The sequence below is a fragment of the Phocoena phocoena genome, chromosome 2 (genome assembly GCF_963924675.1).
Source record: "Phocoena phocoena chromosome 2, mPhoPho1.1, whole genome shotgun sequence".
NCBI lineage: Eukaryota > Metazoa > Chordata > Mammalia > Artiodactyla > Phocoenidae > Phocoena > Phocoena phocoena.
In genome coordinates this window covers 80,989,479-81,061,567 of record NC_089220.1, presented here as the reverse complement: position 1 = coordinate 81,061,567, position 72,089 = coordinate 80,989,479, and positions in this window count along the sequence as shown.

The window sequence follows — 72,089 nt, the reverse complement described above, 5'->3', positions numbered from 1 at the left end:
TCCTTAGACATCAATGCTTCTGGTTCTCAGGCCTTCAGACTCTGGGACTTATTCCATCACCATTGGCACCCCTTGATTCACAGACATATGGACCCACACTGAATTAATTTCCTGATTCTCCAGCTTGCAAACAGCAGACGGTGGGATTTCTCAGCCTCCATAACTATGTGAGTCAACTCCTATAATAAATCTGCACATGTCTGGAGAACACTAATACAGAGGAATTAGGTGCCTTAGGTCTAATTCTAAAGTCTGGGTTATTTTTCCTTTTATTTACTGTACTGAAAAACAACTTGGACTAGGTAAAGTTAACATAGGCCATCTGAAAAGTCCACTGAGCCCCAAAGGCCAATGTATTGTCAAATCTCACTATGCATTTAGAGAAGAGCTAACACCTGTCCTTCTCAAACTCTTCCAAAATATAGCAGAGGGAGGGACACTCCAAAACTCATTCCACGAGGCCACCATCCCCCGATACCAAAACCAGACAAAGATGTCACAAAAAACCAAAATTACAGGCCAATATCACTGATGAACATAGATGCAAAAATCCTCAACAGAATACTAGCAAACAGAATCCAACAGCATATTAAAAGGATCATACACCATGATCAAGTGGGGTTTATCCCAGGAATGCAAGGATTTTTCAAAATACACAAATCAATCAATGTGATACACCATATTAACAAACTGAAGGATAAAACCCATATGGTAATCTCAATAGATGCAGAAAAAGATTTTGAGAAAATTCAACACCCACTTTTGATAAAAACTCTCCAGAAAGTGGGCATAGAGGGAACCTACCTCAACATAATAAAAGCCATGACAAACCCACAGCCAACATCATTCTCAATGGTGAAAAACTGAAAGCATTTCCTTTAAGATCAGGAAGAAGACAAGGATGTCCACTCTCACCACTGTTATTCAACATGGTTTTCGAAGGTTTAGCCACAGCAACCAGAGAAGAAAAAGAAATAAAAGGAATACAAATTGGAAAAGAAGAAGAAAAACTGTCACTGTTTGCAGATGACATGGTACTATACATAGGGAATCCTAAAAATGCCACCAGAAAACTACTAGAGCTGATCAATGAATCTGGTTAAGTAGCAGGATACAAAATTAAAGCACAGAAATCTCTTGCATTCCTATACACCAACAATGAAAAAACAGAGAGAGAAATTAAGGAAACACTCCCATTTACCATTGCAGCAGAGAAAATAAAATACCTAGGAATAAACCTACCTAAGGAGACAAAAGACCTGTATGGAGAAGACTATAAGACACTGATGAAAGAAATCAAAGATGATAGAAACAGATGGAAAGATATACCATGTTCTTGGATTGGAAGAATCAACATTGTGAAAACCACTATATGACCCAAATCAATCTACAGATTCAATGCAATCCCTGTCAAATTACCAATGGCATTTTTCACTGAACTTGAACTAAAAATATTATCATTTGTATGGAAACAAAAGACCACAAATAGCCAAAGCAATCTTGAGAAAGAAAAACGGAGCTGGAGGAATCAGACTCCCTGACTTCAGACAGTACTAAAAAGATACAGTAATCAAGATAGTATGGTACTGGCACAAAAACCGAAATATAGATCAATATTACAGGATAGAAAGCCCAGAGATGAACCCATGCACATATGGTCACCTTATCTTTGACAAAGGAGGCAAGAATATACAATGGAGAAAAGACAGCCTCTTCAATAAGTGGTGCCGGGAAAACTGGACAGCTACATGTAAAAGAATGAAATTAGAACACTCCCTAACACCATACACAAAAATAAACTCAAAATGGATTAAAGACCTAAGTGTAAGGTGAGACACTAAAAATCTTAGATGAAAACATAGGCAGAACACTCTGTGACATAAATCACAGCAAGATCCTTTTTGATCCACCTCCTAGAGTAATGGAAATAAAAACAAAAGTAAACAAATGGGACCTGGGGCTTCCCTGGTGGCGCAGTGGTTGAGAGTCTGCCTGCCGATGCAGGGGACATGGGTTTGTGGCCCAGTCCAGGAAGATGCCACATGCCGCAGAGCGGTGGAGCCGTGAGCCATGGCCACTGAGCCTGCACGTCTGGAGCCTGTGCTCTGCAACAGGAGAGGCCACAACAGTGAGAGGCCCGCGTACCGCAAAAAAACAAAGCAAACAAACAAATGGGACCTAATGAAATTTAAAAGCTTTTGCACAGCAAAGGAAACCATAAACAAGACGAAAAGACAACCCTCAGAATGGGAGAAAATATTTGCAAACGATGCAACTGACAAAGGATTAATCTCCAAAACATAAGCAGCTTATGCAGCTCAATATAAAAAAAAAACCCAATCCAAAAATGGGTAGAAGACCTAAATAGACATTTCTCCAAAGAAGACCTACAGATTGCCAACAAACACATGAAAATATGTTCAACATCACTAATCATTAGAGAAATGCAAATCTAAACCACGATGAGGTATATCACCTCACACCAGTCAAAATGGCCATCATCATAAAATTTAGAAATAATAAATGCTGGAGAGGGTGTGGAGAAAAGGGAACCCTCTTGCACTGTTGGTGGGAATGTAAATTGATACAGCCACTATGGAGAACAGTATGGAGGTTCCTTAAAAAACTAACAATAGAGCTACCATATGACCCAGCCATCCCACTACTGGCCATATACCCTGAGAAAACCGTAATTCAAAAAGAGTCATGTTCCACAATGTTCATTGCAGCTCTATTTACAATAGCCAGGACATGGAAGCAACCTAAATGTCAATTGACAGATGAATGGATAAAGAAGATGTGGCCCACATATACAATGGAATATTACTCAGCCATAAAAAAGAATGAAATTGAGTTATTTGTAGTGAGGTGGATGGAACTAGAGTCTGTCATACAGAGTGAAGTAAGTCAGAAAAAGAAAAAGAAATACCATAAACTAACACATATATATGGAATCTAAAAAGAAAAATGGTACTGATGAACCTAGTTGCAGGGCAGGAATAAAGATGTAGACATACAGAACAGACTTGAGGACATGGGGTGGGAGGGGGAGGCTGGGATGAAGTGAGAGAGTAGCATTGACATATATACACTACCAAGTCTAAAATGGATGGCTACTGGGAAGGTGCTGCATAGAACACGGAGATCAGCTTGATGCTTTGTGACCACCTAGAGGGGTGGGATAGGGAGGGTTGGAGGGAGGCTCAAGAGGGAGGGAGTATGAGGATATATGTGTACATATAGCTGATTCACTTTGTTGTACAGCAGAAACTAACACAACATTGTAAACAATTATACTACAATAAAGAAAAAAAAAAATCTCACTATAGCAATTTCTCCTAGCCTTGGATTGTGTGTTAAAAGGATTTGAATCTATAACCAGGAAGAAACTTGGTGCTGAATATGTGTGTATTTCATTACACCATTGATGTCAAGCTCTGAAATGGTAATAGATTACACTACTTCCAGAGATGTGGTGGAAGATAGACGGAAAAAGGGTTAAAATACCTGTATGCTTTATTGCAGTTTAGTGTGATTTTCTCTGTTGTTCCATGTGAACAAAAAAAGCTCAAAATACTTCTAGAATATTCCCTAGAGTCAATCATTTTGTTAATGCACAGTGAAGTTTGAGAATGTATTCTTTTGAAAGAAAGCTAAGTTTTCTAGGACATGTGAGTTATAGCACCACACCCAACCACCTCTCCTTTTTCTATGTATTTATCTTAAAAGAGATATAGTTAGGTTTCTCAGATGTTGCTGCTCACTTTAGGTAAAAAAAAAAGAGAGAGAGAAAACAAACTTCCTTGTAAGAATCACTCCTTGTAGAGATTGGCCCTCCCAGAAGATTTTAACATACTCTGGGTTAAGAATTGTTGAATACATTCCACTCAATATTTCAGGGAAGATTTGTGGGTAGCACAGACAGGGGTGCATGGAAAGACTAACAGTGTAAACCTTCTAGGCCTTTTGAAATAGTTTGATGATTCCAGAAAGTCAACAAGGACTTTGGCCAGTAGTCCCTGAGGTACTATGACTAGTCAAAGGATCTCCGCTTCTCAATGTATTAATTTAAAGTGCTGGGAATTTATAAGGAATTGCTTAAACATATTGGTGTACATAAACTTTGTTAAGCACTACAATTTACTGTCAAACACTAGTGAAAATGAATGACAGATTTTCTCTTTCTGTGATTCTCTTCCTTTTGAATTCTTTCCTTAATTATCTGTTTCCTGGGTCATCCTGATCTTTTTAGAGAAGGCATTGCATAAGGCAGATAAGCAGAAATTTGCTAAAAAGCTAATTCATGAGGATTCAACAGGGCATGACCCCACAGGATATACTGTTTATACCAAATGAGTGCTTTGGCATAACTATATCCTGCAAAGAAAATGTTGCCTCTGGCTTGTTGAATCAGCTCATGAAAGTGCAGCAGCTATTGCTAAGATTCCTTAAAAACAAGCCAATAAATATAATACTCTATTGGGAACACTTGAAAGCAATCCCAGGAGCATAAGTAATGACTAATTTTTGGAAGAATATACTTTCAGTGAACTTTTCACCCTAAAAGATGATGTTACTATCCAGCTAACTCCATACTATGTTATGGAGAGATATGTGTCAGGTACAATGCATTCTTGCCTCACTTACCCCTCACAACACCACGATAAAGATATCTCATTTTTCTCATGTTGGCAAAGATGAAAATCAACCTGCTTCATAAATCTAGAAGCTTCTTCAGGGTAAGGACAATGGATTACTAACCACACACTTCAGTACCTTACACAAGGGCTAGTATATAACGTGCTCAATAAATGTTGGATAACTTGTGTTCTCACACCCAGAGGGGTAGAGCTAGAATTTAAACCCAGTTCTGTCTAATCCCAAAGAATATGCAATTCAATTATACCATGTGGATAAGTATAGATTTGAATATTGTGTAGAAAAATTACACTGATAGTTAAAGTGATCTGACCACAAAAACAGCCATAGATTTTAGGACACTTTTAAGTATGCCTTCCTTAATTATCCTCTACTTTGCTCAGGCTGTCAGGGGATCTGGATACATATTTATTTTAAGAGAACTATTATCAATGTCAATATTCTGTTTCTTTTTTTTTTATTTTTGCTGTACGCGGGACTCTCACTGTTGTGGCCTCTCCCGTTGCGGAGCACAGACTCCAAACGCGCAGGCTCAGTGGCCATGGCTCACGGGCCCAGCCACTCCGCGGCATGTGGGATCTTCCCGGACCGGGGCACGAACCCGCGTCCCCTGCATCGGCAGGCAGACTCTCAACCACTGCGCCACCAGGGAAGCCCAACTATTCTGTTTCTATTTTTCTCTCCCTGCATCTCTCTATTTTTAGCCCAGACCTTTCTTCTAAACCTTATATTAGTTTATCCAACTGGTTTATTTAACATACATACCTATTTAGAAATCTTGAAAGTATCTCAAACTCAAAAATCACCTTAATATAAACTCCAGTAGGGCAGGAAACACAGCTCTCGTGTTCATGACTGTTTCTTCAGAGTTTAGTATAGTTCCTGACATAAAGTAGATTTTAAAGAAATTTGTTGAATGAATAAAAGAGTTAACAAAATCATAATTTTCCCACATTCCCCGATAGTCCTATCCAAATCTGCTTTCCTCTTGTATTTCTTACAAACTGAATGGCATCACCTTCTTCCTGGTAACTTGAGTCTAAAGTCTAGGAGTTATCCTCTGCATTCTATTTAGTTCACCTTTTGACATCCGATTGTAATTAATGACCACATGGTGTCATGGTTCTCTCCTGAGCACTCTCATGGTCCTCTCTTCTTTTCTATCCCAACTATTATTGCTGTAGTTCAAATCCCTACCTTCCTTTCCAGAACTGTTGGACTAACCTCCAAAATGTCATGTCTCCAGTTTTGAAATCCTCTAACCCATCTTCCATTTCATGCTGTTTATCTTTCTCAAATACAAATCTAATTATGGTATTTATCAGTTTAGATTTAATTCAGTGGTTTAACCTCTAGATAGTTACAGCTAATACCTTGAATGAAGCAAAAAACTAAGACAAGAACAACAAAAAAACACCACAATGGATCCCATGACCATTAACATTTATTTTGGATTCTTTCCCTGCCAGCGTTTTCGAAAATCTTTCATTATCAGTTTTCCTCTTTCCTGTATATTTAATCTCTTCCACTTGACTAGAATCATTCCATCAACATTTAAATGTGAAAATAATTTCTGTGTTAAAAATAATTTAAATCCTCCTTGACCTTTCATGACCCTTCAACACATCTAATTGTACTTCCCTCTTCGTAAGCAATTGTCTTGCCTCCTGCTCATTTCTCATCCCACCCTAGTCTGACTTTCCCTGCCATTGTTCCACTGAAACTCCTCTCACCAAGGATGCCAGTGACTTCCCTGTTATTAATTCTAGTGTTCAGAACTCATCTTCCCTGACTTCTTAGCAATATCTGACAGGTATCCATCACTTTTTTAGTCCTTGAAAGATTCCCTTCCTCTCCATGACATCATACTCTCCTTGTTTTCCTTCCACGTCTCTGATTAATTTTTATTTTCCATTGCAGCCTCTTTCTCCTTTACCTGGCCATTAAATGATGGAGTTCCTCAGAGCTCAGTCCTAAACTCTCTTTTTACTTGACATCTGCACTTGACGTCTAAAAGCAACTTCAAATATTTATTGAATGCCTACTATATATTAGGCAGCATGCTGGGAAATTTTAAAAAGCAGTCCCTGACATCTAGAAACTGGTCTCATATGTAAGGCTGGGCCATGTTGTTCTTCTGGTGGACATAATCTCACTAACATTAGACAAGGTCACTCTGAAACTATGAGACAAAACAAGACAAATTCGTAACTTTAAGCACAGACAGAAACAAGATCTTTGTGCAAAATAGCAAACACTCCTCTCACCTTGGTACTATAAGTGGCTGATACTTCTTTACCAGTTATGGCCTTAAGCCTTGCTCTAGTCTGCCTTCTCTAAGGATACAACTTATTGAAATGTCCAGTCATAGAATTGCCCCCTCTTTCTGACAGCACCTAATCTAGAACAAAGCCCTGCTTTCTTGGATCCTCCCTAAATCACCCAACCTAAGCCCAAATCCTATAATAGATTCTCTCTAACACCTCTTCCTGAGACACCCACAGCTCCCTGTGTTTTGTTTTTGTTTCTTAACATCTTTACTGGAGTATAATTGCTTTACAATGGTGTGTTAGTTTCTGCTTTACAACAAAGTGAATCAGCTATACATATACATATATCCCAATATCTCCTCCCTCTTGTGTCTCCCTCCCATTCTCCCTATCCCATCCCTGTAGGTGGTCACAAAGCACCGAGCTGATCTCCCTGTGCTATGCGGCTGCTTCCCACTAGCTATCAGTTTTACATTTGGTAGTAATATATAAGTTCATGCCACTCTCTCACTTCGTCCCAGCTTACCCTTCCCCCTCCCCGTGTCCTCAAGTCCATTCTCTACATCTGCACATTTATTCCTGTCCTGCCCCTAGGTTCTTCGGAACCTTTTTTTTTTTTTTTTTTTTAGATTCCATATATATGTTTTAACATATGGTATTTGTTTTTCTCTTTCTGACTTACTTCACTCTGTATGACAGACACTAGGTCCATCCTCACTACAAATAACTCAATTTTGTTTCTTTTTATGGCTGAGTAATATTCTATTATATATATGTGCCACATCTTCTTTATCCATTCATCTGTCGATGGAAACTTAGGTTGCTTCCATCTCCTGGCTATTGTAAATAGTGCTGCAATGAACATTGTGGTACATGACTCTTTTTGAATTATGGTTTTCTCAGGGTATATGCCCAGTAGTGGGATTGCTGGGTCATATGGTAGTTCTATTTTTATTTTTTAAGGAGCCTCCATACTGTTCTCCATAGTGGCTGTATCAATTTACATTCCCACGTACAGTGCAAGAGGATTCCCTTTTCTCCACACCCTCTCCAGCATTTATTGTTTGTAGATTTTCTGATGATGGCCATTCTGACCCGTGTGAGGTGATACCTCATTGTAGTTTTGATTTGCATTTCTCTAGTGATTAGTGATGTTGAGCATCCTTTCATGTGTTTGTTGGCCATCTGTATATCTTTGGAGAAATGTCTGTTTAGGTCTTCTGTCCATTTTTGGATTGGGCTGTTTGTTTTTTTGATATTGAGCTTCATGAACTGCTTGTAAATTTTCGAGCTTAATCCTTTGTCAGTTGCTTCATTTGCAAATATTTTCTCCCATTTTGAGGGTTGTGTTTTCGTCTTATTTATGGTTTCCTTTGCTGTGCAAAAGCTTTTAAGTTTCATTAGGTCCCATTTGTTTGTTTTTATTTCCATTTCTCTAGGAGGTGGGTCAGAAAAGATCTTGCTATGATTTATGTCATAGAGTGTTCTGCCTATGTTTTCCTCTAAGAGTTTTATAGTGTCTCACCTTACACTTAGGTCTTTAATCCATTTTGAGTTTATTTTTGTGCATGGTGTTAGGGAGTATTCTAATTTCATTCTTTAACATGTACCTGTCCAGTTTTCCCAGCACCACTTATTGATGAGTCTGTCTTTTCTCCATTGTATATTCTTGCCTCCTTTGTCAAAGATAAGGTGACCATATGTGCGTGGGTTTATCTCCGGGCTTTCTGTCCTGTTCCATTGATCTATATTTCTGTTTTTGTGCCAGTACTATACTGTCTTTTGTACTGTAGCTTTGTAGTATAGTCTGAAGTCCAGGAGCCTTTTTCCTCCAGCTCTGTTTTTCTTTCTCAAGATTGCTTTGGCTATTTAGGGTCTTTTGTGTTTGCATACAAATTGTGAAATTTTTTGTTCTAGTTCTATGAAGAATGCCATTGGTAGTTTGATAGGGATGGCATTGAATCTGTAGATTGCTTTGGGTAGTAGAGTCATTTTCACAATGTTGATTCTTCCAATCCAAGGACATGATATTCTCTCTATCCGTTTGTATCATCTTTAATTTCTTTCATCTATGTCTTATAGTTTTCTGCATACAGGTCTTTTGTCTCCTTTAGTAGGTTTATTCCTAGGTATTTTATTCTTTTTGTTGCAATGGTAAATGGGTGTGTTTCCTTAATTTCTCTTTCAGATTTTCTACCATTAGTGTATAGGAATGCAACAGATTTCTGTGCATTGATTTTGTGTCCTGCTACTTTACCAAATTCATTGATTGGCTCTAGTAGTTTTCTGGTAGCATCTTTGGGATTCTCCGTGTATAGTATCATGTTATCTGCAAACAGTGACAGATTTACTTCTTCTTTTCCAACTCGTATTCCTTTTATTTCTTTTTCTTGTCCAATTTCCATGGCTAAAACTTCCAAAACTATGTTGAATAATAGTGATGAGAGTGAGCAACCTTGTCTTGTTCCTGATCTTAGTGGAAATGGTTTCAGCTTTTCACCATTGAGAGTGATGTTGGCTGTGGGTTTGTCGTATATGGCCTTTATTATGTTGAGGTAAGTTCCCTCTATGCCTACTTTCTGGAGGGTTTTTATCATAAATGGATGTTGAATTTTCTCGAAATCTTTTTCTGCCTCTTTGAGATGATCATATGGTTTTTCCCCTTCAGTTTGTTAATATGGTTTATCACATTGATTTGTGTATATTGAAGAATTCTTGCATTCCTGGGATAAACCCCACTTGACCATGGTGAACGATCCTTTTAGTGTGCTGTTGGTTCCTGTGTTTTTGTTCTATTTTTTCTGTATTGAGTAATAAACCCAGCTTGTTCAACTACAAGTAATTTGCTGTTGTTCTTTGACTGGAGAGCCTTGACAGTGCTGAGCATTTAGAGTGGATTATTTTATTTAATCCTTGTAACAAGTCTATAAATTGTAATTGCTATTATTATCTTTCCCACTGTGCATATAAGCAAACTAGAGCTTAAAGATGTTAAAAAAATGTTTTATCCAAGATCACATGATTAGGCAATGATAGAGAATTTGATCTCAGGTAATTTAAATCTCGAGTTAGATGTCCTAAAATGTACACTAAACTTCCTCAATAAATATTACTCGAGTAGATTAAATTAATGAACTACCTGATCTTGTTGCCACTTTTCAGTTCATCATTCCCTAACTCTAAAATATAGAATTACTTGCTCTTTAATGTCGCAGTGCTGAGATTTCTATTTTATTCTCTTTGTGGATTGCTCTGAACTGTCCCTCACCACCCCCTCCGACGAGTATGATTGTATATACAAACATCTACCTACCTTTCAAAGCCTCAGCTAAATCCTAAATTCCTCTGTGAAGCCAGGTAAAACTGATAGCTGTCTCCATTGCTGTAACCTGCATAGTCTTCAGTCATAGTAGAGAATACTTTGAATATTTGTCTGTCTCTTAATCTAGGCTGTGAGCTACATAAATATAGGAATAATGTTTCATTAATATTTGTATCCCCATGTCAGGCACATAACAGGAAGAAGTAAACATCTATTGAATAAATTAATTAAAAATCCTGAAATAATGTATTTCTGTGATTCTAACTACAGTGGTACTATTTTTATTTTACCTCTGGTTGATTTAAGAGAGATTCTGTAAAAGAATTTCCCAACAAAATGGGGAGGCCTCTCTTTAACTGTGATTGGTTCAACAGTGTTCTAACTAATCCAGTTAGTCAAATAAGCCAGGCAACATCATTTATTTAGTATCTATTAAGGTATAGCCTTCCTAGAAAAGGTAAGAATAAAGGGAGTTATTAATTTCTTCCTTGTTAAAAATTTATCCTATGAATTTTATTGATAGTATACTGTGTGCTGATAAGTCTTTTTCTCCTGAAGGAACTCACAGTCCAATAAAAAAGAAAAACGGACATGAAGATAAGTAGTTGCAACACCCACACACGTATACCAGACATAACAAGGCCTACACCAGAAGAAAATAAGAATAAAAAAATTTACCTAAACCAATGGGACTATGCATGATTGCTAAGTGGTTACTGGAAACACTATGCTAGAAAATTTCATGGAGAAATGTTTTTTAAGTGTAATAAATAGGATGTTCTACCCAACAGTCTTAATATTATTATGATGTATGGTTTAGAACAGCACTGTCCAATAGAAATATAATGTGACCCACGAATATAAGCCATATAAGTATTTTAAATTTTTCTAGTAGTCACACTTAAAAAAGTAAAAAGAAATGGAATGCATTTTAATAATACAGTTTATTTAACCCAGTATATCCAAAATATTCTTATTTCAACATGTAATCAGTTTTAAAATTGTTAATGAGATGTTTTACATTCTTTATTTGAAACTAAGTCTTTGAGATCTGGTGTGTAGTTTCACTTAACAGCAGTTTTCAATTTGGACTAGCCACTTTTCAAGAGCTTAAAACCCACATATAGTAAGATAGCATGGCTTCAGACTGAAATATTTCTGGCTTTAGGAAATTTAGTCATGGCTTTCTAATTCTAGCAGAAATTGTTACCCACCCAAGACACACTAAGTCAATAATGACAAAAATATTCTCTTTTCAATATACCATGTAGTGTGGTTAAATTTCTTTTTAATTTTTTAAATTATTTTTTAAGTATTTGCCTTCCTGATAACAGTTTAGCAATGCTGTGATAGATTCAGTTATCATAATATAGTCAGTGTATATTTGCAATCTATTGACTTGGCTTAAAGGACTATATCCTGCTCTCAAATTTCAATTTTATAGTTTCATTGTAACTATAAATTTATCAAGAAAGGCTTTTGCTTATCAGAACTTTCACATGTTCCTAGAATAGAATAATGTAATTCCAAAATACACTAACAGGGATACGCAACTGAAAATATTAGAGACATTTCATTATTTTCTTCTTCAGGGTGCAATAACTCAGCATCACCCTATCGTACCACTGGTAGCAGAGAAATTGGATCCAGGGCTCCCAGATGAACTTTTTGATAATCAAAAGAAATCAATATGCTCAACTCGCAAATATTTAAAGGACCACTGAGGTCTCTTAAAAACGTATGATACTTTGATTTCAATTAGGAAGGTGATAGAAATAATAAAGTCCTCATTAAAGAAAACTCACCCTGTAATGATAGAGCTATAAAATGAAAATGTAGCTGTACTACTCTCATGAACCTGCATTTGTTATAGACAAATTTCCAGTCTTTTGGAGGTGATGGGTATATCTTGGATGAATTTGAATAAAACGCCCTTTTTGACTCATAGGTAAAGATGATATCTTCTTAGGAAACAGAAGCAAAAAATTATCCTGGTGGGCTTCTGTTACTGCTTATAATCATCTTCTTAAAAATGTTGCTAGTTTCTCTCTCTAAATTGCTAAGAATGTCAGAAATAAATAGGAGGTCTACAGGCCCTTTTGTTCATGTTAATGTCACATAATTTCCACATATCCACCTAGAGTATGCATGTACAAGGAGTGTTGACATTTTGTTCTTGTTGAAGATCTCATTTTTAAATTTTTTCTCCTTTTCATTATCATTCATTCATTTTCATTGACTCGGGCTCTCCAGGAGTATAGTGGAGGATGAGTATTTGTGGAGACAAAATGGGATTCTATGACACTGGTGAGAGTCAGCAGAAATTTGGAGAGGTTTCATTTACTCCTGAACACAAGTTGGTCACCACTGAGTGGACAATGTAAAATTGATTCACACCTTGATGACTTTTGATACATTCCCTTTGTGAGAAATCCTGCTACATAATTTCCATTTTTTTCCTTTGATTCTCCCTTCCTTGCCCCCAAACCAGTTCTAAATGCACAGTGGCGCAGGCATCTAAGACTCTGAGAGATCTTGGATAGAGAAACTGGGAAAAGGGGCTCCTGTCATAGAAGAATGTGGAGGAATCCCCATCATTGTTGCTCTCTCTTTTTCCCTTGCCACTCTACCCCATTTGCTTGGATCTGTACAAATGCTCAGAAGGCTTAACTTTGAAAGAATCCAATCTTTCTGGCCAGAGGAACTGGGGAAAAGAGCTCCTGAAAACTGGAGCGTGTGGTAGAAAACCCTGGCAGGAGAGAGACTGAGAAGGGCATCCCTAATTTTCTATCTGAACTGGCACAAATACTAAGGTCACCCATAAGCAGTACATCTGTGGAACATAACTAAAGAAGCACAGCAAAGGCTTTGAAAACTGAATTACAATATAAATACCTACTATTTAAATTTCTTAGTAATCACTATGTAATTCTTCTGTAATTAAACATTTTTTAAAAGCCTTATCTGTACTATTAAAGTCAAAGTTGATTTTAAAGCAAAAGCATTACTAGAGATAGGAGTACTGTGCCACAGAGATTAAAAGTTCCAAATTCGTATGCATCTAATAATACCTTGTCAAAATATATAAAGTGAAAATCAACAGAAATATGAGATGAAATAGAAAAATCCACAATATAGTGAAAGACTTTAACAAAGCTCTTTTAGTAATTGATAGGACAATTACAGATTTTTTATTTGTACATTTTAGATGTGTTGCTTATTTATCTTTACAGTTGTTTAGTTTTAATTCAGCCTAACAGTATTTGTCTCTTAATTGAAACCTTTAGTACATTACATTTAGCATATGTACTGACATACTTGAGTTGAGTTCTACTATCTTAAGTGGTTTTTATTTGCTCTACATTCACTAGGGTTCCCTTTTGGATTATTTGAGGTTTTTTTTAACTTTCACTTTTCCTAATATTAGCTTGAAATTTACACACGTTTGATATTTTATTGATGCTTTCTCTGAACATTACAGCATATATTATTGACTTATTCAAGTCTAATATTAATTGGCACATTTATCATCTTAAACTACAATGTAAGGATTTGAGGATTTTGTAATATCGTAACCATATTTCTCCCTCCTGACTTGTCATTATTCTTATATTTTAATTATATCTGTAAATTTTAATTATGTCTGTAGATTTTATATATAATTATATATAGAACATATACATTATTACTGTTTTAAACCATCCATTTTAATTTAGATTTATCCAAATATTTAAACTTTTCAAATGTTTAATGTTTTTCCTTGGATCTCTCGGCTTCCATCAGGGACCATTATCCCTTTGCCTAAAGAATATCAGATTGTACTTCGTTTATTCCCTTTCATTATCGTAATTTTTCAAATAATCTTTACTACAATATACATAGTGTCTTTTACATATATGTGGCTTGAAGTTTTTCATCAGTACTAGGAAGTTCTCAGCTATTATCTTCTCAAATACTGCTTCTGCCTATTCTCACCCTCTCCTCTTCTTGAATTCAAATAATTTAGCCCTTTCCATGGTACCATCTAGGTCATATATACTACATTCTACATTTTCTAATCTTTTGTCTCTTCTTTTTTCATTCTGTAAATTTTCTTCTGACCCATGCTTCAGTTTCCAAATTGTTTCATAAGCTGTGCCTTATCTGATATTAACCCATCTGTCGAGTTCTTATTTTGGTTATTGCATGTTTGAATTTTTCAGATTCAGAATTCCCATTTTATTCTTTAATATATTTTGGAGTAGCTGATGAAATTCTCTATCTTCATCTTTGAACATAGTAAATATAACTGTTATGAATTTTATGTAAGATATCTCCAATTTTGTATTCTTTTTGGGTATGTTTCAATTGTTTTTGTTGGCTCTATTCATGTTGAATTGACTTTTTTGTATATTTGTTGTTTGATTATGTTTTAATATGCTAGACCTTTATTTGCAGAATTGTTTGCAGAAATAATTGAAAGCCTAGGATGATGTTACCTTCCTGCAGAGAGGATTTGTGTTTGCTCGTCAGGCATCTGGTAGCAGCACCAGTACAGGATTACAGCAATCCAAGTTTAACAATGGAGATGATTCAGCTGAGCTTCAGTTCCTATAATGATCTTTTTACTTATAGCTTACCCTACTTACTTCTAGATCACCAGATCTACAGTCCTTGTAGGACTTTAACATTAATCTTTTTCTTTCTAGTCCATGGAAGCCATTAAAAGTAGGGTTTAGCCTCTTAGCTACTTAGGAACACTCTCTAGAATTAGTAAAGTTAGGGAGGGTAATCACAGATTGATAATGTCTTCTTGAAAATGTCACTTCTCTGAACTTCTGTCTTCCCTAGAAACTAGCCTGGCAATTCTTGACTATTTTGTTATTCTTTGAGACCTTAAGCAGATTTCATTCTCTTATACTTTGTCTTGCTTTTCGAGTTGTCATAACAGGAAAGGTTATACTGATTACCTTGTCCTCCAGTTCTATACTTTGATGAATTCTCCTTTTCTTAAAGCTTAGAGGTTAGTGATGAACTGATGCTGGGAGAATCATTTGAGCCACCTCTTTCCAAGTTTTGCAATGATCGTCACACCTCCCTACATGACGTGGGATATTTAACTCTGTTTTGGGCTCTGGGTCTCTCCTGAAAGTCTGACATAAGAGAAAGAGTCTCATTTAAACATCCTTTGTTGTAAATTTCTCATGATTAAAATTAAGCAATAATTTGTAGGGCTTTTTATTTTATGTATTAGTGTGATTATCTCTTTCTTGAACTACGTTGTCACATTTTAATGATTTAGAAGCTAGATAAGATAACCAAAATCAAGTTTACACAACCAATAAAACATTGGGCCAAAATAGTTCTCTATTTTCCTAAGCTGGCTTTTCTTGCTGCTAGAAGTCTATTTACTGAGAAACTAAAAGTCATATTTTTAAAGCGTTGACACTTCTTTAATAGGAGAGTAAATGTGATTTTTGACTTTAAGATAGCTTATTGAATTCAGCCCTTTCTGGCCAAATTATACTATTTGGATTTTTGAATTCTAGTTATTTAGTTGTTATTATTATTTTTTCTTCTTATAAGTATTTGATATTGGTTATATAATCTTATATGACTCAATCTTTTAAACAACTTGCATTGCATCTTGAAGGAAGTTCATGAAAGAGGCTAGTGGAAGAACCAGATATAGGGATTCCAGAGGATTTTTTGGAGAAATTCACTTTGTTTATTCAACTATTCGTTGAGTACCTATTATGTGCTATATGCTGATGATACATTAGTGAGCATAGTTGATAATGTCATAATGGAGCTTATATTCTCCTTCAGGTTAGAGATAAAATAAATAAACAAGAAAAATATCAGCCAGTGATAAATTCTCTTCAGAGAAATAATGTACAATGATGATATAGTAACTAGTTGGCTGTTTTAGATTGGATGGTTAGTAAGAGGAGATCTCACTGATACAGTGTTTAAGGCAAGATCTGAATGACAAGAAAGAGCCAGATGTGAAAGATCATGGTGAAGAGCAATTTAGGTAGAGGAATCAACTTATGGAAGGGTCCCAAGATGGGAAACAGCTCAATGTGGTCAAGATAATTTCTTGAGCATGCCATAAGATTGGAATAAGACAGAATGTAAAGAAAGATGAAGTAAACAGGGACTCTAATATATAGGGCTTTGCAATCCAGTGTATGAAGATGGATTTTATTTTAAGTAAGGTGGGAAATCACTGGAAGATTTTAAGCTAACAGTAACATGATCTAAGTTCTAAAGTATAAATATCTGCTGTTTGGGAAGTGGATTGTATGGGTCAACCAAAGGGGCAATGAGATCAGTTAGAAGGTGACAGCAGTAGTCCAGATGAGACATCATGGTGGTGGCAATAAAGGTAGAGAGAATAGATTAGTTAAAGTACATTTGTGGATGGATATGAAGTGGTCAAGGAGATTGTGGTACATTAAAGGGGAAAATCAAAGGTAGCATCCCAGATTGTTGGTTGAAGCAATTGAGTGGTTATGATTTGCATTTCTCTAATAATCAACAATGCTGAGCATCTTTTCACGTGCCTGTTACCCATCTGTATGTCTTCTTTGGAATAATGTCTTTTCAGATCTTGTACCCTTCTTATAATCAAGGTTTTCTTTTTTTGATATTGAGTTATATGAGCTATTTATATATTTTGGATATTAACCCCTTGTCAGTCATATCATTTGCAAATGTTTTCTGCCGTTCAGTGTCTTTTTGTTTTGCAGATGGTTTTCTTTGCTGTGCAAAAGCTTTTCAGTTTAATTGTGTTACATTTATTTATTTTTGCTTTTATTTCTTTTGCCTTAGGAGACGAATCCAGAAAAATGTTGCTGCACTTTATGTCAAAGAGTGCTCTGCCTATGTTCTCTTCTAGAAGTTTTATGGTTTCAGATCTTACATTTAGGTCTTTCATCCATTTTGAGTTTACTTTTGTAAATGATATGAGAAAATGTTGTAATCTCATCGTTTTACATGTAGCTATCTAGTTTTCCCAGCACCACTTATTGAAGAGACTGTCTTTTCTCCATTGTATATTCTTGCCACCTTTGTTGTAGATTAATTGACCATAGGCATGTGGATTTATTTCTGGAATCTCTGTTCCACTGATCTATGTGTCTGTTTTTTTGCCAGTACCATGCTGTTTTGTTAGGGAACAGTAGCTTTATAGCATAGTCTGAAGTCAGGGAGTGTGATACCTCCAGCTTTGTTCTTTTTTCTCAAGATTGCATTGCCTAACTGGGGTCTTTTGTGGTTCCATATAAATTGTAGGATTATTTGTTCTAGTTCCTTGAAAAATGTCATTGGTGTTTTGTGATAGAGATTGCATTAAATCTGTAGATTGCTCTGTGTAGTATGGCCATTTTATAACAATATTAATTTTTCCAATTCATGAACACAAGGTTTCTTTGCATTTTTTGTATAATCTTCAATTTCCTTCATCAATGTTTTATAGTTTTCAAAGTATAGGTCTTTCACCTCCTTAGTTAAGTTATTCCTAAGTGTTTTTATGTGATTTTTAAAAAGTTTTTTTTTGCTTTCTCATAGTTCATTATTAGTGTATACAAAAGCAACAGATTTCTGTATATTAATCTTGTATCCAGCAATTTTACTGAATTCATTTATGAGCTCTAATAGCTTTTAGGTATAGACTTTTGGGATATATATATATATATACATATATATATATATATATATCCTGTCACCTGCAACTAGTGACAGTTTTACTTCTTCCCTTCCAATTTTGATGACTTTTATTTTCTTGTCTGATTGCTGTGGCTAGGGCTTCTAATGCTATATGTTAAATAGAAGACACAATAGTAGGCATCCTTGTCTTGTTCCTGATTTTAGAGGAAAGGCTTTTAGTTTTTCACCAATGAGCTGTGGGGTTAGCTGTGGGGTTATTGTAAATGCTATTTATTATGTTGAGATACGTTCCTTCTATACCAACTTTGATGAGAGTTTTTAGTCACAAATGGATATTGAATTTTGTTAAATGCTATTTCTGTATCCATTGAGATTATCATGTTTTATCCTTTCTTTTAACATGGTGTATTACACTGATTTGCAAATATTGAACCATCCTAGCATTCTTGGAATAAATCCCACTTAATAAAAATGAGAACAAACAAAGATCAAATCCAGCAGAAAGAAGGAAATAATACCAATCAGAGAGAAAATAGAGACAGCCCCCCCCAAAATAGAAAAAAATCAATAAAACCGAGAGCTTGTTTTTTAAAAGATAAAATTAATAAACCTTTAGCCAGGCTCATCAAGAAGAAAAGAGAGAGGGCCCAAATAGACAAAATAAGAAATAAAAGGGGAGAAATAATAGCCAATACCACAGAGATACAAAAAATCATAAGAGAATACTACAGTCGTATGCCAGCAAATTGGACAACCTAGAAGAAATGGACATATTTCTAGAAAAATACAATCTGCCAAGACTGAATCAGAATGAAACAGACAATCTGAACAGCCTGATCACTAGTAGTGAAATTGAATTTATAATAATAAAAAAAAAAACTCCCAACAAATAAAAATCCAGAACCAGTAGCTTCATAGGGAAATTATACCAAACATATAAAGAAGAGCTAATACCTATTCTTCTCAAACTATACGAAAAAAATTGAGGAGAATAGAACACTCCCCAATTCATTCTGCAAGACCACCATTACCCAGAAACCAATACCAAAGACAATTAAAAAAAAACAAAAAAATTAGAGACCAGTGTCTTTGATTAATATAGATGTAAAAATCCTCAACAAAATATTAGCAAACCTAATCTAACACTATATAAAAAGGGCCATACACAAGGATGATTTAATTTTTAAAAGGCTATTGGTAAAAACAATGAAAAAATAAACCACTGGTTGAAAAATAGGAAAAGGACTTCAATTGACATTTTTCCATGGAAGATATACAAATGTCCAATAAGCACATATAAAGATGTTCAACTTCACTAACCATGAAGAAAATGCAAATCAAAACTACAGTGAAATTTCACCTCATACCCATTGTGATAGCTACTATCAAAAAACAGAAAATAACAAGTGCTGACGAGGATGTGGAGATATTGGCACCCTTTTACACTCTTAGTGGGAATGTAAAATGGCAAAGCAACTATGAAAACAGTATGGTAGTTCTTCAAAAAGTTATAAATAGATTTACCATATCATCTAGCAATTCCACTTCTGGGCATGTACCCAAAAGAATTGAAAGCAGGATTTTGAAGAGATATTTTTACACCTGTGTTCATAGCAGCATTATTCACATTAACAAAAACATGGAAGCAACCCAAGTCCATCAACAGACAAATGGATAAGCAAAATGTGGCAGATGCATACAATGAAATATTATTCAGCTTTCAAAGGAAGAAATTCTGACATATGTTACAACATGGATGAGTCTTAAGGACATTATGCTAAGTGAAATAAACCAGTCACAAGACAAATACTACATGATTCCTTTTTTGAGGGACGTGGAATAGTCCAAATAAGAGACATAAAGTAGAATGGTGGTTGCCAGGGGCTGAGGAGAGAGGAGAATGGATAGTTATTTTTTACTGGGTATAAAGTTTCATTTTTGCAAGTTGAAAAGAGTTCTGGAGACGGATGGTGGTGATGGTTGCACAATATGAATATATTTAATATCACAAAGCTGTACAGTTAAAATTGGTTAAGATGGTAAATTTTATGTTGTGTTTTTTACAAAAATAAATAAATACAAAGGGAAAAATTTAAGCCATTTATACTATCTGGAGCCTATTCAGCAGAATTCCATTAGGAAAGAAGTATACCAGAGCCTGATATATTGTCATTCAATAAAATTTGTTGAGTAAATGAAATTGCAAGTTCAAGTAGACAGAGACTGATAAACTAATAGTATCTGAGTAGAGTGTACAGCAAATTTACAGTGACTAAAAGCTCTGTTTCTATTGACCTGGGAGTGTCTCTCTGTTGAATGGGTTCTAAGAAGCAGGTGATTTGGAGATGTATTCATGGAGTGAAGAGAATTGAAATAAAATGCATGAAACATTATTCTATGGCCCCTTTCTTTGAGTAAATATTCAGAAGTGCGTCTTCTTTGTAATCTTGGTGCAAAAGTAATAGAGCATTGAATAAAAGGTAAAATTTTATTTTTTTCCTTTCTTGGAAGAAACATTGTTTTCTAGTGCAAATATTTATAGAAAATATTGCAATAGGATTGCTTTTATTATATATTGCTTCAAAAGTGTGAAAATGATATGCTCAATCACATGCATTACATGAGGACTATTTACATCCAAGTGAATAACAAAAATAAAAAATTAGAATGATATTAAAAAATAAGTTTAAATTACACAAGATGGAATTTGGCAATCTCTGGATAGACCAATTCAAATTTGTAAATGTGGCACTTGTTGATTCCTATGTAGTCAAAATAATAAGCACAATCTAAACTTTCAGGTAATTGTTTTACAGATTTACGTTAGGATAAAAATTATTTAAATATGAAAGAGCCTTTGAAATTATGCAATTTTAAATATTTAAATTAAGGAAAATGATTAGTTTCAAGTAATAAAAGCAAAGAATGTAAGAGAGGCAAGAAAACAGACCTGAAAGCCACTAAATTAATGAATACCTATTTTTGTTTAACACAGTTCAGAGAGTAGATAGAAATAATTCTTTTATTCGTATATGCACTTTTTCTAATGTTCTGATTATGTATCTATTCTAACCATTTTCTAACATTTTACAGTGAAAAGAAACAGGTGAAATAATAATAAAGTGACTATAATTCAAAATATGATTTTGAATATAAGAGTAATTTTTGAACAAATACTTGATTATAGCATTAAAATCATAAATGGAGTACTTGAGAAGAAAAGAAAACAGGCTGCCCAGCCACACAATGAGGAATAATTTGCTAAGTGTGTGTCAAACATTAAAACATTTAGGGGGCTTCCCTGGTGGCGCAGTAGATGAGAGTCCGCCTGCCGATGCAGGGGACACGGGTTCGTGCCCCGGTTCGGGAAGATCCCACATGCTGCGGAGTGGCTGGGCCCGTGAGCCATGGCCGCTGAGCCTGCGTGTCCGGAGCCTGTGCTCCGCAACGGGAGAGGCCACAACAGTGAGGGGCCGGCGTACCACAAAAAAACATAATAAAATAAATAAAAACATTTAGAACTTAGTGGTCCACAAAACACCCATAAAAGGAGTCGCATATTCATGAAAAATGCTAGATCAATCTCATCAAGTGCTAAGTAAACCTCAACAGAATCTTGACAAAGGATTGTAGCATTCCTGGGAACTATAACTTATATATGATACATAAAGCACATAAAGAACTTTAGAATTCAGTCACTAATTGTCTATTTTTTTATTCCTTCTTATTGGTATTTCAGTGTATTTCCCTCTAGCCTTCTTTTCCCAACCTATTTTTTTAATTTAAAGAAAATTATATTATAGTAATTATGTTGTACTTAATAGCTTAATCTTGCTATTTAAAATGAGCATGGTTAAAAGTATTTTTCATGTGATTATATAACCTTTATAGCCACCCTTTTTAATACTATTTCATAAAGTATATCTGATGCATCAAGTATATCATGATTAATTGAATAGGTTTATTTTGCTATCACAAGTATTGCTAAACATCTTTATACAGAGAGTTTAGTATTTGGGGTTTTGTTAATAACATATTCTGGAATTGGGATTATTTGATCAAAATATTAAAATATACAGCCACACATATGATTGACTTGATAAGTGGGAATGTAATATCATTTTTGTTTAAATCTGCATATATGGGATTGCTGGTGAGGATTAACATTTGTATCATGTTTATTTACTAACTAATTCTACTTTGTGAATTATCTGATCATATTCTTTGTTCATTTAATCATGGGCTCTTATTGATTGCCTTATGAATTTGGGTGATTTATGTAATAAAAGCAACCCTTTTGCTATATTTTCTGTAAATATTTGCAGTAGTCTATAATTTTCACTCTTTTATTCCTTTTATTCTACTGAAGAAAGTATAAGCAATACATTTCATGGTGTAAAATCTGTTACTCTTCTCCTGTGCAATCCCTTCTATTGTTTCAAAGCTCAGCAAGTCCTCTCCCTTACATGAGTTTATAAACACAGGAGTTATTTTCTTATGCTGTATATATAGTTTATATATAGGTTATTTGCATATGTTTATAGCTATATAAAGTAATTTAATTTGTAAATGATTTAATTTGTTTTGGCATGTTTTTCTTAAATGTTCCTAGTCAATTGTCCTAATATTTACAGTAAGTCCCCTACATAATGAATGAGTTCCATTTTGAGAGCACGTTCGTAAGTCCAATTTGTTTGTAAGTCCGACAAAGTTAGCCTAGGTACCCAATAACACGATTGGCTATATAGTACTGTAATGTAATAGGTTTATAATACTTTTCACACAAATAATACATAAAAAACAAACACAAAAAATAAAGCGTTTTACTTTTATAGTACAGTACCTTGAAAAGTACAGTAGTACAGTACAACACCTGGCGTACAGAAGCTGACATCAAGTAAGCAGGCAAGAAGAGTTATTACTGGCTGGAGGAGGAAAAGGAGGTGGGAGATGGTAGAGCTGAAGGATCGTCAGCAATAGGGGATGGAGGGTAAGCTGCAGTTTCACTCATGACTGATGTTGATGGCACAGGTTCTGGTTCCTTGTTGGATTCAGTTCTATCTGCCTTCTTGAAACAATGATCCAGTGATGTCTGGGTCGTAGCTGTTTTTTTCTCATCATAGATGACACGGTAGCACTGGTAGCACAAAAGCATAACTGCTTGTAGAGGATGCACACATGTGACAATGTACACCAGACATGTGAACTAACTTCCATGATTAGACATGCAAACACACATTCGCATCTTTTGAAAGTTGAAGGGGCGTATGTAGGCTGCTTACTGTACTAAAAGAAAAAAATTCCTACTTCACTACTCTTTTTTCCTTTTATTAAGGAAATAAGGTAATAGGATTTATAGCTGAGTTTTATTTCATTGATCTGCTGTACATATATTTGCATATATATGGTACAGTGTATATATGGTATAGCATATATATTAGTGCATGCCACACTGTTTTAATTACTGTAGTTTAATGAAATAGTTTAATATCTGGTAGAGCTAGTCATATGACATTGTCATTTGTTGTAACTGTCTGTGATTCTCTTGCCTATTTACAAATTAAAAACTGAAAATTCACCTTAACTATTAGTTCATTAATTTGACTTTGGAGTCATAGTGATATGATGGGTGCATATCTTTTCCCACTTCACAAGTAATCTGGTGCCAAATGAGAGTTGTCACAATTTGTAGATAGTATGATGGAATTTTTGTCTGCTGTTTTTATACATGTAAACAATAGGAACAATAGTAAGTCAGTCACTACAGGCCATGGTAATAAAAACCCAAGATTATTGACCCCATATATTCTCTCATATATTCACAGTTGACATTTTAAAAATAGAATTTATTTGTAATCAAGATTCTTAGAACTATGTCAATTGACAGTAAACAGTGAAATTCTTTGTGATTTTCTTAAATGTGCCTTGAAAATATTTAGGCTTACACATATTTACTTTAAAAAAGAAACTGAAGTCTAATCAGTGCTTCTTGTTCTTTCCTCTATCATGTCAATGGCTTTTCTGTTCTCAGCCTTTGTCTTCAATATACATCTCCTATGCAATATACATCTTGTGTCATAATACCAAGTTAATATTTTGATCACTGAGTTTAATTAGTAAATGCTTAATAATTTTACAGGCTCATGTTTAGTAATAAGTAAAGGGGACAAAGTTTAATTCTTTGAATTTTGTAGAGGTGGGGACTTTAACGTCCTAAAGTCTGACACTTTGAATCGTTAACAGCATTGTTGATAGAACTTCTTAAAGGCACTATGGTCTTCACACACACACACACACACACAAAGGACAATATTTTCAAAAAAGGAAAAAATTCCCTTTGAGGTATGCAAGAATTTGTGTTTACATGGCATGGTGATTTTTACCAGGGGCAGATCCAGGTTTTGTGGGGGCTGAAACATTTATGACTAGGGTGGAGGACTCCTTAAGGAAAATAATACAAAATTATGAAGATAAAATTATTAGGAATACAGTGTTCACCTTGGATGGGGCCATTTAACTGACGGATTCTGAAACCTAATTTTTGTTAACTTTATATAAAATTTGCCTCTGCTCTAGGAATATATTGGATGATTTTTTCATTATTGTTAACTGGTTTTAACAAAATTTATAACATTTTGATGAAAACTTCAACTGATATAATTTTGTATTGTTAAAATAATCCACTTTTTTATTCTAAGAACTCTCCAAAATAACATATAGTGCTTTCATAGTTTATTTCAATTTTGAGTGCTGATAATCATTTAATGACAACAGAAGATACCAAAGGATCCCTTTTAAAATTTGTCAGCAGTATTGATTTGGCACCTACTATGTGTGGAACGCTGAAATAATGGTATAAAACATCTATTGGGGCCTTTCTTCTCAATAATTTTAAGCTAAGAATAACATAACTCCTAACTTGTAGGGGCACTTTGGAACCGGTAAATGAAGTGGTTGCACAAGGTTTACTTTAACAACTGAAAAAATGTGTCACACGTATTAATGTCAACAACTGGAATTTTACCTCATTAGGCAATTTCTGGATCTAAGGCTCTGATTATTATTCTAAGCAGAAAAAATATGCTAATTATTCACTCTGAAAGTAGAAGGAAAAAAGGTGTAAAATCTCCCGTTAGCCGTGTGACCATGTACTAATTGCATGTCATGTGTCAAAATAATGCAGCTCACTGTGCCTAAAGCAATTAGACACACAGAACTCCATTAATGAAGCACTGTCTGTCACTAAAAGTGTTTTCTGTGCTATAGTTGAAGATTAAAATATTAACTTCTCAAATATTTATGATAGTTACTGACAGCATTTCAAAATGTTGCTTTTAACAAAACCTTTCTATTAAGAATTAGTTTTTAATTTGGATTTTATATTCAAAGAAGATATTAACATATGGGAGTAGGATGGGATTTCTTAGGTATCTGAAGAGAGTTTATTATCAAAGTTAGCTTACTTTTAGAAAACTTTACCATGTCTTCGACCCTTAATTTTTTCCTCAGAAAGGGACTTTCTGGGGGTATTTCCAAAACATCTGTTTACCTCATTTACATATTCATTTGACAGTGATGTACAAATGTAGGTTTTACTTGTATTATTCTTTGTTATTCAGTTTAATCAGTTCTGAACTTATTATAACAAGTCAGACCCTATAGGTCAAATATATTATAATCTAAATGTTGTTTGGTGATTTGAGGAGCATCCAGAAGGGATGTCAATAACTTTAAAGGTCACTAATTCTAAATCCGCCAGTAACAATAGCACTGCTACTTTTTTTTTTATAAATTTATTTATTTGTTTACTTTTGGCTGCATTGGGTTTTCGTTGCGCATGGGCTTTCTCTAGTTGCAGCAAGCAGGGACTACTCTTTGTTGCCATCCGTGGGCTTCTCATTGTGGTGGCGTCTCGTTGTGGTGCCTGGGCTCTAGGTGTGCAGGCTTCAGTAGTTGTGGCATGCGGGCTCAGTAGTTGTGGCTCACGGGCTGTAGAGCGCAGGCTCAGTAGTTGTGGTGCACAGGCTTAGTTCCTCCGTGGCATGTGGGATCTTCCCGGGCCAGTGCTTGAACCCGTGTCCCGTGCATTGGCATTTGGATTCTTAACCACGGCGCCACCAGGGAAGTCCCAGCACTGCTACTTTTATGCTAAATCCATTAGTGAATGATTGCTATGTGCCAGGTACTATGCTTGACATACAGTATGTTATTTAATTCTAGCTTTGAAGTACATTTTTGTTCCTTTACTCTTTGTGACCAAATAATTTTGAACTAATTGCCATGATGGATAACTGACTTTGCCTTAGTCTATGCCTCAGTTTTCACAGATGAAAGTTTTTAGCGAAAGCAACAATCTTTAATTTTTCTATATTTTAGCACTATTAAGTGCATTCTGCTTCTTTGTCAATTTTTATGCCTAAAAAATGTGTGCTCTCAGGAATTCCCTGGCAGTCCAATCGTTAGAACTCTATGCTTCCACTGCAGGGGGCACGGGTTCGATCCCTGGTCGGGGAACTAAGATCCCGCATGCCACAAGGCATGGCCAAAATAATAAAGAAATAAAGCCCCCCTTTAAAATAATTTGTGCTTTCTCAGGTAGGATTTCTTGATATCAGTCTATCTAAGATCAGTTATTTTCAGAAATCTGTTTAGATTCATCCCAGTATGGTGTAATTCTGTTTATTAATTCAGGTAAACACTAATGGCTGTGTATTGAACTTTAGCAATATTACATTAAGATGACATACCCACTAATTTTTTAAAGTTCATTTTGCCATTTTTCAAGGTGTCTTCTGGGTTTAGTAGAAGTCTTTGGTTTTTTAATCATACCTTAGAAAATTCAGTGCCAAATGCTATCTTGAATTAGTGCCCCAAACTTTTTAGTCTAGCTCAATAAATGCTGTAATTCAACCCCAAATTAAACTATAAATCTTAACTCAGGTGGCAGTAAATACTGCTTTTTTGTTGTTTACACATTCAAAGCTCAAGGATCACTTGAAGTTTTTATGTTAAATTATATTTCTTTTCCCCTCTGGTCACTCCTATTTACGTAGAAGGACAACCTTGCTATCCATAAGTGTTCATTAGTATGGCAAACTGGGAGTAGAACAATTTGTAGCCGCATTAGTAATTTTTCTGATTGGTAGGAAAATTCTGCGGTTCTTAGTTGACAGAGCACTTATTCATTAACACCCTGAATGTGGTGACCTCCAGATTCTCCACTGTAGGATAGTCTGTGGTGAATATTAACAAGTGATTATTTGGTTAGGCTTACATAGTGTTTCTGGAGGGATCAACAAAGGTTTCGTATTTGTAAGCAAGATGGAGAAGTCCATTTTTGTACCTGAATTTGAAAGCCAACTATTTCAAATCTTTAGCACAGGGTATTGGATATTTAGGGGAGAAAAATACAATTGGTCGTCATATTCTGTGAATCATTAAATAGAAGTTAAATTCCTCAAGCATCTAAAACAATAATTTGTCCAGTTTGCCTTTCAAATGAAATCCTTTTGCCATCTCTGAAGCTGTTCTTCTTGGAAAGGATAAAATAAGATGAATATGTTAGAGGGATTTGATTCCTTAAGTGGACTTTAGTCATTCTCGTTTTGTTCAGATTGTTGGTGATTTCAAACTACTTCATTGTTTAAAATGAAAATACTGACTCCTTTTTGTTTTCCATTCAGGTAACTTTGGAAGTATTATAATTTTGATAAGTCCTATTTCATAAAGTTTGTTTAGTTGAATCTAGTAGAATGCATGCTCCATGAATACAGAGATTTTTTCCCCCTGTTTTGTTTAATATTGGCATCTGGTATTGTTTAATTCCTGGTACATAGAATGGTATCTGGCACTAATAAGTGTTATATAATTATTAGCTAAATGAATGGATGAATGTTTTATATTCCTTCCTATGTTTATTAATTTTATTTGTATTATATATTTTAGCACATGCAAAAGTCTTGTTATGTAAATGTTATTCATAGAGCATAATGGTACAATACATATTCATAAACTCAACATTCAGCCCATGAGACAGGAATTATCAATAATTTCCATCTACCTATGTGTTCTTCCGTTGTCTTACGCCTTTGATTCTTTCCTCAGAGACACAACTATCCTAAATTTTGTGTTTGTTACTTCATTGCTTTTTTAAAAATATGGGATCCTATCATAAATATTAAATGCTTAAGAATATATTGTTTACTTCTACTGATTTGGGAGTTCTAGAAAATGATAGTATACTATATGTTACCTTCTTAGACTTGCTTTTTAACTCAACATTATGTTTCAAAGCTTATCCCTCCTGTTGTTTATATGTTTCTTTTATTTACTCCTGTATAAAAATCCATCATGTGACGATACTATTTTGATGGAGATTTTTAATTTTTTCTAGTCTTTTTACTCTTATGACCAATGTTGTTATCAACATTCATGTATATTTCCTGGTACATGTGCATAGCATAAGACTATCACAGGCATGTACCTAAGAAATGGGATTTCTGGGTTGTAGGGTATTCAGTGAAACAGCTTTGAGAGAAAATGTCTAATTGTTTTTTTCAAGGTAATTTGAACATTTAAATTGGAACCTTGTCCTCCAAGCAGAAGTGTATGAGAATTCCAGCTGCTCCATATCCTTCCAACAATGCTATAATTCATTCTCAGTTTTTGTCAGCTTTGACATTTTTGTTGGTTTTCTTTTCTGTTTTTGTTATTGTTTTGGAATGAAGTGATTTTTGGAGACCACCCATGCCATTTGTGAGCCTGAGATATCTCAGATAATGTAACTTTCTAGACTTCAATTGTTCTGCAGTGAAAATGTCCTGTGGTACCCCAACTTGGCCGTATTCTAGAACCTAAATGCCCTTTATTCACTCATTATTTGCAAAATATTTGAAGGTTGCTAGATATAAGGTCAATATATAAGTCAATTACAGTTTTACATACAAGCAACATACGATTAGAAAAATGTACTCTTGAAGAAATGCTATTTAAATTACTAAAAGCATAAGATATCTAAGAGTAAATTGTGTGTGCACACTCCCTGAGGCAAACTCCTTGTGCATACCCCTGAGGGTGATGAGAGTGAGCCTTTATAAGGTAGTGAGCACTTATAGAAAGCAGGCCTGATTCTGCAGAATTAGGAAAGAGCTTACGAACTTGAGCATTCAACACCACCTAGGAAGAGCAAACCAGCATCTGGGCTCACTTTGTAGAGGTCATACAATCTCAAGAACTCCCCCTCAAGAGGGGACAAGAAGTAGGGAGCAGGGATATCTGTAGAAAAGTTCTAAGAAAACCTCAGAGTCCCTAAGAGGCTTGATGGAATGCATTTCTGTCCTGAAGCCAGTCAGTAAAGTCTGGAGGAGGTGACTTCTTCAGTTGTGAAGATGGCAATGCAAGACTCCAGGAAACATGAAAAGTCAGGGAAACATGACACCACCAAAGGAACACAATAATTTTCCAGTAACCAACCCCAAAGAAATGGAGATCTGCAACTTGCCTGGTAAAGAATCCAAAATAGTTATTTTAAGGAAGTTCAGTAGGCTACAAGAAAACACAGGAAGACAATTCAATTAAATCAGGAAAACAATACATGAAAGAAATGAGAAATTTAACGGAAGGATAGAAATCACAAAAAAGAACCAAACAAATTCTGGAGGTGAAGAATAGAGAATAAAATGGGAAAAAAAATTGCGTTAGAGAGCATCAACAACAGGCTTGATGAAGCACAAGAAAGAATCTGTGAAGTAGAAGATAGATCATTTGAAGTTATCCAGTTAGGGGAGAATAAAGAGAGAGAGAGAAAAAAAAGGAATGAAAAAGAGTGAAGGAAATCTATGGGGACCATGAGATACTGTTATAAGAAACAATCTACACAAAATTGGAGTCCCAGAAGGAACAGAGAAGGAGAAAGGGGGAAAAAGCTTACTTAAAGAAATAATGGCTGAGAACATCCCAAATCTAGGGAAAGATTAAGACATCCAAGTTCATGAAGCTCATAGGTCCCCAAACAATTTCAACCCAAAAAAGATTTTCTCTAAGACATGTTATAATAAAGCTGTCTAGAATTAAAGGCAAAAGGAATTTTAAAAGCAGCAATATAAAAAGAAATTCCTGACATACAAGGGAACCCCCATAAGGGTAATAGTGAATTTCCCAGCAGAAATTTGTAGGCTGAGAGAGTATGATGAAAGAAAAGTGCTGAAAGGAAAAAAAAAACTATCAAAAAGAATACTTTATGTGGAAAAGTTGTCCTTCATAAATGAAGGCAAGAAAAAAGGCTTTCCCATACAAACAAAAGTTAAGGAAGTTCGTCACTATTAGACCTGCCTCATAAGAAGTGCTGAAAGGTGTTCTTCATGGAGAAATGAAAGGATGGTAATTAATAACATGAAAACATACAAAAATATGAAGCACACTAGTAAAGGTAAGAATATGGTCAAATTCAGAATACTCTAATAATGCAGTATGGTGGTGTGTTACTTATCTCTAGTACAAAGGTTAAAGGACAAAATTATTAAAAGTGAATGCAGCTACAATAACTTATTAATGAACACAAAATATAAAAAGATATAAATTTTGACATTAAAACATAAAATATGGGGCAGTGGAGTAAAAGAGTAGAGTTTTTGTATGCTATCAAAGTTAAGTTGTTATCATTTAAAATAAACTATTATACCTATAACATATTTATGTAACCCTCATGGTAACCACAATGCAAAAACCTATAGTACATACACAAAAGATAAAGAGAAATGAATCAAAGTCCATTACCATGAAATTCTCTAATTCATAAAGGAAGATAGTAAGAAAGGAAGAAGGGAACTACAGAATAGCCAGAAAACAGCTAATAAGATGGCATGAGTACTTTACCTATCAATAATTACTTTAAATGTAAATGTATTTAATTACTTAATCAAAAGGCATATAGTGGCTGAATGAATAAAGAAATAAGACCCAACCATATGCCACCAACCAGAGATTCATTTCAGCTTTAAGAACACAAATTGGTTCAAATGAAGGTATAAGAAAGATATTCTGTGCAAATGGAAACTAGAAGAGAGCAGGGGTAACTATACTTATATCAGACAAAATAGTCTTTGAATAAAAAACTGTAACAAGAGACAAAGAAGATCATTACATAATGATGAAGGGATCAGTTTATCAAGAGGATATAACAACTATAAATATATATGCATCCAACATTAGTACACCTAAATAAGTTGTAAATTAAGCAAATGTTGACAGATCTGAAAGTAAAAATAGACAATATAATAATAGTAGGGAACTTCAATACCACTCTTAACAATGTGTAGATCATCCAGGCAGAAAACCAAGAAGGAGACATTGGACTAGAACTCTACAACAAATGAACCTAGCAGACATACAGCAGCAGCAGCACTTTTTCTCTAAAGTGCACATAGAGTGTTCTTGAGGATAGATCATATGTTAGGCCACAGAGCAAACCTTAGCAAATTTAAAAAGATTAAAATCATATTGAATATCTTTTCTGACCACAATGATACAAAAGTACAAATAAATTACAAGAGAAAACTGGAAATTTCACAAATATGTGGCGATTAAACCACACTCTCTTGAACAACCAATAGGTAAAGGGAGAAATCAAAAGAGAAAGCAAAAAATATTTTGAGACAGATGAAAATAGAAGCACAACATAAAAAAACCTTATGGATTGCAGTGAAAAGAAGTGGTAAGAGGGAACCTTATAGTGATAAACAACTATGTTAATAAATATCTCAGCTAAACAACCTAAGCTTACAACTCAAGGACTTGGAAAAGAAGAACAAACTAAGGCCAGAGTTAGCAGAAGGCAAGAAATTACAAAGATCAGAGCTGCAATAAATGAGAAATCGGCAAAATGATTGAAAAGATCAACAAACTAAAGGCTGGTTTTCGAAAATTGACAAATATTCAGCTAGACTAAGAAAAAAGAGAAGAAGTAAATAAAGAAGAAGTGGAGAAGTACAAAAAGAAGTAAATAAAATCAGAAATGATAACAGAGATAATGATAACTGATAGCACAAAAATAAAAATGTTCATAAGAGACTACTATGAACAATTATATGCCAACAAATTGGATAACCTAGAAGAAATGGATAAATTCCTAGAAACATACAATCTAATAATACTGAATCATGAAGAAATAGAAAATCTGAACAGACCAATAACAAGGTGATGGAATCAAGTAATCAAAATCCTCCCCAAAATAAAAGTCCAGGAACAGATGGTTTCACTGGTGAATTCTTCAAAACATCTAAGGAAGAATTAATGCCAGTCTTTCTCAAACTCTTCCCAAAAGTTGAAGAGGAAGGAACACTTCCAAAATCATTTTACATGGCCAACATTACTGTGATATTAAAGACAGAGAAAGGGATACAAGAAAAACAACAAGAGGTCAATATCCTTGATAAATATAGATACAAAATTTTTCAACAGAATATTGCCAAACCAAATTCAGCAGTACATAAAAGGATCACACAGCATGACCAAGTGGAATTTATCCCAAGGGTGCAAGACTGATTAAACTTAGGGAAATCAATAAATGTGATACATTACATTAATAGAATGAATGAAAGATAAAATGTCATATGATCACCTCAATAGATTTACTAGAAGGATTTGACAAGATACAACATCCTTTCTTGATAAAAAAACTTAATTAATTGAGTATGAAGAAAACGTACCTCAACATAATAAAAGCCCACAGCTAACATCATACTCAATGGTGTAAGATAGAAAGTTTTTCTGTCAGATCAGGAACAGGACATGATGTCCCCTCTCACCACTCCTATTCAACATAGTACTGGAAGTCCTAGCCAGAGCAATTAGGCAAGAAAAAGAAATAAAAGACATCCAAACTGGAAAGGAAAAAGTAAAATTGTTTCTGTTTGTGGATGATATAATCTCATACATAGAAGTCCTTAAGCCTCTGCCAAAAAAAAAAACCTGTTAGAATTAGTAAACAAATTCAGTAAAGCTGCATGATACAAAATCAACACACAGAAACCAGTTGCATTTTTATATACTGACAATGCACCATCTGAAAAAGAAAAAAAGAAAATCCCGTTTATAATGGCATCAAAAACAATAAAATGTTTTGGAATAAATTTAATGTAGGAGGTGAAAGATCTGTCTGCTCAATACTATAAAGCATTGATGAAAGAAATTGAAGAAGAGACAAATAAATGTAAAGATTTGCCTTGTTCATGAATTGAAAAATTAATATTGCTAAAATGTTCATACTACCAAATCCATCTATAGATTCAATGCAATCCCTGTCCCTATTTCACAGAAGTGGAAAAAGCAATCTTATTATTTATATAAAACTACAAAAGACTTCAAATAGCCAAAGCAATCCTGAAAAAGGGGAACAACCCTGGAGATATCACACTTCCTGATTTCATACTATATTACAAAGCTACAGTAATCAAAACAATGTGGTACTGGTATAAAAGCAGATACCTAAACCAGTGGAACAGAATTGAGAGCCCAAAATAGACCCATGCATATATAATCATCTAATATTTGACAAGGGAGCCAAGAATACTCAATGAGGGAAAGGATAGTGTTTTTCATAAATGGTGCTGGGAAAATTGGATATTCACACTGAAAGCAATAGAATTGGACTTAGATCTTATACCACTCACAAAAATTAACACAAAACAGATTAAAGACTTAAATATAAAACCTGAAACTATAAAACTCCTAGACTAAAACATAGCAAAAAATCTCTTTTAAATTGGTCTTGGCAACATTTTTTTGGATATGACTCCAAAAGCACAAGCAACAAAAGCAAAAGTAAACAAGTGGGACTACATCAAACTAAAAAGCCCAGCACAGCAAAAGAAATAATCAATAAAATAAAAAAGCAGCGTGTGAAATGGGATAAAATATTTGCAAACCATATATGAGATAAGGGGTCAATATTCAAGATATATAAGAAACATATACAACTAAATAGCAAAACAAAACAAAAAACCCCACAACTAACCTGATTTCAAAATGAGCAGAGGACGTGAATGGACATTTTTCCAAAGAAGATATACAAATAACAGGTACGTGAAAACGTAAACGAAAAGATGCTTAACATTACTAATCAGGGAAATGCAAATCAAAACCACATTGAGCTATCGCCTCCCTCACACCTGTCAGAATCACAGTTATCAAAAAGACCAGAAATAACAGGTGTTGGTGTGGATATGGAGAAAAGGAAACCCTTATGCACTATTGGTAAGAATGTAAATTGGTGTAACCACCATGAAAAACAGTATGGAGGTTCCTCAAAAAATTATAAGTAGAACTAACATATGATGTGGGAATTTTACTTCTGGTTATATACTGAAAGAATGAAATCTCTGTCTCAAAGAGATATCTGCATCCCCATGTTCAGTGCAACATTATTCACAGTAGCTAAGACATGGAAACAACTAAGTGTTCATCAACAGATGAATGGATAAAGAAAATGTGATATATATACACATTTTATAAGAAGGAAATCCTGCCATTTGTGACAACATGGATAGACCTTGAGGGCATTATGCTAAGTAAAATAAGTCAGAATAAGAAAGATAAATACTGCTTGATCTCACTTCTGTGTCGAACCTAGAAAAGATGAATTTTAAGAGACAGAGTATAGAATGGTGGTTGCCGGGAGCTGGAGGAAACAGGGGAATGTTGGTCAAAGTGTCCTAGTAGTTACAAGATGAATAATTCTAGGAATCTAATGTACATCATGATGACTATAGTTAACAATATAGTTAACAAAAACTATATTCCAGGCATACCTGTTTTATTGTGCTTTGCTTTATTGTGCTTTATGGATATTGCTTTTTTTTTTTTACAAATTGAAGTTTTATGGCAACCCTGCATTAAGCAAGTCTATCTGTGCCATTTTTCCAACAGCATTTGATCACTTTGTGTATCTGTCACATTTTCACTATATTTCAAACCCTTTCATTATTATTATATTTGTTATGGTGATCTGTGATCAGTGATATTTGATGTTACTATTGCAAAAAGTTTATGACTTGCTGAAGGCTCAGATGATTTGTGGTAATTTGTGGCAATGAAGGATTTTTAAACTAAGGTATGTACGTTGTTAGACATAAAGCTATTGCACACTTAATGGACTACAGGATAGTGTAAACATAATGTTTATATGCACCAGGAATTTGTGTGACTCACTTTACTGTGATATTTGCTTTACTGGGGTGGTCTGGAACTGAACCCACAATATCTATGAGGTATGCCTGTATTCACTTGCAAGTTGCTAAGAGAGTAGATCTTAAATGTTGCCACCACACACACACAAAAGGTAGTTATATGAGGGGATGAATAATTTAAAAACCTTATTGTGATGATCATTTTGTAATATATATGTGTATCGAATCATCATGCTGTACACCTTAAACAATGTTATATGTCAATTATATAACAACAAGGCTGGAAAAGTATAGAAGATTGCCAAAAGAGTTATCATTTAGGGATGCAAACATGTAGCGAATATATAAATGCAGGCATGGAAATAATAACCCAATTTAGTACAGTGATTATTCAGGAGGCCAAGGAAGAGAAAAATGGGATGCATAAGGTTAAAACAGAGACATTCAACCATATATGTCATCTTTTATTTCTTAAACTTGGTGTGTACATTTTAACATCTGTATGACTTTTGGATATCTGATACGTTTTATAATATACACATTCAGTTATTTTTTTAATTTATAAATTCCCCATTGATTAGAATATGTACTCTTTAGCTTGATTTTTCTTCAATTTCTAATTTATATTAGCCCAACTCTGTTCTATGTAATTCAAAACATAAAAATTGGCTAACAGTAGCCCTAATCCTTAGTTTAAAACTTGAAAAAAATTGTCACCTCAACAACCAAGCATTGACCATCTACTCTATGTGAGGTATTGTACCCACTGTTAGAGGGCAGAAATAAAAGATAGCAACCCTACTCTTGGGGATCTTGCAGTTCAGTGAAGAAGATCAGCCTGTGAGTAATTATAGTGTAAAATGCAAAGTGATGTATAAAAGGAACTAATGAAGTGGGTCATGAAGTATGAGTGGCATTCCAGATACAGGGAACACTATATATAAGGCAAAGCAGTGTGCAAAACATTAACTGTTTCAAAATTTGGGATTTTCTAAAGACTATCCAAATGCTGACTCTATCTTGAGGAAGATGGTACTGCTTGTCTCAGCTCTAACAAGCTATTGTTATAATTCTACCTATTCTAACCCTGTAGAATTTTCAGTTTGTTTTCTGGACATTCTTGTCACCTATTGCTCATCCAGCTTCAAGGTAATATTGAGCAATTTTATGTACTTCTTTTTCAAAAGGAAATGCACAATTTAAGCTTATTACAAATGCTGTATCTAATTAAGTTAAATCATGTAAAATTACTGATATTCAACCATTTCTGACCTACGAAAACAGTAGTTTTATATGGTTTCACTAAATATTACCTGGCCAATGTCCCTTTTTCTTTTAATAAGTATACACAAATATTCTGGCTCACTTCTCATTTTCCTCAATCCAACTTCAGCGGCTTAATATTTTTGCAATATTACGTGTATTTTGAACAAAAAATATTCTACCATTTTCCAGAATATATGTGTTTCTATGAAGTTTACAGGGATGCCCTTTACTAACATTAGAAAATTGATCTGAACTGATTAATTAGAAAGTACATCAAAGTTAGAGGCAAACATATTTGCCTCGATGGTAAGAAGATGGAAACCAGAGGATGAGACACTGCCTTAGTCCCTGGGAGATTTGTTTCACTGTGATACCATTGAGTGTCACTTAATATGTTCAGTCTTTTAGGAAACAAGGCAGGTTTTGGGGGGCAAATCTTTTCCTTTTACTTCTTTTTAGTTCTGTGTTTCGCTTGGTTTGCTGTATGTTTGTAAGTAAATTGGTATACATTTTCTTTAGCGAACCAATTTTTTTCTCTTAAAGTGATAACATGCAGGAGATAGAAAGAAATATAAAGTATTCGTTGATTCTCTCGATTAAAAAATGTTTAATTCTACCTGGTACTTATGCTGGGCTCAGAGACTGACAAGGAGAGGTCACAAAGGGCATTAGGTAATGATGAAGGACATAGCACTAAACTATTAGATCCAAGTATTTCCAAATGTTCTATTTGTACAACTGACCTTCACTTGATTTCAATCACTGTTGTATTTGGATTGTGAAAGTTTCTTATTGTCAGATACTTATGGAATAAATGGCCATTAGTTATAAAATGCTTCCTTTTGGAAAAAAAGCAAATATTGCTTTTGAAATCAGTAACTCAAGAGCATAATAAAAGTAATTGAAGTACATTCACATGGTATTTTCTAATGTCATAATTTTTTTAATTTCTTTTTTTATTGAAGTATAGTTGATTTACAATATTGTGTTAATTTCTGCTGTACAGAAAGTGACTCAGTTATACATGTATACATTCTTTTTTTTTTTTTTTTTTTTTTGTGGTACGCGGGCCTCTCACTGCTGTGGCCTCTCCCATTGCGGAGCACAGGCTCTGGACACGCAGGCTCCACAGCATGTGGGATCTTCCCCAACCGGGGCACGAACCCGTGTCCCCTGTATCGGCAGGCGGACTCTCAACCACTGCGCCACCAGGGAAGCCCTACATTCTTTTTTATATGCTTTTCCATTATGGTTTATCCTAGGATAGTGAATATAACTCCCTGTGCTATACAATAGTACTTTGTTATTATCCATTCTGTATGTAATAGTTTGCATCTACTAATCCCAAACTCCCAGTCCATACCTCCCCTACCCCCACCTCCCCTTTGGCAACCACAAGTTTGTTCTCTATGTCTATGAGTCTGTTTCTGTTTTATAGATAGGTTCTTTTAGATTCCACATATAAGCGATACCGTATGGTATTTGTCTGACTTACTTCACTTAGTATGATAACCTCTGGTTGCATCCATGTTGCTGCAAGTGACATTATTTCATTCCTTTTTTATGGCTGAGTAGTATTCCATTGTATATATGTACCACATCTTCATTCATTCCTCTGTCAATGGACATTTAGGTTGCTTCCATGTCTTGGCTGTTACAAATAGTGCTGCGATGGGGTGCATGTATCCTTTCAAACCATGTTTTTCTCCAGATATATGCCCAGGAATGGAATTGCTAGATCATATGGTAATTTATTTTTAGTTTTCTGAGGAACCTCCGTACTGTTCTCCATAGTGGTTGCACCAACTTACATTCCCACCAGCAGTATAGGAGGGTTCCCTTTTCTCCACACCCACTCCAGCATTTGTTATTTGTAGACATTTTAATGATGGCCATTCTGACTGGTGCGAGGTGGTACCTCATTGTAGTTTTGATTTGCATTTCTCTAATAATTAGTGAGGTTGAGCATCTTTTCATGTGCCTATTGGCCATCTGTATGTCTTCTTTGGAGAAATGTCTGTTTAAGTCTTTTGCCCATTTTTTGATTGTGTTGTCTTTTTGTTGTTGAATTGTATACGTTGTTTGTATATTTTGGATATTAAGCCCTTGTCAGTCACATCATTTGCAAATATTTTCTCCCATTCTGTAGGTTGTCTCTTTGTTTTTTGGGTTTTTTTTTTTTTTATGGTTTCCTTTGCTGTGCAAAAGCTTGTAAGTTTGATTATGTCCCACTTGTTTATTTTTGTTTTGATATCTATTGCTTTGGGAGACCTACCTCAGAAAACATTGGTATGATTTATATCAGAGAATGTTTTGCCTATGATCTCTTCTAGGGGTTTTATGGTGTCTTGTTTTATATTTAAGTCTTTAAGCCATTTTGAGTTTATTTTTGTGCATGGTGTGAATGTATGTTCTAACTTCATTGCTTTACATGCAGCTATCCAACTTTCCCAACACCACTTTCTGAAAAGACTGTCTTTTTCGCATTTTATATTCATGTCTTCTTTGTCAAAGAGTAATTGACTGTAGGTGTGTGGGTCTGTTTCTGTCCTCTTTTCTGTTCCATTGATCCGTATGTCTGTTTCTGTGCCAATGACACATTGTTTTGATTACTGTAGCTTTGTAGTATAGTCTGAAGTCTGGGAGGCTTATGCCTCCAGCTTTGTTCTTTTTCCTCAGGATTGCTTTGGCAATTCTGGTTCTTTCTATTGTCACAATCTTGATCACTAGAAAAATTCAATTAGTAAAATTTTCAACACTAATATTAAAAATCAAACTTTTATGTAGTGCTTTCTATCTGAAAGAAAATTATAAAAATCAAAGAAAATTGAGATATTTAGATTTCATTTTTTCATCAGTGGCTTGCCAAATTTCATATTCTGGAAATAAATTATTATGAAATTACCTAAACCTACATCTTAAAAAATTGAGTCACAATATAACTAATGTTGTAAACTTAGCAGCATCATGGTGAAATTTTACTCCAAAAATTAAGGAAATCTGACCTGGAGTGCCTCTGGCCTATATTATGGCATCAATTGTCAAACTTTCTCTTTTTTTAACCACAGAATTGTTATTCCTGTATGTTGACTGCAGACTTTGCCTTAGTTTGGGAGCTATTAACATCTATCAGGATCAATTGTACATACTTGAACTAAGAAAAATGTACTTGACAACTCTAATGGCTCTGAAAAAGCCATTACAGAGTCACAGAGAAAAGGGAGAAAAAAGGCCAAGGCATGGCAAGGAATCAGAGGAGAAATTCTTCTCTTTTTCTCTTACTAACTCCTACTATTCTCTCTATTTTTAGCCCCAACTGTGCATTTTTTCCTTTTTTTTTTTTAACAAAGTTAAATGCATGTTTCTCAATGACTATGCTTTTGTGTTTTGTTGAAAACATGCATATATGATACAGACACATGGCCGTGATGCTGTGGTCTGGGAACACATGGCATTCAATACCGTTTGATGCCAATGAAGCAAGCACTGGGGACAAGACTTTCCTTTAAACAGAGCAGCAAACAGCATAAAGGAAATCATTCTTAATAGGTGGTATTTTTCAGGCTACCAGAGCAGCACCGCCTTCTGTTCAGTTCTACCCAACTTTTCAAACAGCAAGGAATGATGCCATTGGTGAATGGAGTCATTTCTCAGTCTTTTTCATTGTTTTCCTGAGCAGCTCCACTTAGCAAATCCCTTACAAATCTCAATGTCATATTTAAAGTAAATACACCCAGAAAAGGTAACCACAAAAGCTTTAAAGTTCAGCCTATTAACTTGTAAATAAGTGCTACAGACTTAATTTTCCTTTAAATAAAACAAAGGTGTTTAATTCTTGTTGTTATTTGATGAGTCATTGCCATTTTCCCCAAATACAGCAAATATTTACTTGTTATTTTTCCTTCTGATCCTGCCTCCTATTGTATTTTCATTTTATGAGGCCACAGAATGGGTGAAAATATATACTGTCCCAAAGGTTACTTATAGAGAGATGATGGGGAAAGGAGCTGTGAAGGAGCTGCATAATTGATTTCTAAATCAAACGACCTGTTTATGAAAATAATTCTATAACTTCAACATCTATTTAGAATGCAACAGAGATCTTTCCAGGGAGAAGAAATGCATCAAAAAAGGAAAAAAAAAAAGGAGTAAAGAGAAAAAAAAAGAAAAGAAACAGAGATTTTACTTTTAGCTCATCCTCAGATTTGCAAGGGACAATAAGCGAGATTCATTAGGCCATTTGTTTCTGTCATCTGCCATGATTCAAAATGAAATACTAAATGTTTCATGGACTCAGAAAAAGAGTAGAATTTGTCTTTGTGTTGGCTGTGCAAAGACGGTGTGGCTTACAGCCCCCATACAAGAGGCCTGACGGATGAAAGGGGGAAGGGTGGTGCCATCTGAATGATGATGGGCTAATATCATCACCCTCTTGTCAGCTGTAATAGGCTTTTCCTCACAGAAATAATTCATAAAACCGCTACATTATATTCTATCCCTGACAGGCCCTATCTATCCTCCAACCCAGCAGGCTCACAACTAATAAGAAAATATGTGGTTCAGGAACCTTGAAAAATTAAACAGGTAGTTTATGAACAATTTGTTTCATGGGGATGTTTATTATGTTTATTAAATATTGAGCCTTTAATGTTTTCCCAGTACAGATGATATCATAAAACTGCTGACTTAAGCCTCGGATGTATTCTTAGAAAATGACATTTTACACGACTAGTAGTACATAGTAAATAACTAAATTATAGCAGCTTATGTGTATGTGTACAGAGACAGGATGTAGAAAATGTAATTTGTAATGTATATTTATGTACATGTATATGTGAGATACGTCCTTGTGTACCCTCGTGGATCACGTTCAAGCTTTCATTGCAGGCTTAGGTTTAAAAGTAAGTTGGGGAATACCATTATTTTAGCATTTGTCTTGAGGAAGGTCAGCCCGAGGTTTGTTTTATTGCTTGTACTGAAGGAGAAACCTTGAGTTCAGTGTTTGAGGCATCAAGAGTACACATACTCTGGGCACTAATAATAAACTTAATCAGGAGTGTTACTCTGTAAGTACAATTTTTATAGAAATCCGTTATCTAGGTTTTCTCTGGAGACCAATGTATGTGAGCATAGGAGGGTAAAATGGCTTCTGGTAATGTGATATTCTTTATTTGAAAAGTACCAAATTAGATACAGAAACTGTTCTGCAGAGAACGGCAGAGAAAGTGCATGAAGCATGTTCTTTCTTTGCCCACACCTTGCGCATTACTAGCTTTGCTGTCATAATATATTTAATCAGTGTGACAGTAAATGATCTTCTGCTGTAGACAAGCAAGGGGAAGATTATCTGCATCTTACAGGGTTAATGGCCCTTCCATAATAAACAATACCCACAGTATGAAAATAAGGCAATAATTCACGTACATATTTTAGAAAGCACATGCCCAAGGTGATTTACAAAGGAAGTTGGATGAAACCTGTGGTTAAATGCTCTGGCATTCCAGGTCACAGCTTTACTGATCTCTGAAGGATATCTTAATTTACTGTATATTCCCACAGAGAAACATTCACACGTTTTATAATAAATACATCCTCACAGCGTTTCACCGAGGGTATATAGGTACATGTAATGTGAAAATTCAGATGAAATAGAAAATATCAGCATGAAGAGGTTAAATGCAGAGTCTATTTGAAGAGTGGTTATCAGTAAATCAGCTTCAAGCTAGGGGAATTCTTTAGGAGCCACTCATGTACCATTTTTGTCTAATATTTTTATAAGTATCTAAAAGAAAGGAATAGAGAGAAACTGACCCCAAGCGTGAGGATGACCCTGAAAGCAAGCATGCAAATTAAGGGTGACTTCTGTAAATTGTGAGGCATCATCAGAGGTAAGTAGAAAGAGATTCAGAAAGAGGAGGTCCCCTTGGGTAAGACACACACATGGGATGGGGGATGCCTAAATCTTTGCAGGTGTGGCAAAAAGCTTTCATTGTGGATAGTAAGCCAGTTGACAGCAAAACAGAAGTATCTGAAAATCAAGCAAGGTACTGTAACTATTAAAATAGTCTAGCTTAGGGGATATAAAACAATCTTTGTGTTCAGTACTGCTCAGCTTATGAGCTTTTCTCAGTCTAGCTTCTACAAATGAAGAGTGGTGTGGGGAATTTGGACAGAAAAGTTAAGGGATTGAGATATGTAGCTTACAGAAGAGAATGGTGAGGCTGAATAATCTTTACCTCTAAAATGTTCTTATCTAAAGATGGGGAAAAAACTGCATTCCTGCTTGCCCAGTAAACTGGTCCAGCAGGATGAGTTGAGATTAAATGCATTATTTTTTATAATGGGATCGTTAGATGTCAGATTAGGTAGCAAGAGAAGTATATCCTGTTGCTGAGATTTTAAAAATAGATTTGATCTTTGTTTGTTAGGAATAGGTTAGAAGCAGCCTGTCCTTAAAAGAAGGTTGGTTGTTGAACCTCTTGTGGTTCCTTCCAGCTTTAAGAATCTATGAATCTATGCATGATCAAGTTTCTGTCCCTGCACACAGTTTCTAATATTTCCACTGAGAACATATTTTAACAATTATTGGGTCACTCTGAGACCTCTTTCAAGGTTTAATTCTAAAGAATAAAAACTGTAACTCGCCTTTCCCAAATATCTTCTCCAAGTGGTAGGTTATTTTCTGATAGAATTGGAAAATTATTCATTTCAACTGGACCCATTTGGAATTTTTTGTCCCGGCATAGACTTTCTGGGCTGAGGTTGCCACTCCTGGAGCTGGTATCCCCTGAAGGGATGACCCTCCTGCCTTGCCTGTGGCTTTCTGTGTAGTCTGAATTTGTTAATGAAACCCGGAACCCTGAATAGTTCTATGCACAAGAGAGAGACAAAATGAATGGCAGTTTATGGAGAGAAAAAATTTACTCTGGGTCATTAAAGAACCGTGAACATCCCAAACAGCATTAGGCACTGTTTGGTCTCTGGGGCACATGTTGTGCTACCAGTTTCAGAAATCCTCTTAGAGGAAGGCAGTTGGTGGCAATTAATTACCCCCAGATAGCCTATGTATGGAAACAGAAAAGAAATTAGATTTAATTGGCCTTAGCACAATCAGGAATATGGCATTTATTTAATTATGAATTGTTGGGAATGGAGCACTGATTAGTGTTTCATTTTATTATTAATATTCATAATACAATTAATAACACATGCAGCATATAAAAATGAAATAAGCTTCTTGGATGTTACAGTAAGGTATTGCATGTTATTTTTAGGAACACATGAAGTATGTTCTTTTGACAGTCAAAAAATTCTCAATTATATAAAAAATTAAGCATTTCTTACCCTTGAGTGTCAGTCACATTGATTATTTCAAAGTTTTCCTTTATCAGGCCAAGGTCTGATGCAGCCTCAGCAGAGCTTGTATTAGTGGGTGAAATGATTCATTGAAACCCAATTTATTTTCTATTTTGGTCTACCTTTTGGCTTTGAAGTTAAAATGTTTGTCATTAAGTGCCCTTGCATCTTTTGCTTGGTAATCACTGGGATTTCTTAAAAGGAAAAAGAAAATAATCTGGCATTTGAACAAAAAGTACAGAAACTGAAATATCCTAACTATATGGGACTTTTAAAATTGTCACAATTCTCACATACTGCTTTAACTTTTATAGAAATATTTGCCTAGGAAAATATTTTACATTGTATTAATAAAATAATTGCACTTACACTGATTACATAGTATTTTTCTTGGTTTGTATATATTAAATAAAAGCTTAAAAGTAAGCCTCCAGACTTTTTTACCCTATGGTTTTATAGGATGAACATTTGCCCCCAATTCAAGGGAATAACTTGCATTTAAACAATGTCTCCCTGATGGGAATGTCCCCCAAATGCCACACAGACTAAACAAAATGAATGCTTCTGACTGCCATGTTGTATTTTGAAAAATCTGTCTTATATTCCACACGTACCAGGCAATATTTCTGCACAGTTTCACACCAAAGCAGCAGGATTGGAAGTGCTTTGCTGTTGTATCAAACATTCATAAATAGAGGGAAAGCAACACCCCATGGTCCTACAGATGTTTATAAACTGAAGTGGTTGCGTGTTCTAGAAAGTAAGGCAGGCATCTTTTTGCTACACTTAAAAACAGTCACAGTGACTTGCTGTGCAGTGTTGAGAACATTATTTATTTTTAACTCCTTCACCCTTGCAAATGGGATACTGAAATTTTATGTCACAAACTTAAGTGTAGAGAAAGGATACCAAGCTCAGAGGTTAAGCAAAAAGCTAAAAAGGCTAACCATAAATTCATAACATCCAGGCTTGGAGAGAGGGTTACTTTACAGAGGACAGCTTTTCTACTTTCCTTTCCTTGATTTTTTGGGTATTCTTTTCATCATATGAAAAAACTAAGGAAAAAAAAGCATTTTTCACAGAGGACACTAAACACTTCTTCATTGTATCAAACATTTCTTAAATACCTGCTGGTGTATACATTCCTGTTCAAGATACATATGATATCAAAATGAAAGATGGGTTTGCCCTTACAAATCATGAAAGGACCAGCAAATCAAAGCAATCGTATGATTGCTTTACGTGGGGCACCCCAGAAGCAACATTCAAGGAAAACTAATCCAGACTTTGGAGTCAGGAGACTCGGCTGTCATTCTTGTTATTCTGCCAGGAATTGACTGTGGGACCTTAGGCTTCACTTACTTCTCTCGATTTCAATTTCCCCATTCGCAAAATGAAGAAGTTAAACTCTTTAGATGATCTCTGAGGCCACTTCATATCTAATATTTTATTATTGTTATCTATAGGATTGAGGGGATGTGATGGGGTCTTCACAAAGAGATGGAAAAATCCTAAAATTCAGAAATGTTATTTTGTAAGGGCATGTCAAATGTCTACTCAAAGCCACAGAACAGGGTCTCTGCCAAAAAGTATCCCTATGAAAATTGACTCAGAGACCTAACAGGAGAGCAGGAAGGAGGGGGATGCAATTGTTTCCTTTTCTTTTTTCAGGAGTAGAGAGACATTTCATAAATACGAGGGAAATCCAGCCTCTGTTTGGTGTGCTGTGGTCCCCTGCAGACCACACTTTGGGCTTTGTTTATCCTGCGCTGTGGCCTCAGCCCTGTACACAGGGCTGGGTTACTGCTGAGGAAACACCTCCGCTGTCCCTTAAATTGGCTTTTGAAAGTTAAACAGGAGAAAGATACATGCAGAGTGAGTGAAATCACACCTCAAATTATAGCCTCATTTGACATCAGAAATAACAGTTAAATATTAACACACATGTGTACATTTACACGTGTCTATAGACATAACCTCCACCTTCCTGCTAACTTCCCCGCTAAGTTTACTGTTTTTGTTTCATTAGTTGTGGGGCTGTTTTCAAGATCTGCCAGTTGGAAGTCACTACATTTTGTAAAGTTAAATGAACTTGGCCCGGGGAAGAGTCCATTATGTGAGAAATTTTATGTAAACATATGGGAACTGAATTACTCCTTGTTACTTTAAGCCAGTGACAAGTATCATTATCCAAAGTGTTGTTGGTTTGGTGCAGGAGCTGTGTGTGCTCCTAATGTACTTTCTTTACTTTTCTGCAGGAAAACCCTCAGACACAGTGTCTAATAGCAGCATGTACCTATCTGTCAACAAAGAAGTCCATGATATGAAATCACCACTATAGCAGCTGGTAGAAAGAGGCAGCCAACAACCCATGTTTGACAGAACACCCACACCTTTGGTGGCTAAGAAGCCAGTTGCACAGCAAAAATTAAGGATTGGGACTTTATTTTCTATTTGTCTAACCCCATATTCCCATCACTATTGTACAGTATATATAAGTATGATAAAACTTCCAGTGACACCAGGGCATCAGGACTCTTGCAGCAGTTATACTCAAAACAAAGATATGAAATACACACACATACATATGTATGTGCACACAAAATCAAGAAAATAAAGCCAGGTGAACATGAGCACATATCTACTGGGTATAATTATAATTACAAAACCAGTACATCCAAAACTTCATTATCAAACTATGATTTGACATGTCCCTTATAATGCAACTCATACATTTACAAATAAGTCTTCGGAGGTGTTAAAAAATAGAATGGCTGACTGGAGCTGTTATTTCATTCACAGGGACGGAAGGACATATATGTCATTATGCATGTAGCTACTTAACTAAGGCTTTCTATCTAAAAATATTTTCTCTTTTGTGCTGAAAAATATAAACATATATTTTTAAGCTAAAAATTCTATATGTCAGGGAGTCTCTAAGTGCCCTGGTAAGTTCTGCCTTTTGTTGGAGTTTGTTAAAGTATTTTGGAGTTAAATCTAGTCTCCTTTTGACAACAAGCTGGGAAACTGGGGACTGGGGAAAGGATTAGGAGGTTAAAAAAGGACGGAAATCCATATTTTTGGTTCAGGAGGAACTTGTATTTATTTATTTGTTTATTTATTCATGGCTGTGTTGGGTCTTTGTTGCTGTGCATGGGCTTTTCTCTAGTTGTGGCGAGCGGGGGCTACTCTTCGTTGCGGTGCACGGGCTTCTCATTGCGGTGGCTTCTCTTGTTGCAGAGCACATGCTCTAGGTGAGCGGACTTCAGTAGTTGTGGCTCACAGGCTCAGTAGTTGTGGCTCACAGGCCCTAGAGCACAGGCTCAGTAGTTGTGGCGCATGGGCTTAGTTGTTCCATGGCATGTGGGATCTTTCCGAACCAGGGATCAAACCCGTGTCCCCCTGCATTGGCAGGTGACTTCTGTACACACTTGACTAGAGTGTACAAATGTAACATACATACTCCTGCCAGTAACCTCTCCTTTATAAATAATGAGGTGCTGCATCTTAAGACTGATTTCCAGTATCCTACTGCAAGACTGAATTCAGAGCCTTTTATTATTATATATTTTGTTTATTGGCTAATAACTTTGATTTAAGTTTTGAAATCTAAAAGTAAAACAGAGACGCAATTGGACTTGTTGCAACTGATACAGCTACCACAGGCGATCAGATTACCTGTCCTATGTGGCCCCAGATGTTTATCTTATTGAGAGGTTTTTCTTGCCTCAGAATCCCCTCCCTCTGTTCTATGATTTCCTCTCCCTTTGGTGAGCTATTTTAGCTTGTCTCCAGCTGCCGGACAAAACAGTCTCACATTCCTGACACCAGAGGGGGAAATAAAAATAACTTATTAAAAAAAGCATTTTCATGTCAATGTTTTATAATTTTGAAAGATTGAAAAAAGTAGTCTGCCCATCAGACATTGCAAATACCTGGTAAACAATGGGGAACACAGACTCTGAGGAAGAAAAAACTAATCAAACTTATGCCTCAGGGAGGAATAAGAGAGAGAGGATTTTATTATTTCCATGTGGTATTTTGAATATATTATTCTGAACAGCACTTAGCACCTTCATGGTGCTAAATTAATTTAAAATGATAATATTTTCCCTTCCTTTCTAAGTGTTCTCTTCTGTGGGTGTTGTAGGGTACAGGTGGTGGGCAGAAAACTTGGAGGTTTTGATCTTGCATATGAAATATGCAAGTTGTTAAGTTTTTACATGTGCAATTTGTTGCTGGGTAACAAACCATGGAGGTAGAATATGATTATATTTCCAGAATAGGTATTTTCATCGATTTATAAAAACTGTGTATTTATAAATCTGTGTTAAAATTTTCAAAGCATTTCACATTTGTATGGTACTTAACCCTCCAACTTACCCAAGTGCTAGTTACATGAGCGGGTGTGCTACATAATTTACATAGGAGGAAGGTTAAATGACTTAATCCAAGCTGAAAGTGATATTATCACCAGAAGCTGAATGCTTGTCTCTTCTACCTCAGAGTAGAACTGAAGTAGAAACAGATTTTACTTGAAATAGAAAGCAGTGATCTTGCTTGAATCTGTTTCATCTTTAAGTTCTAGGAAACCAGGACCCGCAGCTTAAAATGGGTTAGAAAGATTTTCTAGAAAGATGTAACAAAGGAACCTGGCTCTTGTGGCAATATCTTGTAACAGAGTGTAGTCAACTTGTAATTGCCTTTCTATTCTTTGCTCTTAGATTGTTGTTGTTGTTTCACATAAGGATGCTGAGCTTCATGAAAAGAATATATGACTCCTCCACCAGAGCTAGACCCAAATGACACAGTATCCTCACTACCCCTTTTCTTTGGAATCAGGGGCCTTTGGGGTGTTTCTCTTTTCTTCTGTTGTTCTATGCTTGCCCCTTTTTCTCCCTGTCAAAACTGACTTTCAGGAAATAAATTGGTAGCATTCTCTGACGTTCTGAGAATTCAGGTTTTGTTTTAAACACACACACACACACACACACACACACATACACAACTTTAAGTAAGGCAGATTTTTATTGTCTTTCTCTCTAATAGTATAAATGAGGGAATAATTCCTCACTTACAATCACAGGCATAAGAATGTAAGTTGAAAAGTACACTTGAGAGATAAAGAGATATTTAAAATAGAATGAAATTTTTACGAATGAATTGAAAAAAATACTAGTTATGGACATTGTAGGCAAGATATGGACATGGGGAGAGAGAAAAAGAGAAGAGGAAAGGAATGAGAGACAGAGAGAAGGAGAAGGACAGAGAGAACCAGAGAAAGAGAAAAAAAGACAAAGAGGAAGGAAAGAAGGGAGAGAGGAAGAGGAGGACATGGAAGGAAAGAAAGAAGGGGGAAGTGGGAAGGGAAGGAAAAACAAAGGAAAAAAGGAAGAAAGAAAAGAAAGAAGCAACTAAGCAAGGAGTGAGGAAAATATATGTACATTTCAAAAAGATATAAGTCAATGAAAACAGGAGGTCCCAGATAGGAACTTGTTTATAGAGACTTTGAACTTAAGTTTGACTATGATAAGGTAGTCAAGGGCAGATTTTTCTTTTTAGGTATGGTGAAGATGAGGCAGTAGAAGACTATAGGTGGACAGTCACCTTTTAAAATAAAAGATAATTTGAAACTAATCATATTCTGAGCATTGGCTTCATGTCTTAATTTTTCAAATGGAAAATCTTGATCAAGAGTAGTTTGAAGGTTTAGCCCCAGAGCTATTACCCTCATAATCAATCTTAAAGATTTTCCTATGAATTATTATTAATTTACATATTTAAAGATGTGTTTCTTTTGGTTATTTTTAAATTTGGTTAGCAACCCACTAATAAGTTCATGAAATTGATTTAGATGGTAACAACAACTATGTTTTAAAAAATAAAATAGAATAAATAACAGTATATTAAGTTGGCTTAGAGTTGAATGTAAAACTGAGTACATCATGTGTAGGAATATTGTGTAGGAATATTGATTTCTGAAGTTTTTGTTTCAGTTGTATGTGTTTGTATGTGTGTATAGGTATTTATATATGTATTTTTATGGGCATATATTTGTCTAAAATGTTTGAAAAAGACTGATCTGGGTGGTATTGAACAAAAACTCACCAGGATATGTATGTGTCATGTTCTTTGGGATATTTTAAGTGTCTCTCTTCCTGATGGGAGGATTGTTTATTTCAAAATGTGTCCATTTTGGTTTTCACCTTACCATATTTCCAGAGTTAATTTTTCACTCAAAGGTATAACTTGTTTAATGAATGTATATAAAAAGTGCTTTGGTTCGACACCATATGTCACTACAGAATTGCAAATTAAAACCATGGTAAGATATTACTACATACCTATTAGAATGGTCAAAATCCAAAACAGTGACAACGTTAAATGCTGCTGAGGATGTGGAGCAGCAAGAACTCTTATTCATTGCTGGTCAGATGCAAAATGGTCCAAACACTTTGGAAGACAGTTTGTCGTCTCTTATAAAACTAAACATACTCTTATCATACAATCTAGCAATTGTAGTCCTTGGTATTTACTTAAATGAATTGGAAATATGTCCACACAAAAGCCTACACATGGATGTTTATAGCAGTTTTATTCATAATTGCCAAAACTTGGAAGCAACCAAGATGTCCTTCAGTTGGTGAATGGATAAATAACCTGTGGTACATCCAAACAATGGAATATTACTCAGTGCTTAAAAGAAATGAGCTATCAAGCCATGAAAAGACATGGAAGAAACTTAAATGCATGTTACTAAAAGAATATTCAAGTGAGAGAAACCAATATGAAAAGACTAAATATTGTATTATTCCAACTATGTGACATTCTGGAAAAAGCAAAACTATGGAGACAGTAAGAGGATCAGTGGTTGCCAGGGGTTAGTGAGGAGGGTGAATAGGCAGAACACAGAGGATTTTTAGGGCAGTGAAATTATTCTGTGTGATGCTACAGTGGAGAATCCATGTCATTATACATTTGTAAAAACCCATAGAATGTGCAGCACCAAGAATGAACCCTACTATACTCTGTGGACTTTGGTTAACAATGATGTGTCAGCATATGTTGATGGATTTAAAAAATGTACCATTGTGGTGCAGAATATTGTTAGTGAGGGAGGCTGTGCATGTGTGGGGGCAGGAGGTCTACAGAAACTGTACTTTCTACTCATCTTTACTGTGAACTTAAAACTACTCTAAAAATAAAGTGTATTAATTAAAAAACAGATATGCTCTAAAATGTATCTGTGTTGCCAAGTTGACCTCCAATACGTTATACCACTTTATTCTTCAATTAACATTGTATGGGAGTGTCACTTTCCCCACACCCACACCAATTCTGTGTGCTATTAATTTTGCTATAGTTATTTACCATCTCAATATATGAAAAATAATATCTCATTACTGTGTTTTAATTTGCATATCTTTATGGTGAATGCTAAAGTGTCTTTTCCTATGTTTATAAGCTATTTATTCTTCCTTTTATAACTGAATATTCCTGTTCTTTGACAATTGCATGGCTTTTAAAGTTGATGATCATTAAAAAAAAAATCTTAAATGTTTTTTACAAAGGTGCTTTGGGCTCTTTAGAAAAATAATATTAATGCAAATCTGAAATAGAAGTAGCAATTAGTACTACATGGTGAAAAATGACCAAGATGCCACCAGAACAATTGCCAACAGACCTGGCCTGTTCCTTAGCCAGCCTGGAGATCACCAGCCAGTTCTAGGCTCCCTGCTGTGGATTACAAAGCAACACAACCCTTGTCTTCAGGATCATATTCTTCAATCAAAGAGTCTGGAAATCTTTCCCTTTATCTTCCTTTTCTTCTAAGGAGGCAGAATGGAACAGAATGAATGGGAGGAGGAGGTAAGAAAGAAACAGGCAATAAATAGACCTTTTGGCAAAGGAATCAAAAGCTGGAGATGACACAGAAGAGAGGTAAACACCGAATGTGGGAGCAGTTGCTGTCCTGGAGGCCAGTTGGCTTGGACTCGGGTGGAAAGTGCTAGCCCAAATGCCAACGCTGCCATGGGATCTGTAGACTCTTCTCCACGTGATTATGGCAGATTCAGTCGAATCTATCTGTGGCCCCTGTAGGTGAGACTGAGCGGCAAAGAGCTCGTCTCACCTTGGTTCTTTCAGGCACCACTCCCTTAGCCAACTACCCGCCATCACCTATGTGGTGCATCTGATGCTCTGGTCAGGGAGACTGTACTGCAAATGCATCCCCACCCTGCTTGCAGGCCTCACACCCTCAATCCTCCAGCCAAAGCACTGTTGCGAGGCCACAAAGAAGCTCTTTGGATTTGGCCAAATCAGTCGTTAAGAAGGCAGTGAAAGAAAAACTTGCTTCACCTGACAGATAAGCCACGTTCTATGTGGTCCAGTCTCACCTGGACAAATTAGGTATTTGTGCTTTTTTTGAGAGTCATTTCTGATTATGTATATTTACACTGATGCAACATTACTGGAATGTTTGGGCTGGGAGGCAGGCTGTATCGCGGATGGATACACACTTTCTGTGCCTCTATGTGTATGAAGGATACAGGCCCCCTTCCTAGGGCTCTGAACTCTTTGTCAGGATTGGCAATCACAGAAATCCTCCCTCTCTCTCCCATAGCTGTTTAGTTGCATTGAAATTATTTTCCCTGCCTCCAGAGGAAATGTCATTGGAATTCAGTCTCCTGATTCACCAGTTTCACATATGCATCTTAAATAGACAATCCCAAATGGAGGTGAACCCCAAATTATGTTTTCATCGTTAGCCCTCAATAATTTCAGACCGTGTCCCGACTCCCCCACTGTAGCTCCTGTCGCTGTAATCCCTCCATCATTCCATTTGCATGCCTTTATTATGTAGTCTTCCTTCGTGAGGGCAATGTGTCAGGAAACATCCCGTCTATAAGTGACTAGAGTTAAAATCATCCTCAACAAATCGGCAGTGCGATCGGCTCTGAGCCGTGCTAATAATGCCATCCTGTCAGCTTCCACGCTTTTGATAAACACTCCTTCGCAGCGAAGGATGTGGGGAAGTTATGTAATCATTTGGAAATATGTCAACATAGCCGTGGCATTGGGGCAATTAAGCCTGTTCTTCCTTACGTAAATGCAGAATGGGGTCAGAAAAGTGGGTACTTATACCCAATTTAGTGACGGTGTCTGGAGCCAATTCATTTGTTTAATAACTCCTCATTTGTGTACAGTGAAATTCCTCCAGGGAGGGGTGGCAGAAGGTGGGGAGAGGGAGGTTGAGAACAGCTCAACAGGAAAAGAACTAAATGGGAGAGAGAGAGAGAGAGTGAGTGTGTGTGTGTGTGTGTGTGTGTGTGTGTGTGTGTGTGTGTGTGTTAGGGGCAAGGTTGAGGCGATTTTCTTTCTGTTCATTCTCCTCTGACTTCAAAATAGTCACCACCCTCCTTTTCAGTCCTCCTGGACAAACATCCTGCCCAGCTGCTGGGGCTTCCTCCACAGGTAGTGGACACCTCCTGAGGGAGGGGATGCTGTCACTGACGGGTGCAGCAATCTGCGGATGCATTGCTTGGCTTGAGTTCTGACATTTTTCTGTGATGAGCAGTGACAATGTTTCTGTCCCTGTTAGTGCCAAATCTCATATAGTGGGGGAGACTCCCAGCGTGCCTACACAATTTGGTGCATATTTCGTAACAATAATACCTCTCCCCTTCCTAATCCTCTTTTGTCACAATGTTATATTTTGTTTGAGTTTAAGTTTTTAAACTATTCGTTTTTCTGGTCATTCTTTACACACACATCTGGGATACATCATTTCTTTGAAAGCGAGGAAAGTCAAGTTAGCATCTCCAATTCTTGTCAGGTCAGTGACTCAAAGCCAGACAAATTTTGGTGGTTTGGCAGCTTATAGGAAATGACAGCGCCCTTGGGTTGATGCTTCACCTTGCCCATGACCACAAAGAGATTGGAATCCAACCCTATCAGCCCCTTTGCTGGGATGCTGTCACGTGTGGTGAACGCTTCCTGGTGCTTGTGGTATTGGAGGTCTATGTAGCTTCCTATGGTGGTTTCTTGGCCTATAGTTTGAGGCCTGTGCCTGGCTGAGAGCGTGTTTCCCCTGCTTTCTCTACCCAGTGCAGCTGCTTCTGTGACGGGTAATTGGAGGGGTGGTGGATTTCCAGGAAAGCGTCTGGTGTTGAGTCTTGCATCTTAGTGGTTGTGGTCACTATCGTTTCTGATGCCAAGTGCCTGTCCTTGAATCAAGGCTGTCAGGGGAGCTGGCTGGAGAAGCTATGACTCCACATCTTGTCTGTAAGCCCTGTTGTTTGGAGATGGAGAGTGGTGGGAAGTGGGAGGAGGTGAGATGAAAGGAGAGAGTGGCTAGATAAAATAGGGAAGTTGGGGGGGGGTGGGGGAAGATAAAGAGCACTAGTGTTCAGATGTGCCCTTTCCTTCCCCCCTTCTCTTCTTTTGTCCTCTGCACACTCCTTTTTTTTCTCCAAACTCTTGTTTCTGATCTCATCTAGAATCAGCTCTTGACCTCTCTCTCTATTGTTAACCACCATGCTAATGTCTTCCAGGTGTTTCCCGTTGTAAGACTGAAAATAACATGATGGGTAAGAGAGGAAACAGTGAAGGGTCAACTATCTAAGCCTGAGAGTCAAAAGTGAGGTTTGATGAAACAGCAATCTTTAAGAAGGGAAAAAAGAGGAAAGTGGTGGGAGGCCTCTGTATCAGGGTCCACAGCACATCAGCACACTGTAGGTACAGCCTGTGATGAGACCAATAACTGTGTTTCAAAGAAAACTGCTTTTCCTCCAGATACCCTACCTCACTGGGGCTTGACAAAACTGTACTCAAAATGCCAGCTACTATCTAAAAACACCCACCTGCAATTCCCTGCATGCAATACAGGATTAAAGGAAAAGCCATTCTTTGCAAGCTCTGTAAATGAAATTATAGAGTTTAATCTGTAAGCAAGGCACTTTCTTCATGAGGAGGACAGTAATCCTCATCAGAGAGTGACTATGGCAAAAGTAAAATTTTTTTTTTTTTTTTTTTTTTTTTGCTATACGTGGGCCTCTCACTGTTGTGGCCTCTCCCGCTGCGGAGCACAGGCTCCGGACGCGCAGGCTCAGCGGCCATGGTTCACGGACTCAGCCGCTCCGCAGCATGTGAGATCTTCCCGGACCAGGGCACGAACCCGTGTCCCCTGCATCGGCAGGTGGACCCTCAACCACTGCGCCACCAGGGAAGCCCAAAAGGAAAATTTGAAGACATTTATTTCAAGAAGCAAATGATTCCCAATGTAGTAGTTTTGTGGAATCATGCGAAAAGAGGATATTAGGTCATGGGTGACAAATTCCAAAGCGGAGAGTCACAGAATAATGGTTTGATGGTGTTGGTGGACTTAGGAGCCCCAACTAATTTGGACGTATTGATGGCGCCTGATATGTTGTCGTCTTTAGGATATTTATTTACTTTCTGGGATAAAAGATATTATAGCAGATGTAATATATTACAAAATATATATATATGATATACTCTAATATGCACATTTGTATGCATTATAGAAAATTAGAAACAACATTTATCCTTCATGAATCTCCAAAGTAGGCAGGTTCAGGGGAGCTATTGCTTATGGACAGAGCATGCCCAACAATAGAAGAAGAAAATGTCTAAGACTCTACCACCTTGAGATTGAGTGACAGTAGTGAGAAATAGGCTTATTATTTCAAAAGTAGTCTGCCAATTTTTAAAAATCAATCTGTACAGATTACTTAGGGAACTGCTTACCTAAGGTATTGTTGAAATTACTAGAAATTTCTGGCTGCCTCACATCCATTCCCTCTATTTCCTCTACTGGAGAGAACACAGTCCCTCCCCTCCCCCCCCCCACCAACCCCTCTCCTTGTTTTTCTGGGAGGTTTAGTTTTCCATGAATTTATGATGACCCTACGACAAAAAAGTGTGTTTCCTACCTCACCTATAGGATGTTCTCAGTGTTCTATAATTGTAATTGGTACATTGACTTCTGAATTGCTCTTATTTTGAGCTATGTAATTAGGTCATCCTGGTTAAAAATGGTTCAGATTAACATAAAGATTTTAAAAGGCATTCCCGTTTTCCCCTAAATGAAAACAACGTTATTTCGTGAGTTCTTTGGTTTGCCATAATGCAGAAGTCAGTAACCAAGTGAGTTCTTGATTATTAATCTTCATCATTACAGCCCATTCAAATTGAAAGAGCTAAGGAGAAAATTTAAACCTACCAGAAACTAAGTTCCTCATTTTTCTGTATTCTACTGTTTAGAGGAAAGAACTTGTAAATATCAGACATTAAAAGGGAGAGATGTCCAGGCTCTATTCTGGAGTCAAAAATCAGTTCAGCTTAGTCTCCTGTGCCTGTCACATCTAGATTTGCTTCTGTACATTGAGAATTCATGGTCAGAAAACTGACTTCAAAGACACTGCAGAATCTTAGAATAAATAACAAAAAATTATATTATAGAAAAAGCCCTCTTATTGTAATTCCACGTAATCACCTACCTCTGGACTGATTCTCTCCACATCTTTCACAAAATTGACTGATATCACCCACTTCCAAACTCTTATGGCAAGTATGTTGACATAGTTCTTCTCCCATTGGTTGAGTTGTATGTTTGCCAAGAGCCAGTTGTGTTTCCTCCCAAATCTGATTATGTCAGTTGTGCTTGTTCTTGTAATTAAATAATTTAATCAAATATTATATAAACGAATGAACTAAAAAGAAGAGAGCTGTTGTTTCTAAGTTGAATGCTTTGAAGACTCAACAAAGCAAGTCACTACAAAATCACTATCAAGATATTTAAGGGCAAAACAACTGTAAAGCACAGAAAAAAAGTAGTTTTTCAACTAGATTTTTCCCTGATATTAATGCACAGTTGTCATTAAATGTTTAATTCAGTTTAAACTGGCAATCATGGAGACTGCATTTTTTTGTTTGTGTGACTCCAGTTGAACTGACTTCTTTCTTTAGCCACAGAATCACTGATTTCAGTTTTATAAGATAAAAAGGACTCTATTGTATTTGGTTTGCTGTTCTTAAGGCAGTAGAGAATATTTATATACCATTCATTCATTTATTTATTCAACAAACAGATATTAACCGTATGGTATGTTCTAGGACCTATGCTGGGCAAAGAATTCAAGGTCATTGTCCTTTAGGGGTAGGGAGAGAAGTAAACTAATGGTGGCACTATCACTGGCATTTTGAGGGCAAGTAAGATTTGGCGAGAGAAAAGCACCATTTCTGAAAATCAGAAATATGAAATAACATGCTGTTTCAGGAGACCACTTGGAGTAACAAATCATGAGGTTAAGGTTGGCAGTGGCCATGTGGGGACAGGTCTATGTGCTGAACTCTGAAGTTTTAATTTTATCCTGAAAGCTGTGAAGAGTTGCTGAGTGTTTTTAAACCAGAGTTACAAGATCAAATTTGTGTTTTAAAATGACTACTCCAGCATCGTTTTAGATTAAAGACACTGAAGACCAGTTAGGAGGATGCTGTCCAGTTGAGAAATGAAAAGTATATGAATATCTGAACTAAGACACACTTAATAGTGAGGTTATATGTGGGGAGGCAGGGGGGTATAGAGGAAGGAAGAGAGGAGAGAGAGAATGAATGAGAAATTAGTTTCTTTCTGAAGTTTCATCCCACCAGGATTTAATTCAGATAAATTATAGACTTATCAACACATATACAACATAATATTCTTTTTTCTTAAAATACTCAGTTGAGATTAGATTTTTAAGAACAGAGTATATGGATTTTAGAATATTATGGTAAGGAACAATTAATGTAATTATTCCAATAATATTTTTAATCAATAAATTATATGAATTATAGCAATAATGCTTCTAATTTAGGAGGATGGTTAGTGCGTTAAAATCCGGTTCTTTGTATTGTTTCCCCACTAGTTAGTGTAACAGAGGTAGCCCTTTCTTTTTTTTTTTTTTAATTTTTACTGGAGTATAGTTTATTTACAGTGTTGTGTTAGTTTCAGGTGTACAGCAAAGTGAATCAGTTATACGTATACATATATCCACTCTATTTTTTTAGATTCTTTTCCTATATAGGCCATTACAGAGTATTGAGTAGAATTCCCTGTGCTATACAGCAGGTTTTTGGGGTTTTTTTTAAATAAAGTTATTTATTTATTTTTGTTTTGGGCTGTGTTGGGTCTGTTGCTGTGCATGGGCTTTCTCTAGTTGCAGTGAGCAGGGGCTACTCTTCGTTGCAGTGCATGGGCTTCTCATTGCAGTGGCTTCTCTTGCTGCGGAGCACAGGCTCTAGGCACAGGGGCTTCAGTAGTTGTGGCGCGTGGGCTCAGTAGTTGTGGCTTGCGGGCTCTAGAGTGCAGGCTCAGTAGTTGTGGCACACGGGCTTAGTTGCTCCACGGCATGTGGGATCTTCCCAGACCAGGGATCGAACCCATGTGCCCTGTACTGGCAGGCATATTCTTAACCACTGTGCCACCAGGGAAGTCCTATACAGCAGGTTCTTATTAGTTATCTATTTTATATATAGTAGTGTGTATATGTCAATCCCAATCTCCAAATTTATCCCTCCCCCCGCCATCCCCTGGTAACCGTAAGTTTGTTTTTTACGTTATTGACTCTACTTCTGTTTTGTAAATAAGTTCATTTGTACCCTTTTAAAAATGTTCCACGTATAAGTGATATCATATAATACTTGTATGTATCTGATTACTGTATCTGATTACTTCACTCAGTATGACAATCTCTAGGTCCATTCATGTTGCTGCAAATGGCATTATTTTGTGCTTTTTTAATGGCTGAGTAATATTCCATTGTATATATGTACCACATCTTCTTTATCCATTCCTCTGTTGATGGACATTTACGTTGCTTCCATGTCCTGGCTATTGTAAATAGTACTGCAATGAACATTGGGGTGCATGTATCCTTTAGAACCATATTTTTCTCCAGATATATGCCCAGGAGTGGGATTGCTGGATCATATGGTAATTCTATTTTTAGTTTTCTGAGGAACCTCCATACTGTTTCCATAGTGGCTGTACCAATTTACATTCCCGCCAGTGTAGCAGGGTTCTGTTTTCTCCACAACCTCTCCAGCATTTGCAGAACACTCTTTGACATAAATCGCAGCAAGATCTTTTTTGATCCACTTCCTAGAATAATGAAAATAAAAACAAAAATAAACAAATGGACTCTAATTAAACTTAAAAGCACAGCAAAGGAAACCATAAACAAAACAAAAATACAGCCCTCAGAATGGGAGAAAATATTTGCAAATGAAGCAACCGACAAGGGATTGCTCTCCAAAATATACAAACAGCTCATGCAGGTCAATATCAAAAAAGAAAAAAAAAAAACAATAAAAAAATGGGCAGAAGATCTTAATAGACATTTCTCGAAAGAAGACATACAGATGGCCAAAAAGCATGTGCAAAGATGCTCAACATGACTAATTATTAGAGAGATGCAAATCAAAACGGCAGTGAGGTATCACATCATACCGGTCAGAATGATCATCATCAAAAAATGTACAAAAAATAAACGCAGAGGTTGCCTTTTAAAATGAATAATTTCAAACTTTGTTTTCCTTACTAATACTTGAGGATATTCAGAAGTGCATTTTAGAAGTTGGTTTATTTGTGGGTTGCACTTCCATGTTATTCTAAACATGATGCTCCCTAAATCTAGAACAGATTCCTGTCCAGTGAAGCTCCAAATTTAATTTGTTAGAAAGTATTTAAAGCTGAGCTTGAAAAGGAATATGTAAAAGCCAGTTTAGACTTGGGGCCGTCAGTCATCACTATGAATAGTCTGAAACAGAACAAGCCCCAGAATAAAACAAAAACATATCATTCCATCAACTTGAAAACATTATTTTCTAATAAATATTTGTATATACTCTATCAGTAAAACTGCTTACCATCCTGTGATAGAGAAAACTCTGTTATGCTGAAAACCCCATCATCAAAGGTTATTTTAAAACCAGGTGACAGAATATATTGTGATGTGTTGAGTGACTTCTGGGTCATTGTGTCAACACTAATTTTCAATGGAAAATATAAAATCATACTTCTGCTTTAGAGGTTGATATTTAATTTTACCTGGAAAATAATGTGATTAAATTATGAGTCTGGACAATGCCTCCTCAGGTAATAGATACAAAAGCTCAACTCTTTATATGCAGTAAGTCTGAAACTAACATCTTTACCCCTTTTGCCTTCTTACTTTGTTAGCTAAATGTGTATTGTATAGTTGAAAGCTTTAGCATCAACTAACAATGCACTTTTCATTATTCAACGCTTTAAAAAAATCTTAATAATTTTGCAGTTCTAAAGATGAGATTGGCATAAATGTCCAGCTATATATGATCAGAATTAAATCATTGGTAAGCAGAGTAGCTTAGAAACTAGCACAGAACACCTCAGACTTCCTGTATTCTGTTTATTCACGATGCTGTGTTTCAGGTAATTTTGAGGTGGCAGCTCTCCATTTATTGTACAATTATGTCATGTTATTTTCCTATTGCCGCATAGCTGCCACAAAGCATGCTTCATATATGCCTGAAGAGTTTACCTTGCATGAATATTTGCATTAAATAAATGAAAATTCACCTCTTTCAACAGATATCATGCAGAGACACAAGTGTTCCCTGCTATTAGAAATGGGCTCGTACAGACTACAAAAATTGTAAATGAATTTTTGGTTGATTTGTTCCATTTATATAAAATAGATTGAACATTCAGGCTTATGAAAATGTGTTTATTTAACCAGAAACCACAAATATTTTTAAGAATGCACTTTCCTATTTAACTTTTAGTTCTAAGATTTCTTTTTATGAATCTGCATATTGATTTTATTGAACTGTAAGCTAAAATGAAAGCACCAGTGGGATTTTGTAGGGTTTTTCTTTCAACAAAGTATTTCCTTGGGATAGAACACAAGTTTTAGAGCTGTGATTGATAGATGGTTGAAATAAAATGTCTGCAAAAGTAGAGAGAGCAGATTCAGGGCGACTTCACTTTGAATATTTAACAGTCCAAGTCAATACAAACTCTAATGGACTATGGAAAGCTCCCATAACAATTATGTATTTTATTATGATTAAAAATTCCCACATGACCATACCTTTCTTTATTTGCAACCTCAGCAAGAGAAAGCTGTATCCTTTATTTATATACAAATTGCATTACTAGTCTGAAATGCTAGGAAGCCAGATCAAAATGGCAACTTCTATTGTGAACATTGGTGCTTGTACTCTTCTCCACAAAAAGCACATGAATATACACATAAACATACATATAATATAATAATTAGTGTTTTGAGATAGAAATTAAGTAACAGCTGAAGAAAAAAAATGCATCTAGAGAAATGAAGTCGGAGTACAAATCTATTTTGGTCATCCTGTCGGTAATTCATGCTGGATAATGATGAGCCCAGCAGTTAATGACCTCTACTCTGATACATTAAGTCCAACCAAAGATAATGGTGTCCCGGGTAAATTAACAAACCCAGTGGTAAACTTGCTTCCAGTTCAGCAGGAGACAGTGTGTAAATTAGCATTAGTTCTTAATAAGATCAGTGTCCTGCAATCCACAGTTCTACACTGTTCATAATGCTGTCTCTCTTCAGGTGAAAATTTTTTCTCCTGAGAAGCCTTGCACAGTACATACTCTAGACAGAGACTGTTGTCATCCTAATCAGTTCCCCACCTTAAAACTTTCCTCATTTTTCCCACTTTCATGCTGTGAAGGCTGCTGTGAATTGTTGAGGATGATTATTCATTTGTAAGCTTCTTTAATAACATTTTCACTAGATGTTGAGGTTCCCAGCAGAGTCAACCAAGAATTTGATTTTATAATTATAACCATTCTGCAAAAGTTATGGTCAATGTATGGGCAGTCTTGGTGGCATTTACTAATCACCACTTTACATATGTCTTTCAAGCAGCATTTATATTTTGTTAAATAAATGAAACACCCCATGGACAAGTAGGCACTGAGTTATTTTGCAGGACACTGGTTCTCTTAGATGGCTGTGTCTGTCCTAGAGTGTATTTGTAAAGGGTAAGACCTGCAATGAGAGATGAGAGGTATTTTTAAAACTCTATTTTAAAGCCATGTTTTACTGTAGGATTTGGAAAATTGTACATTTTTAAAAGCAATTATTAAGAAAAAAACTATGATATGATATTGGTGCACATCTGCTACTTTATTTGAATTAGATATATTTGGCTTTTGCAGAGTACCTGCTAAAAATGATACTTGGAGTGTTAGTGTTGCAAATAAATGACATTTAAGTGCCTAAACAAATAAGGTATGTGTATGTGTGCACACGAGTGTGCGTGTGTTAGTTTGTATGTACAACCACCTATCTTAGAATTGAAGCACACGATGTTGAAAGTCTGCATGCTTACTTCAATGGTTTTGGGATGTTTGGGATACAACTTTTCACACATTATCTGTCAAAAATTTTGTAAGTAAAAAAAAAATTAAATACATGGATCTTGTCTGAAGAATGCTTTCATTGTAAAATGTTTACCTTTTGTGACACTTACTATTATTTCATGATTATGTTAAAATACACTTAAAGAGTTTTACATGTTAACCAGCTACTAAGAATGCCTTAATAGAGTACTAATTTTTGTTAGAGGTGTCTCGACAATTTGAATTTTATATGCATGCATTATGTTTTCTTAAAATGGGAAAATTATGCATCTGAAGGAATCTGTCTAGAATAATGGGGATCTATAGAGGTTACTTTAATCACGTTCTCCAGCAGTTATAGCTGTTTTACATCTTATTTGCAACAAAAGGGAACTCTAATTATCTTCAAAAAGAGCATAAAATGGTGTGTCTTGCTGCTGATGTAGTGTTGATTCCTGAATGCTGCTGATAGGAACTGACAACTAAATGCATGTCACACTTTTCAGACATCAACCGTAGTGACAGGATAACCACCTTTTGTGACCTAGGAGCCCAAAGAGGGAGTATATATTTGCCTGTTAAGTAGAAACAATTTGCAGTCTTTCTTTTTTAAAATAAAAATATACTTGTCCCTGGGTTAAAAATAATTTATTTACTGTTAAAACTTGGTTATGTAACTTAAATTTAGAATCCATCTACTGTAAATTATCCTAAGTATATTTAATCTCAGTTCAAATCATAAGAGAGGTGAGTAGCCTGAAACTCTGACCCTCCATATCCTTGTATTTTTTTTTCTTTTTGGTTCACAGACATAGGTGAGCATATATTTATGCTCAGTACTAGAGTCCTGCATGTATGATTAACATGTGCTTGCAGTTTTATTTCCAGCTCATACGGATCTCATTTATAAATACAAATGAGACGCATATAGCCTATTACAAAATATTAAAATTAGAATTGAAAAGAAGATTGCATGTTTTAAGTCTGGCTGCAGTAGTCATGTTATGTACAGCGTTCGTAAGATTGAACGGGTCGACTCTGACCCCCAGATGTGAAATTAATCAATGCAGTTCTGTAATATACTGCAAATAACCAACCTGTACCACGAGACTTGATTTAAAGTTCACATTAAGTGATGGTGAGCTGGTCTAGGAAAGAACTCATACTCATCCATACATGGCATGTTCAAATATACAGAACTCAACCTTAAAACTAAGGTTGAGCCTTTGTGGAGAATAAAACCCATACTTTATACTCAGATAGACTTTTATGCACAACAGTAACATCAGATCCTATTGCTTCTATCTGTCTTTACTCCTCTCCTGCCTAGAGTGGGAGACTTGAAAAGGGGGGGAGGTAAAGAGCAGAAGATACATTTTCCTATATTATATATACAATTATGCAAAATATATCTTTATTATGACTGCTGAGACCAGAGCAAATTTTTGGTGAGCTCTGAATTTTGAACATACAATGCACATTTATAGCTCTGCTATTTATAGAGTGAATTAATCTACTTTTGGAATTAACTTGGCATTCTCTCTTTCCTTTTGCCCAGCTAGCTTTCAAGTATTCAATAATCCAACTATAAGGAGTAATAGTAGGCAGACAGATGGAGAGAGAGAAACAAAATAGAAAAAAGAGAAAGAGAGGGAGGGAAGTAGTGAGAGTTCAGAGAGAGGTATACCTGCAATCCAGTTTGATAAAAATACAAGTATGCTCAAATAATTATGTGTCTTTTAAGATTGTGTATACCTTCTACTACAAATACAGTATATCACAAGTGGCTATAAATAAAACTATGCTTGAGCAGATGGTATAATTCAAACAAATTCCTCCATTCATCCAACAAAAATTACTTCAACTTCTCTTTTTATCTTCTAGCTTTACTGAGGTATAATCGACACATAACACTGTGTAAGTTTAAAGTGTACAGTGTAATGATTTGCTATATAGGTATATATTGCAAAATGATTATCACAATATGGTTAGTTAACACATCCATCAACTCACATAGTTACAGTTTGCTTCAACTTCTCTTGAGTACTCTAGGAGTTTAGGACACAGCAGTGAAGAAGACAAACCAAAGAGGTGACACTGTAGTTGGGAAGATACAGGGTATTATTAATAATTGAATTACAGTCATGATAAGGTAAAGGGGAAGTGTGGGGTACTCAGAGGTCAAGGAAGACATCCTTGAGGAAATGACCACAGGCTGTGGAGGAATTAACTGCAGGAACTGGGAAAGAGAGAGGAGAGAGTAGTGGGTCTATGTTGGATAGAGTGTGGTACAGTGAGTGATGTTGTCCCTGGAATTAGGCCACTCTTATATTCCTTTGGTAGTAAGAGCAATAACACTCTTCGGTCTTTGCATCTGAGTTCAAGGAGAGTTTCTTGGACACTCTATGATGATAGAAAACCAATTGCGCGTTTACTGCTCAAATTTATTTTTGCTGTTGTCGTTAATGTGCACTTTGGAATCTGAAAAAGATTAATTCTAACAATTTCTAACTGTGCAACTTGGGGCAGTTTACATGGAGTCTCCATTTGCTCATTTGTAAAATAATGATAACACTTACCTTACTGGGTTATTGTGAAGAGTAAAATACATATAGCAGCATACCTAGTATTCAGTAGGTACTCAGAAAAACACATTTTTAGTAAATTGAGTTTAATAAAGAAAATTGTTCTGGAAAAGATTTGGAGATAAAATAGAAGGAAATAAAAGCAAAGACATGTAATGAAGAAAAATTCAACTCCCTTAAAGCCTGCTACCTAAAAACCCTTCACACAGGAATCATTTTCTCAGTGCTCACTTCCAAGGCCGCGTCATTAACTAACCCATCAGGTTCCAGCTCCTGGAATTTAAGCCTTTCCAAGCCAGGTGCCTTCATTCTGCCTTTATTTTTGCTGTATCCTCACTAATCTGGACTGTCAAAATTCAGTATGTCCAAAATTTAAGATATATGTAAATGTAAGAAATTTCTTATTATTTTTGAGTGCTTTTGCTGTCAAAGAATCTTATAAACTACAGACAAGGGGGTGATATCACTTTGTTTTGTGAGTGTGTGTTTTAATTTAGAATTTTTCAGTCTTGAACAATGTATATATTTCAGTTTAGACCTCTTTTAATTCATCAGATGAATTATATGCCAATAATAATCCTGGAAGAATAAACCCAAGGCATTTAGTTAGATTGTTTACACATATTGCAGAGTTATTAAGCTCCTAAATTGATTTCAGTTACAATTAATATTGTAGGTCAAGTACTTGGGAGTTTTCATTTTCATGACACTGTATTTTTTAATTGAAGTATAAGTTGATTTACAATATTATATTAGTTTCAGGTATACAGCATAGCGATTCAATATTTTTATAGATTATACTCCAGTTAAAATTATTATAAAATATTGGTTGTATTCCTGTGCTGTACAATATATCCTTGTAGCATATTTATTTTATACATAGTAATTTGTACCTCTTAATTCCCAACCCTATCTTGCCCCTTGCCCCTTCTCTCACCCCACTGGTAACCACTAGTTGATCTTGTATCTGTGAGTTTGTTTCTATTTTGTTATATTCATTTGTTTATTTTTTAAATTTCAGATATAAGGGATAATATACAGTATATGTCTTTCTCTGCTCACTATGCTTATTTCACTAAACATAATACATTCTGTGTCCATCCATGTTGTTTCAAATGACAGAATTTCATTCTGTTTCATGGCTGAGTAATATTCCATTGTATGAGTATACACTCACACATACACACACACACACACACACATGCCACATCTTCTTTATCCATTCATCTGTAAATGGACATTGAGGTTGCTTTTATGTCTTGGCTATTGTAAATAATGCTGCTATGAACATTAGGGTGCATGTATCTTTTTCAGTTAGTATTTTCAGGTTTTTTTGTATATATGCCCAGGAATGGATTATATGATAGTTCTGTTTTGTTTTTTTTTTAAGGAACCTCCATTCATAGCGGCTGCATCAATTTTCATTCCCACCAACAGTGTGTTAAGGTTCCCTTTTCTCCACATCCTCACCAACATTTGTTATTTGTGGTCTTTTTGATGATAGCCATTCTGACAGATGTGAAGTGATATCTCATCGCAGTTTTGATTTGCATTTCTCTGATGATTAGTGACATGGAGCATCTTTTCATGTGCCTATTGGCTATCTGTATATATTCTGTAGAAAAAATGCCTATTCAGGTCTTCTCCCTCTTTTTGTCAATCAGGTTGTTTGTTTTTCTAATACTGAGTTGTATGAGCTGTTTATATATTGTGGATATTAACTCCTTATCGGTCATATTATTTGCAAATTTTTTCTCCCATTCAGTATGCTGTCTTCTAGTTTTGTTGATGGTTTTCTTTAATGTGAAAAAGCTTTTATGGTTAATTGGGTCCCTTTTGTTTATTTTTGCTTTTATTTCCTTTGCCTTAAAAGACAGATCAAAAAAATATTGCTATAATTTATGTCAAAGAGTGTTCCACCTATGTTTTCTTACAGGAATTTTATGGTTTCAGGTCTTACATTTAGATCTTTAATCCATTTTGAGTTTATTTGTGTATATGACTTGAGGAAATGTTGTAATCTCATTGTTTTACATGTAGCTGTCCAGTTTTCCCAGCACCACTTATTGAAGAGACTGTCTTTTCTCCATTGTATATTCTTGCCTCCTTTGTCATAGGTTAATTGACCATAGGTGTGTGGGTTTATTTCTGGACTCTGTATTCTGTTCCATTAATCTATGTGTCTGTTTTTGTGCCAGTACTGTACTGTTTTGATTACTGTACCTTTGTAGTATAGTCTGAAGTCAGAGAGCATGATACCTCCAGCTTTGTTCTTTTTTTTCAAGATGGCTTTGCTATTTGTGGTCTTTTGTGGTTTTATATAAATTTTAGGATTACTTGTTCTAATTCTTTGAAAAATGTCATGGGTATTTTGGTAGAATCACATTAAATCTGTAGATTTCTTTGGGTAGTATGGACATTTTAAAAATATTCATTCTTCCAGCCCATGAACATGGGATACCTTAACATTTCTTTGTATCATCTTCAGTTTCCTTCACGAATGTTTTATATTTTTCAAAGTATAGGTCTTTTACTTCCTTGGTTAAGTTTTTTCCTAGGTATTTTATCTTTTTGATGAAATTTTAAACAGGATTGTTTTCTTGCTGTCTCTTTCTGATAGTTCATTATTAGTGTAAAAGAGCAGCAGATTTCTGTATATTAACCTTGTATCCTGCAACCTTGCTGCATTCATTTATTAGTTCTAAGAGTTTTTTTGTGGAGACTTTAGGGTTTTCTATATATAGTATCATGTCATTTGCAAATATTGACAGTTTTACTTCTTCCCTTCCAATTTGGATTCCTTTTGTTTCTTGTGTGATTGCTTTGGCTAGAACTCCCAATATTAACATTAAATAGAAGTTGTGATAGTGGGCATCCTTCTTGTTCCTGATTTTAGAGGAAAGGCTTTCAGCCCTTCACTGTTGAGTATGATGTTAGCTGTGGGTTTGTCATAAACGGCCTCTATTATGTTGAGATATGTTCCCTCTGTATCCACTTTGATGACAGTTTTTATCATGAATCGATGTTGAATTTTGTCAAATGCTTTTTCTGCATCTATTGAAATGATCATGTGATTTTTTTATCCCTCCTTTTTTAAATGTTGTATATCACATTGATTCATTCACGGATATCTCTCTTTATCTTTAAATTTTGCCATTTTAATTATCATGTGTCTTGGTGTGAGTCTGTTTGGGTTATCTTCTTTGGGACCCTCTGTGCCTCCTGTACCTGGCTGTCTGTCTCCTTCTTCAGGTTTGCAGAGTTTTCAGCTATGATTTCATCAAATACAATTTCGACCCCATTGTTTTTCTTTTTGCTGTTCTGATTGGGTGATTTCCATTACAGCAATTCCCCTACATACAAAAGAGTTCTGTTCTGAGAGCACATTTGTAAGTCCAATTTGTTCATAAGTCCAACAAAATTAGCCTAGGTACCCAACTAACACAATCAGCTATATACTGCTGCTTTTATGCTTGCTTCTGGACATCCTGGGCTTGAAATAAAGGTACTGTACTACTGTATACAGTACAATAAAGAACACAAAAGCACAACCACTTGTAGAGGATGCACACACGTGACAATGTACGCCAGACACATGAACTAACTTACGTGACTGGACATGTGAATGCATATTCTCATCTTTGAAAGTTCACAACTTGAAGGTTTGTATGTAGAGGACTTACTGTATTCTATCTTCCAGAACATTTATGTGTTATTCTGTATCACCTAGTCTGTTAACTCCTTCTAGTGTGTTTTCCATTTCGGTTATTGTATTCTTTAGTCTGACTGGTTCTCTTTTATATTTTCTAGTTTCTTACAAAATTCTCACTGTGATCCTTTTCCCTAATTCAGTTAGCGTTCTTATGACTAATGCTTTAAACTCTTTATCTGGTAAATTATTTGTTTCATTAGGTTTTATTTCTGGGGTTTTCTCTTGTTCTTTTGTTTGAAACAAATTCCTGTCTTCTCATTTTGCTTAAACTTCTCTGCCTCTATGAAATTAGATGAAACAGTTACCTATCCCAGTCTTCAAAGTGGTTGGTGTCCTTGTCTAAGAGTGTAGACAGTCTGCATGTGCCCACTAGCTTTGATGGTTGAGCTGGGTCTGAAAGTGAGCACAAGTTATGTCTTCCCTCAGGGTGTGCCAGCAGCTATCACCTTGGTAGGAGGTGGGGCTGGAGATGGAGAGGCTATAGAGAGCCAGGTGTTAGCCAGGATTCTCCTCTGCACAGTGGACAATACCACGCTTCTGAGGGTGGAGGTGGGTCCCAAGGTGCTGTAGCAGAAGCTCTGAGGGTTCAGGTCTGAGCTGGCTCCATTCTCTATGTGTGTGTTCTCTCCTTCCTCTCAGCACTGACACTCTTGCCACAGAGAGGAACAGTGCTGGAGCAAGAGGTTCTGGAGTGTGTGCTCAGCATGTGTCAGGGCACAGGCACGAGTCAGAGTTCTGCACCACTCCCAATCCTCTGCCTCCATGACAGTCAGCAATGGCTGCCCTCTCCCTGTTCAGAGATTATGCCAGGTCCGAGCTGGCTCCATTCCCCACAACTGCATATTCCCGTTGGCCATGGCAGCCCTTGCCCTAGTGTGGAGCTGCACTGCAAAGCAAGAGGGGCTGGAGTGGGCACTTGGCATGGATCAGGGCATGGGCTGTGGCAATCCTGGCATCAGTCGTAGTTCCAGACCACTCCTGATCTACTGCGTCCATGAGCGCCAGCAATGGCCGCCCTCACCCTATGGAGATGCCATGTCACGTCTGAGACGGCAGCCCTTGCCCCAGTGTGGAGCTGTGTCAGGGAGCAAACAGGGCCAGACCAGGCACTCAGCTCAAGCTGGGGCATGCTCGGTCGGTCAAACTGGCCAAAGTTCTGGGCAGTGTCAGTCTACTTCCTCAGTCTTGTTTTGGGAGCAAGCAAGCATGCACCCTCTTCTGAAAGGAGTCTAGATAGCTAACTGCTCAGGTGTCAGGCCCACTGGTTTTCAAACCAGCGAAGGGAACTAGTCTTCCCGGTGTGGGGCCCCAAGGCTGAGTCATCCAATGTATGGGTCAAACCACCCACTCCCCAAGGAGCATCTCTGAGCCTGTATATCCCCCGCCTCTTTTTTGTCACGTCCCAGGGGTGCACGCCCTGACCTGATTGCTTCTCTTCCCTTTCTACCCAATTCCGTGTGGATTTTTCTTACAACCTCGGTTGTATGAGTCTTTCTGTTAGTCTCGTTTGTTTTCAGTGAGAACTGCTCCACATGTAGATGTGTTTTTGCTGTGTTCGTGGGGGAGTTGAGCTGCATGTTTTCCTACTCTGCCATCTTGATCTCCCTCTGGGAGTGATATCACTTTGAAGGAGGAATTGTGATTTAGTCACTCAATAGGCCTCTCTTTTGGCTGATTTTACATGATAAATGAGGGGAAACCTATGTTTAAAGTCTGTGAAGCTAATCTTTTTTTCACGACTTTCAGGTAGATAGATGCAAGGAAGAAAATTTTTCTAAAAGATAAAGGCATAAGTTTAAGACCTTTTTATTGTTAGGATATTGTTTAATCCAAATGGGGTTAAATAGATAGTAATCATATAGAATTTCCTCTCCTAAAACTGAATTATTTTCATATTTATTTTAGATTACTAACATTCCTAAAATGGTGCAAGTACAGAATTACAGAGACAGGAAAATAGATAAACAGGCAGAAAGGAACAGTGTTTGCATTTCCCCAATGGCAAATGATGTTGAACAACTTTTCATGTGCTTATTTGCCATCTGTAGATATTCTTTGATGAATATTTTTTTGTCTTTTGCCTATATTCTAACTGGATTTTTTTTTTTTTTTTTACTGTAGAGTTGTGAGAGTTCTTTATTTATTCTAGATACCAGTCCTTTGTAGGATATGTGATTTACAAATATTTACTGCCAGTCTGCAGCATAACATCGTTTTTTAAAAAGGCTATCTTTCCTTCATTAAATTGCTATTACACCTCTGTTGAAAATCAGTTGTGCAAAGTTCTGTTGGACTATTTCTGGATTCTATATTCTGTTCTATTCGTTTATGTGTCTTGATTACTGCAGCTATATAATAGGTCCTGAAATCAGTAGATAGATTCTCCCACCTTATTTTTCTTTCTCAAGATTATTTTAGCTATTCTAGTTCCTTTCCATATAAGTTTCATAATAATCTTGTCTATTTTTACAAAAAAAAAATCTTTCTGGAATTTTAACGGGAATTGTGTTAAACATGTGTATAAGTTTGGGAGAATTGACATTTTTTCTTAAGTTCAGTCTTCCAGTCCATAAATATGGTATGTCTCTCCATTTATTAAAATCTTCTTTTATTTCTTTCATCATCATTTTGTGGTTTTCTGAATACAAGTTCTGCACATGTTTTGTTAGATTTATACCTGTTTCTTTTCTCTTTTTTTTTTTTTGAGTGATTGTAAATGGTATTATATTATTAATTTTAGGGTCCATGTGTTCACTGATAATATATAGAAATACAACTAGTATTTGTATATTTATCTCATATCCCATGACCTTAATGAATGACTTATTAGTTCCAGGTATTTTTTGGTTTTGATTTTTAGATTTCTTGGTGTTTTCTATGTGAAATCATGTCATATGAAATATAGAGTGTTATGTCTTCCTTCATGATTTGTATGGCTTTTATTTTTCTTGCTGTATTGCACCAGCCAGAGCTTCCAGCCCTGTGTTGAATAAGAGTGGTAGGTGTGAATATTTTTGCTTTGTTCCTGACCTTATGGAGGAAACTCTTTCACCACTAAATATAATGTTAGCTATAGGTTGTATATGAATTTTTTTTTCAAGCTGAGGAACTCCACTCTACTCTTATTTTTCTGAGATTTAAAAATTCTGAATCAGGGTTGAATTTTGTGAAATTCTTATTCTGCATCAATTGATATGATATAATTTTTCTTTCTTAACTTGTTAATATGGTGACTTTATAGATTGATTTTGTGTGTGTGTGTTTGGTACGTGGGCCTCTCACTGTTGCGGCCTCTCCCGTTGCGGAGCACAGGCTCCGGACGCGCAGGTTCAGCGGCCATGGCTCATGGGCCCAGCCGCTCCGCCGCATGTGGGATCTTCCCAGATCAGGACACGAACCCGTATCCCCTGCATCGGCAGGCGGATTCGCAACCACTGTGCCCCCAGGGAAGCCCTATAGATTGATTTTTGAACATTAAGCCATCCTTTCATCCCTGGAATATACTCTATTTGTTCATGAGGTAATATAATAATGTTTATATATATTGCTAAATTTTGTTTGTTAATACTTTGTTAAGGATTGTTGTGTAAATATTCACGAGGAATATTGATCTGTAGTTTTCTTCTTTTGTACTGTCTTTGTCTAGT